The 58,464-nt window shown below is 32.7% G+C and overlaps 1 protein-coding gene across 1 annotated transcript; it reads left to right on the plus strand.

The window, feature by feature from the left end:
• The first annotated feature begins 11,695 nt into the window (after positions 1–11,695).
• Positions 11,696–51,500, plus strand: LOC129233536 (tRNA (guanine(10)-N2)-methyltransferase homolog). Its single transcript, XM_054867548.1, is given in 15 exon segments — positions 11,696–11,774; positions 13,050–13,145; positions 15,915–15,983; positions 19,481–19,551; positions 23,679–23,727; positions 23,729–23,761; positions 24,092–24,184; positions 33,467–33,601; positions 35,665–35,821; positions 42,896–42,976; positions 46,283–46,447; positions 46,810–46,879; positions 48,075–48,206; positions 48,671–48,788; positions 51,354–51,500. Coding segments are annotated over 14 exon segments (1,341 nt in total). The 5' UTR covers positions 11,696–11,774; positions 13,050–13,070; the 3' UTR covers positions 51,447–51,500.
• Positions 51,501–58,464: the final 6,964 nt, after the last annotated feature.

Consider the following 58,464-nt stretch of genomic DNA (forward strand, 5'->3'; position numbering starts at 1 on the left):
AAATTTGCAAATAACGCTTTACATAAAAACTTTCTTATGTAACAGTCAGTAGAGTTATGAACGGAAATTCACAACAGTACCAAGATAACTAATTTCAGTTCCATTAAAACTCAAAAGAATGTTACTAAATGTGTAAAGTAAAGTGTGCAAAGAAAAATCTGATTTTTTAAAATAGTTTTTGCACTTAAGTTTTATATGAAGTTTTAATGAAAATTCTTTTTTCACTCATACATTAACGAACAAGACATTGATCATTAAATATATGCACTCGAGAGGCCCTTAGCTATAGGACATTTTTCAGAAGTTAAAATTGCATTGATACCCACCCTCTTATTTTGTTCCAATGGACAAAAGAACAGCCTGTGCAAAATTTCCCTTCAATTGGACAATTTCTAGGGGTACCTCAAATGCCTTGAAGTTCAGTCACACACACACACACAAAGTCCTAGAAATATAGTAAAAAAAAAAAAATTTAAACTGCATTTTTCTTTAACATCACAACAATTTCTAGAGAATAAATACATTTTATTAGGACTAATAATTTTTATAGAATCAAAACATAGTAGAATAAACCAATGTTGAACATTATTCTTTCTTAAGTCAGGATTTAGTATCAGAAGTGCAATTTTTATGGTCTTCAGCAATGACGTGTGAAGCAATTTCCATTAATAATATAATATCTAAATTCATCCTTCCAAGTTGAAGCCTTTGTTAAAGAAATCAGAGCTGATTGTCGGGTAAAGAAATATTTCGTGACAGGTATTTCAAAATATTTATCAGCTTCTAGCATAATTTGAGTCATAATTCTCTTAACCCTAGTTGGAATAATATCATCTAATAAGGAAAGAGTCATAGTTTCGTGAACCAAATTTAAGCCATGGCTTAAAATTTTTTTGAGAGTAACTTTCTGATTTCTGGATCAATATCCTGATAATTGATCATGTGATGCATGAATAGAAAATCTGGATAGGGAGCTTTTACAGCTTTTGGGGAGAGAAAGCAGGTTCGAATGTAGACTCGAGCCCAAGAAAAATACATGATGATCTTAAAGTGTTCCTCTCCCTTTTAGATAGCTGAAATTGACCCTAAAGTAGTTAAATCTTGAATACGTAAAGAGCCTTTGAGATCCACCTAGCATGACTTTATAGTTCCTGGCTTACAAAATGATATCCCATTCCTTAAAATCCCAGTAAGATTGTTATAGCTAATTCTAAAAAATCTTGATGATCATCACGCTGTTGTTTCTGAATAGAAAGTTGTTGTTCAAGAAATTCGAGCATGGTTGAGAATATATCATCAAGTACTTCCATAGTTACCAGATATATATCTTATTTGTCAAATTTTGTCCTGGTTCTCTGTCACTGTCGTCAAAACCATCGTTGCTTGAGATGTTTGAAACTAGAAGCTAAATCATAAGCTTTTGATGAGACATTGTTATTCCATTTCTTCATAAGTTCTTTTCGTTTGAACAACTCCCTTTTGGCGTCCTTTTTTGCACTGAAGAATTCAGAATTTCCTATTATTTTCATTTTTGATGTCTTTCAAAGCATATGTACATGCACTGTCAGAGAAATATTCCGTATTTTCAAATCTCTCCCCTCAAAAAGATCTTTTCTCCTCCTTTTTTTTAACCTGAAATTATTGAAAAAAAAAAAAAAAAAAATCTGTAATTATTTCATGCAGTATAGAGTTAGGCTAACTTATCAATTCAGTGTCCATCCTTCTAGTAGGAATTGGTGAGTTTTTGCCAGGAAACAGAAATTCTTGAAGCAATAATGCTGTACTTCTTGCTTTTTTGTCATTGTAAAAAATAAAAAAATGCTTAAAATTTGCCTATTTGATGGCATTTTTACTACAATAATTTAATTTGAGAGGTAATCGAGAAGATCTACATAAAAATCTCTTCTTAACTTGCGTGAACAGCTACCGGTAGACCAGGGTTTGTACGCTCCTTCAAAACTTCTTCATTTAGGAAATTGTTTTGAAGGGCCCTTCAAACTCCTTCCTCACTCCTACATAACCATCCTCTATGAGTCTTTTAAAATACTTTGATCAAGAACTATTAGCTTCGCCACAAGGGCAAAGAGGGGGGGGGGAATTCTGCCTCAACTGAGTTGATCGCAGCTGGGAAAGAAAAATAAACACGTTGAGATTTGGCATATTTTATTGTTAAATTAAACACTTTTTTTTTTAAATAAATAAATGTAACGTAGCAGTTTTGTATATTTTGCTATTTAATTTTTATATAGATGTAATATTCCTGAAATCGAACAGTTTGAGGAAGACTGAAAGGAAACAAATGTCAACAGTTCACACTTTTTTCTTTTTCAAATTTAGTAGGTCGATCAAGTAAGATTTACAAAGTAAATCAATGTTTTAGTGTATTTTACTATTAAATTACAGCTTTTTATTTTGAAATTTTAATGTAGTATTTTCGCATATTTATTTATTTTTCATAAAGATGTGATTTACAAATTGCTTATAGAAGTCATAAAATTTGAAAATGAAAATATTACATTAGATGACTAAGATGACTTATATGAAACTATAGTTCTCATACGCTTATATTTTAAAGTTTTATGATTATTGCTTTTCCCCCTACCACACTCTCAGCAGTAAAAGTCAGTTTGTCTAATTACTGTATAAATGTTTAAAAATACATGAAGTTTTTTTAGTGATTGTGTTAAAAAAAAAATTGTTTAGTAAATAGCAGTTTTGACATGATAAATGGGATCCTTCACAAGTGATGTCATTGAAAGGGAGACAGGTTCATGAAATTATGACAAGGGGAGAGAGAGGGTGAGAAAAAGTGACACGACAGTTATTAACACAATATGTTTACAAAAAATATGACATGTGACTAGGCCAGGAGTAAGGTGTAGTGTGACACTTTGACAAAGAGGGAAGGGGGTCAAATATGTTGAAAAAAAGTGATATTTATGCACTGCACTATAGTACTCCTTCAAAATCTCATTTTACTCCTGCAAGATGCTTTCATTTTATTTTTGAAATCGAGTACGAACCCTGTAGATGTTGGTGTTATGTTACAAGCCTAGTTTGATCGTCACAATAATCAGGCCAAAGTTACCAGCAGCGTGAAAATTAGTGATAAAAGACAATGCTGTACTTGGTTAGAAAATAAGTCAACAATGCACATTTTGTAAAAATAGAGTTACCGCACGAAGTGAAAATTAAAGTTAAAAGATAATGTTATACTTAGTTAGAAACTAAATAAAGGATACACATTTCATAAAAATAGAGTTACAAATTTAGTTTATCTAACCACATGAAAAAAAATATATCGATTTATTTTGTAATATCAATTATACATTAATCATAAGTGTTTTCTTACATTCACTCAACAAAAGTAAATGCCATGTTATAGAAAACACTGCATGCTAATGAAGTTAATAAAACTGAAACTAAATTAAATTTCTACTTAATTTTAAATACACTCATAAATTTATGTGTTCTTACAAAAATAACTCGGCTAAATATTCACAGAGAAGCTTTTGGTTAGATTGTTGTAGAAATGATTGCAAAAACGTCATGAGTCACTAGCGTTGTCTTGGGGAAAAAGCTTCGAAAGAGTCAGAATCGGAAAAGAATCAGATGAAAAGCGGGAACGCTGAACAAAATCTCAAGAAAAAGCAATTTGAATAAAATAACACTTGTGACAGGAAATAAGGCCATAAAAAATCCAGATCTGCTAGAAATTTGCTTTTAAACTTGAAAACATATGAATAAAATGTTTTTTCGGTGAAATTTCGACAATTTCATGCTATTTGAGGCACCCTTTAAACTTTTCCGATTGAGCTAATAATTTGCACACATTATTTTTTTGTCCATTGAAACAAAATAGGGGGGGTGGGAGCTACATTTTCACAAAGTTGAAAAATAAGGGCCACCCTAATATGCACTTATATTTTTTAACTTGTGAAAATTTCTTTCTGAAATTCATGTTTTTAATACATTTTGCAATTTCAAAAAAATCGTCATTTATTGTATTTAAGTCAGTTATTGCACTATCATGGGTGCCACTATAAAAATTGGCCAGGACTGAAAAGCGCGTGGCTCCATTTCGCGACACCAAAATGTTAGCGCTTAGTTTGTTTGATGTTTTAGACATATATAATGCTAATTTTTGATGCTGCAACTATATAGTAAAACCAAATTGTAAGATTAAGTAAAAATTAAAACCTAAATAAAAAATAACATATCATTGTCCAAGATTTTTGGGAGGTAAAAGCAGAAAAAGAACTTAATAATAAAATACAATAAAAAAACTTACTATTTGCAACTGCAGAGAAAAAGCTTCAGATTTTATAGTTCATGTTACATAAATAATTCATATTTCATACAAAAAAATAGTAATTAAAAAAAATTCAGGTATGAGATCTTGGCTATAAGATGCATTGTGATAAAAACTTTAATAAAATTTTCCAGATTAAGATAAGAATGGTTGAAATCAACAGATTGAGTGACTTATTTCTTTTTTTGGGGAAAAAAAAAACAGCTCATCTTTTTAACTTTAGCAGATGGGCCAGTTTTTTGTCCTCAGAAGAATAAGACCTTTTTTTGAGAGTGAGAGATTCAAAAGTAAAGATTTGTTTCATCAATAAAAATCATTTTGAACATGGAAAAAAGAAATCTGATGGCCGAAATTTTTGAAAAGACGGAATTCCGTCCCTTGGACGGAAGTGTGGCAACCATGTGCACTATATTTTGAACACTTACATTTGCATGCATGCATAAATGTCGAACGATTATGAAAAAAAAAAACATGCGGACGAACAAATTAAAATTCTTAATAAAGAATTAAACTTCTATGTTCCTAGAATAGATTAAGCTGTACAAATAAGTTATATATATATTATTTATACTTGAATGTCCAGTCCACATTGAATAAATATTCAATTTAAAACATAATTTTGACACATTTTGCTCTGTTTTTGATATTTTCTCACAAAATACAGTTTCACTAAAAACGCAGTTTTGGACATAATGGTAAAAACCATGGTATTTACCATAGTGTCAAAAACCTCGCCAACTCTGTGACAATGTTATTAAAGTAAGTAGTAGATTTTAACTTTCAGCTCAAAAGTCAACACTTAGCAAAAAGGTCAACTGGACCAGAATTGAATTAGAAAAAAAAAGCTGTTTTCAATGTTAAGGCAATAAAAACTACACTTACACCTTTCTTGAGTGTGAGACCTCTTTACAAGTATTCACAGCAGTAGATTCCTCTAGTAGATATATCTGACTGTTGCAGGAAATTACAAGAAGCAGTTTTATTTTTCTACAATTAAAGTAAAGAGTGAATATTTAATTTAAATACAATTATAGATATAAATATGTTAGTAAGGAAAGAAATCCGGCATACACTTACACTGACAGAATTTATTCCTAAAGTGTCTTCTGGTAACATTGTTTACAAATTATCCCTTTCAGACCCAAGCAAAGAATGAAAACTTAATATTTTGTACAATGAACTTGAATAATTGTTTTGATTAGTACAAAGTAGAAAAGAGTAACGTTTTTTTTTCTTTTTTTTTTTCTATATTGAGGGTGGGCTTAGAGGGGATGTATCGCATGTGATATAGTAAGAACCAGACACTACAATCAGGAGATGTTTTATCCCCATGTTCTGAATAAGATTTGACTAGTTTGTAATTTTCATATTTTAGTTATAGTACTAACAACACAATATATGCACAGCATAAATACTAGATGAAAATAAGCTTTATTTTTATGTTGTGGTAACGTTACATGATTCTTTTTACTTTCATGAAATGGCTTAGAACAACTTCTTTTTGCAATGAGACAAGTCAAGGAAAAAAAAACTTGCAGTCTCTACAATGGGTATAGTACTTTGTCAATCATTTGCAACTGAATGAGCTCCAATTAGAATCACAGTGACTAATAAAATCTAAAGTTTCGACCAGTATTAAAATTTTACTGAGTAAAAAATGGAAATGAAAGAAAAGGGCATAACAACATATATAGCAAACAATTCCAGTAAAAAATTAAAATGAATTGAAGGATTCGGAGGGGGGGGGGGTTGGTTTTACTAACCTTAATTGCTTACATCAATACACCTCCCCCCCCCAAAAAAAAAAAAACTGAAACTGACATAAAAGTTATTTTCAAAAGCCATCAAGTCCCATTGCATCATAAATATACAAATAAATTGTACAAGCTACTGTGTGGTAATATTTCAGAGAATTTTTTTTTCTTTGGCTTGCACTAATTTAATAGTGCTTTTTTTAATATTTCTTTGCACTAATTTAATAGTGCAGAGTACATATAAAAAGGTGGTCCCCCCTCAAACATGTTTCTCTCAACTACAGCATTGATTACACTTCAAAAATTTATTTTTCTAGTGCTTACTAAATAATTCTATTCTTGAAATCTTCATAACCTTTATCCTTGCACTATAAATAACTCAACGAAATACATATTTGACCTTTGATACAGCATACAAATTTAGCATAGTGAGTATTAGAAATAATAACCACACATTGATATTCATCGAAATAATTTGAACGAATGTAATTGTAGAACTAATACTTCTTAATTCCTTACTTCTGAAATGCTTACTAATTTGGAACAAGGACCCATTGAGATTAAATCTCTTATCCCTTTTATATCATAAAGATCTGTTAAGAAAACAATTAAGCCATGGTTGTCAGCTTTGGTACTAAAGATGCCAGTGTTTAAACCGAAATTACTAATATACACCAGCAGGCTGAATTTGCAAAACTTGTAACTGAATAATTACTAAATTCCGCATCTAAAGTAAACTCCGTCAAAGTAGCAAGTTTCCAGACTTTACCGCTCAGTGGATTTCCAGTTTTGGTTTCAAGAATGAGGAGGGGGGGGGGAGGGGCTCTGGTCACAAGTCAGAAGCTTCACCAATCAGGCCACCACAGTCCCTATATGACAGGTTGATGGCATCACTCCCTACTGCAGAAACAACTTAAGAATTCAATTCATCTCTCTCCCCCAAGGTACAAAGGTGCACACCCTCTCAAATGTTACAGATTATTCATTTAGAAAGAGACTGATCTCGCACCGAAAAATAAGACAAAACAACCCTCTCAATAAAAAGCCCCTTTAAATTTCAGTGGTGCTGTTTGTGCTATAGACCCCCCCCCCCCCTCTTTTTAGTGGGCACCCCTATAGAAGTCAACTCAATTTTGAAAAACTTGAGTTTTAATTACTCAAAAACGCAGTTGAAACATTTCAAGATCTCAATTTGAAACATTGTGAGATATGAATTCAAAATACCCCAGCAGTCAATCACTCGAGTTCCCGATTTCAAAAAGTGTCGATTATCAGAAGTACTTGATTCCCGAGATCTTGATAATGCCCATCACTAGTCTTTATGGTTAGCTTAACAAAAGAGCTTGATGGGCCGCAAGCAGCCTATCAGCTACTAATCCGGTATTGCTGGTTTAGTCACCTGCAAGATTTTGAATGCATACAATGAGGAATAAAAAATTTTCAGCAGAAATTGTAATTGCAAGGCCGCTTAAAAAACTTGAAGGCTGGAAGAGATCTTGGCTTTATGCTAAAATTATTGCTAATTCATTCGAAAAACATTCAGCATAACATGTATAATTGCTTTAATTCCTTTTCTGCAGTGAATTGGATAACTTCTCATGCTCCTTCTTTATGAGGTTTTTTTTGTGACCCTCTTTTAAAATAAGCCTGGTTTTTCATAACCCCTCTGAATAACACCACCCCCTAGCACCAACAAATGACCACTTCTTTATACACATACATTTTCCAGATGTGCTAACTGAAATAGTTTGTCAAATGGTTAGTATCATAAAAAAATTAAGATTAAGTCAGTAAACATGATAGTAAGATCATGGGTTATCAGTCAATGGTAACTGTAGGTTATTGCCATGGATGGATCCAGATGATTACCTTTCAATAAATTCCAAAACCTCCGCCCTTTAACATCACCGATGATTGTCACAAATTAAGTTTCTTTTGCTTTATTTCTATTTGTTGGGAGTGGATTGGGACGTCCTGAACCCTTTCCTTTAACTAAACGTCATCAAAGGTGTCCTAAAATTGCTTTTTTGAATTTCAATTTATACTTTCTAGGGGGGATCTCCCGAACCCCACATAATGTCATCTACAATAGAGTTTTTGGAACTTTGAAAAACTACCTGTGTTCCGATTAATATTACTAAAGTGTTAAGCAACATGCTACGATTGCATTTTCAACACAACAATTCTGAAAAAATTCCCATAGAGAGCCCACTTTTTCACAACATTATAGATCATCTAAAATTACATTTTTGGAACTTGAGAAACAAAAATAGGTTGAGGGACAGTTCCTGCATCTCGGCTCAAGGAGGAGCCGATTGTTCCTCCCTTGCATCCGTCCTTGGTTATTATAGAACCATATCATAAAAATCGGCACTAAATAGGTAGTGTAAGGCTTACTTATGGTCAAATATCTGTTCAAACGGGAGAGTATAGCAGAGCAAGACTCGGGAAAGCTCCGACTATTGTGGCAATTATGTAGTGAATTTCTGTTCTTTAATCCATGACTGAGGAGAGAAATCTTGAAATATCTCTAGAGACTTTGTAGTGGCTTAAAAAAAAAAAAAAAAAAAAAAAAAAAAAATCAGGACACAAAATTACAAAAATATCAGAACACTTAACATTTTTTAAAAAGTAGTGCACATATATACTATTGCACTCAGTAGCAAAATGAAATGTATATCATCAGATATTGCAAACAAGTTTAGTACACATGTTTTTCATTTATTATTATTATTATTTTTTGCACTGGAAATTTGTCATAAAAAGACCAATGCAAATTATTGGGCTCACAACTAGACACTGTTACAAGTTTCTAAAAGTCCATTTTTTTTCAAATTCAGGCCCTTGTTAGCTTTAAAATATCGGTTCCATTTCAAGTTTTACTCAGTGATTCCTCTGTCCCCTTCTATTTTTTTCTCAAACAAAGTATCAACAGTGGCAGATACAAGGGGAGAGTCATGGAGGCTGGAGGGTCATACCCCCCCTAAACAATCGAGAACTTTATGTGTAAAATGTAGATGATTACAGTATCTTAACATTTCATTTATTATTTTTAAAAGTAAACATTTAAACTACTTCATCTCATTCCTCATGAAATCAATTTGCAATGTTTATCCCCAGTTAGGTGTCTTATTCCAGGCTGATTTGATGCTTTTTATTTACCTGCAAGCAGTTTTTGAAATTTTTCGTACCTAAAACCGTAGGTTCGTTCACGGGGGTCGTCATTCTTCAGCTAACCCTCCCCCCTAAAATAGTTTTCTGTATCAGCCCCTGAGTATCAATATATTGTTAATAACATTACCATACTTGAAAGTTATGAATCAAATGGTGAGAGAACAGCTAGATGCAATATACCAACTGGAGTTCAATACTATTGGTTAGGTGTAAATAATTCATTCAGCATAATTTCTAGTGTTTAGCAAAACAATATAAAACAGAATCTATCGATTAATCGGCTAAAATTCAATAAGCATTGATACATCCTCTATGCGATAATACCTTTAACCAGTCATGTTTTTTCTTTAGGGGTATATATACTCCCAGTAATCCATTACGCACAATGTGTATGCGATCATACACATAATATACCACAGTATGAAAATTTTTGAAGCTTGAGGGTAAACGCTATATGTCTAAAAAATGTTTCAGAGTATATAGCGTATATGGAGAACACCACTGCTTTTAACATGAAAATGTTTGTACTGATTAATCAGTTTCCAATGGCGGGTAGGTAAATCAGCAAAGCAGTGGATTACCAATTACTGCCGGAGTCTACTAATTACTGCTGGTTAACTAGGAAACTGCTAATTTTAACCTTTTGAAGTTCAGATTAAGGACCTTGAATAAATTAGGTACTTTTCCCAAGGAACAAACTGAAAACCTGTTGGGATCATCAGGACAAAAAGTTAATACTCATGACAAAGTATTTTTTATCAGGATAATCAGGACAATTACGAAGCCTGCTGTGAGCAATTCAAGCAAACAAACGGAAAGCCTCATTTTAGTGTCATGCCAGCACTAATAAAAGGAATTGAAAAAAAATAGGCTTCATGAGAAGTTTCAAGTTTATAGACTCGTTCGTTCACAAACAAAAGAACAAGTTTAATGGTAGCAGTAGGTAATCACAGAGTACAAACCTGTATCGGTTCAAACTATCATGAACTCGTCGATATTTTTATTAAATAAGTAACATTGAATTATATATACGAATTGATACGTAACTACAATACGACTTCCAATCTGTACTGTAAACAAACATCTGTTCGGTTTCCGCTGCCGTACAATGACGTGAAAAACCCGTCAAACAGGTCACGTGAACCAGCCGGCATCCTAGCTGTGGAGACTAGGCTGCCAGTCAGCCGGCAGCCAAGTCTCGGCCTCGCCAAGCACGAAATTGATGTCGCCAAGCACGAAATTGATCGCGCCAAACCGAATACAGAGATCTATCGTTAAAAAAATTTAATTTACACAATTTAAACTTTTGCCTTGTCTTAAAGTGTTGTTTTTCAATAACGTTGTGATTGGATTAAATGATTTAACAGGAAAACTAACAATAAAAGACCCAAATAAAGTGTCAGAAGGGAATTTTAGCACACCGGAACACATGTTCTTGATATAATTACGCGATAGTTAAAGAAATAGGAATGGACTCACTCAAGTAAAGCTACATACGTATAATTTGAACATTGTAGAACAGTAATATGAGCATTAAAATCTTGGACTCACCTTTAATTTATCAGATTCTGGGTTTTTAAACAGCACTGTCATACGCTCCATGTTAATCCTACGGGAGAAGAAGAAACCTTGCCTCAGGCGGTCTTCGACCAATAGGAAAATGATACCGCGTTGTCGCAACTCTGAAAACTACGTTTTCATATAGGGACTCTATCTAAAACAAACGATTTGTATAGCATTTCATTATCGAAAGACTTTTTAAAAATGTTTTTCTGTGGGGAATTCGTGAGCACTCAGGGAAGAAATATGATCTTCATTGCTTATTAAACAATATTTGGGGTATAATTAAACAATATTAACAATAAACGGGGTTTTTGTGTGGAGTTACTGGTTAACCTCTGACTAACCAGGCGCATGCATTTTTGTGTAGCTATCGGTCGATGAAAACTTGTAAACAAGTCCCTATTCGCAACTCCAATGCCTGTAGCCACTGTCTAATGGCGGATGAGAAAGGTAAAACAAACAAATGTTGTAACTTATTACTTGCTTTGAAGCTTAGATAATGACAGTATTTTTTTTTTATCGTATTTGTAGGAAGCTTTTTTTTTATTCCTCTGAAATTGAATTATACTGCAAACTGAATAAAGCCTGGAATTTACCTAAATGAAAACACGTGGAATGGAATGTTTTACCATTTTCAATAGTATTGTTAGTCACCGCAAGGTAGCGTATTTGAGCTCTGGAGTTGAGAATAGGAACTCTTATAATGGACACTATCAAGTCCCGTAAATCAACCAACTGGTGCAACCGGTTATCTATTCGAACATACCCACTCTCCAGTGTCCAACTTTTATTTTTAACCTGTTATTACTTCAACAAAATACTACTCCTAAACCATGACCGTGTATAAAGTTAAAGTTTTGTTTTGTTTTCATTTGTTTTTTTCCAATTCGACCCGTCGGCCCGGCATGGGATTGTTGATATTCGCAAATGTTGTGAACGATTCCATTATTTCAAGTTAAACCAATATCTCGGTACATTCCTTTGTGTTGAATGCTATGTTTGGTTAGCAAATAGCTTTTCTTCGAATTGTTCTGTTCTGTGATTGAATATTTACCTTTCTTGTTAATTTATTAGTGAATTTTGGAGTCATTAAATACTTTTGCATCTTTACTTTTTTTCTTGTTTGGAATCTGCTGGTGGTGAGAACGGAGATTTTATACTCTTTGTTCTGTTTTACATTTTTACCCAATACTTACTGAGTAAAATTCTCAAGTAATTTCAATATCGTTTAAATAATTATGTAGAATTCAATTTACTTATTAAATTATATTTTCTAACTAGCTTCCAATCATTCAAGTGCTATTAAATAATTTATTTGATGCCCTTTGGCAAAATTTTGCTTCTTTGTAAATCGAAATATATTTTAATAATTTGAAAAGTATAGAGAAATTTTAATACCATTTTGCTCATTATAACTCGTGTGTCGTCTGAATGAACAATAAGGCCCGAAAGATTGTAAGTGTGTGAAGCCCTGTATGTGCCGTAAAGAACAGTGGCGCCGATTCGGGGGAGGGGGGGGGGCGAAAGCAAAGTTTAAAAAAAAATGTTATTGTAAAATGATTACTTCCGATTCAAAAACTGCTTCTGTTTACAAAATATTATGACACAAAACTTTTGCTGACAGTTGCTATTACCTAAAGAAAGTTATAAAAACAAGTAAATTAGCAGGTCCCGCAGATTTGGATAGCTATTACAGAAAGTAAAAGTTTGATATATAAGGAAGCCAGTTAGTTGCCGATGGCAGTTACTTTCTTATTAGTAGGTCATTACTCATAAATCAAACCAATTTGTAGTTGTTTTTATTTTTTTAATGTAAGGAGAATCGGTGAAAATTAGAGTAAAAAACAAGCCGAGAGTCAGCATGTTTTCTGCTGACTCCGACTCCTTTACCCTAAAATCGACCTCCGACCCCACAGCCTTGGTTTTAAGTGCAAGTTTTCGACTGTGGTAGCTGCTGAACCAAATAAAATTTGAAATATTTCCAATTAAAATCTTAACTGTTTTTTCTCATATTTTTTGGTATAAAAATCAAATGTTTTTCGAAGTAAGATCTTCTGTTTGTACTTCTTTAAAAATCCAGTTATGCAAATTTAATTTCAGTCCTTCACTTCACAAGCTGTGGAGATTATGTAGAATTTCGTATTTCTGTGGTTCCATCAAATAAGAATTATTTTTTTTTGTTCTTCAAGAAGTAATTGCTGACAAATACACACTCTTAGTTCTTTATTTATGTCTAAACCTTGCAGATGTAAAAGTTTCATTTGAAAATGGCAAAATATATGAATCCTGGAAAAAGTTTTCTTCTGTGGTATGCACATGATCTCATCAACTTTAGACTGCAGGTAAATATTGTATTTTAAAATTCTATTTTTACATTTTTACCTACCCATCATAAATTAAACAACTAGGTAACATGTTTAATTTATGATGGGTAGAAATAGTTAAATTTTCTGTTACACTATAGCTTTCTTTTTTGAAAAAAAATCATTTGTTGCAAGCACAATCAAACCTTATTTATTTGGACACGCTTGAAACCAATGACAGTTTCAATCTCTTAATAAGATCATGTTTAATACGAAATCACAGTTAAAAGGAACATTTTGTTCATTAAGTTTGGTTTGCCATGAAACAGGTGGTATATTGTTTAGTATGAACAGCTTTTACTATATCGCCTATTTCTTCTATCAAATTTTTAATTTAAACTTTACTGGCTGCTTTAGCATTAACGTAAATATAAATATATTAAGATGAATTGAAATTTTTGAGCATTATAATCAAGAAATCAGTTACTTATTTTCTTGGCTGCTTTAGCATTAACGTAAGTATAAGTATATTAAGATGAACTGTAGTATATTAAATACGTATATTAAATTGAAATTTTCCATTAAGACAGACTAAAATTTCTGATCTCTTTACTTAAAATGTGTGGTTGAATACTGTAATTTTTGTTTTTAGAAATTATTCATCAGTTTGGTAGAAGTCCCATTGTGTATTGCAAAAAAAAAAAAAAAAAAAATTTGAACGGAAAATAAAGCCCGTACGTTTGTTTACCTGTCGACATTTCAATTGAACTCAGAGATATGACTTCACCTTCCATTGTGGATTACAACCTATTCCGAGAGTTGATTATCATCTTCCTTTTTCAATTTTTTCCTAAAACATTCATTTATATGAAATAAGTAATTTTTTTTCTGAATGGTTAGATTACAATGTGCGTATTGGTAGTAATATTTTTCAAATGTACGTAAGTAACAGTATCACCGATTAACGGTTGTTACGAATAATGACTAACACGAACAAATTTTTGGATTTTTGACGCTTCGTATTAATAGAGTTCAACTGCACTGCTAAGATGAACTACATTTGTGATTCCTGTTGTATTGTTTGTTATTTATTGTTTACCAAATAAAACAAACTACAATTAAGATGAATGGATTTTAAAGACGAATTGATTTTAAAGGTCATTTCTTCTTGTTTTAATGATGTTCGACTGTGTTTGTATTTTGTAACTATTTCTTAACTAGAAAATCTCCCGTCAAGGTATGACGGGGGAAAACTACTTCAGCAATTGAACGAAGCAAGTGCCACCTGTTTGGAGATATTTTGATAGTTGAAATTTTAACCCTAACTCCAGTAGATTAACCCTAAACTCCAGTAGATAGCGTTCATTGTTGACCACTTTTTCATTTCTTCATTCTCCTAAAATGACAGCCTTAACAGTAAAACAGGCAAGGTACCAGATCCTGTTCAGCCTTGTCACAATAAAGCCTTTCCCTGCATATTAAACATTACTGAAACATGTTATCAAATTATCATGCCGTGGAGCGAGTTTCATTGTTGATGACGCCAGGAGTGTTACTCGATCATTAGCTATTATATATATGAGGATATGAACATTTTAACCTTCAAGCTATTTTTGCCTGAGTACATTCTTGTGAATGCAAACTGTTATATATAATTATTATTACAGTAACCTATTATTTGTAATACAACGTCTGAAAAATTTAAATGATTAATGGTGTAAATTCTTTTTCTTAGCTTAGTGTTGATTTCACTCCTCCAGTGTTGAGCATCAGTACTGTTGCTACAGCATTATGCTAACAATAAATTGCTCAATTTTAAGCCCAAATATAGTCAATATATAATTCCTTGGTTAAAAGTAAAAGTTTTTAATGGACTGATGAGTGACATTCAATCAGTAATTGACTGGCAGGATATTAATTAATTTATTTAGAATGCATAAAGAGTGCTAAAATTTTATGAAGAACATTTTGTCATGGTATTTAGTGCAAAACTAGCATAAGAGTATTTTTTGGTAACATTTAACAAACAGACAATGAATGCTTTTATGTCGTCAGTGATGCAGTTGATCTGCCATACTGCTATCTGACATACTTATCCTTATTTCAGCAGGGGTGCCCACCTAGAGCACAGACTGAGCCATTGAAATTTTTAGGGGTGGGGGGTGTTTTGAAAGGTATTTTTCCCTTTTGGGGTGCCTTCACGATATTTGAGGGGTGCACCCTTGCTCTTGGGGGTGCGGGGCACCCCTGATTTCAGTGATGAAGGGTGTAAGGTAATGCCTTAAAAGATGACGTAAGATAATTTATGCCTTATTCCTTTATGATTTGATTCTTTTTATTGACACTTAACCAGTTTCAGAAATTTTTTGTGCCCTACATTGTAAATTCGTTTATTGGGGGGGGGGGGGGGTCATTTTTTAGCATGACCTCACCTAAAATCTAAAATGTTGGTCTGTATCTGCGACTGCAGTCATTGCTGTCTCTTATATCTATCCAAAATACTTGTAAACTTTTAAATAAATTGTAGTTTAGTGATGACAAAGATTAACAAGTATCTTAAATGGCAAATTATATTTGTCCAAGTGCAGTTGGCTCTCTATTTAACGACTTTCAAGGGACCACAAAAAATTGTTCTTCAATAGAATGCTTTTAAAACTACAGTGAAGCATCCGGGGCTGTGAAAAGCCGACTTTAAATAGATAACGTCGTTAAATAGAGCATCGTTAATCAGAGAACCAACTATATAATTGAGTAATTCAAAATATTAAAATCTTTTAAACTATAAGATAATTCTTTTTTCTTGTGTAGGAATTACATGCAATTTCTGCTTGCTTTAATATCAAATATGAGTGGCTGGAAGAACCATCAATCAGTCATGTAAGTCATGTTTAAAGTTTTAATTTAATTAAAATGGTGTTTGGAGTTTTTGTTTGTTTTAAATAGCATCAAGAGTTTTCACTTGCATATTGTTTCTTTCTCTTTCTTTTCTCTTTTTTTATATGCAATTTTTGTTTTGTTATTAATGTTTACATTTGTCAGGGACTGCACTAAGCATTCCCCACTGCGCCAAATGCCATAAAATTGTAAATTTGGCAAACAAAATTCTGAGGTAAATTTATTGGCGAACAGGATTAATCAAAATTTCCAGAGAAAAAAAAACCTCTCTAATCTCAAAAGATTGTCAAAAATTCTAAAGGGCAAAAAAAAAAAAAAAAACGGTAAATAAGTGTCTAATTTATCTTAAGTGTATGCTGTATTTTTAAAGTGTAAGCAAATGCTAGCATTTAACATTCAATAAAATTATACTTTGTTCTCTTATTAAATATTTCTACAGGAAAAAATACATTAAAATTAGTTAAATTTAGTCTTTGGCTATGACTTTTGAAATTTGGCCAATTTACTGTCTAACAATTCAAAATCCTTAGCACAGCCCAAACCAAAGGTTGGGCAGTAGTGCCCAATCTTTGCTTACCCGGGGGCCGCACCTCATATTAAGATGAATCTTGCAAATCAGAACACATATAAAGTGTTAATTTGTTTTACTTTTTTTTAGATAACATCGGAAAACTCAGAACGAACAATCCTTTCAAACCAAGAATTGTTGTCATTTCTTAATTTGCATAGAAGCTCATGGGAGCCGAGCTCCTGCACTTCTTTTCAATTTTTTGCAATATTTGATGTTAGGTAAAATTTAGGCTATTTATGCGTAAAAGAAATTCTTCAGACCATATAGTTCCTGCGCACTTTTCTTGTTAAAAACTATAGGGTTGCCACTGGGGACTATAAAGGAGACTTTTAGCGACTATTTCTGAATAATAAAACAACAATTTTGAGCTCATCAGTTGAATTTATTGACCTTACAAGGATTGCATCATGTATTTTTCTGCCAATTGTGTTTCCCCCGTTAAGCGCTTTGAGCGACAAAGGATGAATGTAAACATAGAAGGATAAAGGGAAATATTGAATTCTATAGAAATTCATTGAACTGTATGTAAAACATTTGAAAAAATGTTCACCAATCTAATTTTCTTAGCATGGGTACAATGGTACATCAGGTTTTTCGAGAAAAATATTTCCCTTGGTTGGGGTTTCAATCCTTTTGCATCTTGTAAATTTTTTAATATTTTTGACAATCATAAATTATTTTGACGTATGCTATCTTTGATTAATTTATTTTATGTTTTATTTTTAAAAATAACTAGCAAAAATACTCGGCATTGCCTGGGTCAGGACTCAGTTTAATTAAGCCCTGGTTTGTTAGAATTTCTCCCTGCTTATTTTATTAATAAGAAATTTAATTTAACTGGAGCAACAGAACTAAAAACAGAGATCATCTGTTTTTTAGAAACCAGCTTCTGGCTATTTAACTTCAAATTTGCAATGGTCACTCCAAATTCCGACTGAAGATTGTTGGTTGTTTTGGATGATTCCAGAACATAGTTTAGATTCAAAACATTGAACATAGCTCAGGTCACATAAATTAGCTTCTGGTGTCCTAAATGGTCCGAGGTCACACCCACTGGTTTGTCTGAGTTATTTCCTACTTGGGTTGAGTAATTTTTTGCTGGTAGTGCAGCAATTTATGAACAGTCGAACCTCGTTAAACAGCCAACCTTAGTGACAGGTTGAAAGTCAAGGAGGGCAGTTTAATGAGGTTTCCCCAATTCTTCGTAAGTGTATGTTTTTATGAAAAGATATTTGCTAGCATGTATTAAATTTTCAAATGAGCTTTGAATAATAATAGCAAATGGATTTTCTATTACTCCATCATTTTTGTTTTTCCTTCAGTATGTCTCTAACTGTTCTTTTGTGTGGTTACTTTTTTCCCCACAGATTTTCAAAAAAAAAAGAATGATTGTCATTAAATTGCTTACAGCTTGGTTTTTATTCTTAAACATATAATTCTTATAGAATTCTGACAGAAATTGTTCACTGAAGCCTGCATAGTTGTGTACAGTGTCAGTCACAGGTTAATCCTGAAACACCCTCAGCAGGAACAGAAATGTGGGTCAAGAATGAATGCTTTTGTGGTGTTAGCTGTGAAATGTAAAAATGAAGAGACGGGTAGGAGAACCAATAAATTCTATAGGAATTGACGTTTTGAAAACAATGCTTCTTGGCAATGTGAGAAAGATTAGGTGGTGAATGGTCAACAAGTAGAGGTGTAGCTGAAAGAGATCAGAAATCTGAATGCTTACCTGGTGGCTAGTTCTAACTGCATTTGCATGGGGAATGAGTGAAGGGTGTGTGTGATGTATCCTGGTTTCCCTCTGTAGCATGTGAGGTCGTTCCTTGGGGCAAATTGTTTATCTCCTTCCATAAACTGTTGTTTGACACATTATTTAAGATGTTGGTTTAAAGTGTAATAATGTCATATACAGCATGCAGCTTCCGTCAAAAATCATAGGCAGTTGGCGGACAACAAGATGGGGCTTAACGAGGGAATTTGGTTTTACATTTCCTATACAGGACGTTTTTTCTGCTGTCTTTCTTGCCGAACAATGAGGGTGATTTTTTTTCGTGGAGCGATATAAGGAGGTTCCTTTTTTCGTACATTTTCCCAGACAGAACTTTATTTAACATAACTATATGTATATTATATATATGCGATGTTTAATTCAAAAAGAATAATAATAAAATAAATACGTAATTTAGCTTTCAAACTGTTGAAATTGGGAAAAAATAATTTCTGTACTTGGTTTGGGTAACTATGCTTGACTTGGAAAGTATGTTTTCAGTTGGAAATTTATTTTATATTCAAGTAAAACAATTAGGCAATTTGTTGATTTTCTATTGCTCCTATGTTGCTTTGGATCAAAACATGGCTCCTTTATATGTTACTAATTGTGTTGCGCCGCTTTGTTTGATCTACTTTGAAAATAAAATTGCCAATAACAAAGCCAATACTTTCATACCACAAATCTGAAAATTTTCGTGTTGTGGATGAGGAATTCGCGGTAGGTCTAAAAATTATTTACTGGTGAAAAAACCGCGTTATATAGCCATTTTGCGTAAGTCGAATCGTGTTGTAGCGGGAGTCGACTGTTTTTTTAACCTTAATCTAGGATTCACAATTAAATATGTTAAAATAATCTTAAAATAGAATGTATAACAATGTTCTATTTATAAAATATAGATATTGTACCTTCTGAAAGAGTCATTGTTACTATCTTTGAGTTTTTCTCTCTATGTATTTCTCGTAATTTACTTTTTCCTGTATTTTACGGTTATGAAACCCAGTCCCTTGAGAAACATAAAATAGGGGTTTCAATGTATATAAATGTTGTGGTTTGTATGTGATAGTGTTTTTTAATTCTGAGTTAAGAGACAATTTTATTGAAAGGCTGAGAAATTCATATGTTTATTATTTTCAGCCATACCTTTTAGTGAATTTTGCATCATCTGCTGATGTGATGAAAGTCATGTCTCGCACAGTATTAATAAGGTACGTAACTTTATTACCTGTTCTATAGTTAAAATTTATGATCATGTAACCCATATAAACCTCATTCTCTTATGAAAGTAAATTTTACATTGCCGCCTTTGAAAAGTTGAATTACTTAATTAAGTGAACTAATCATAAATGTTTTTTACCTGTTCAGCACTAAAACTAGCAGTAGTTGAAAAGAAAGTATGATTGTTAAAAATTTTATCTCATATTCAAATTTCTCCTCGTACTCTTTAACATTTATGAATTAACATTTTTATTTTAAAAGATTGAGATGTTTTAACACCAAATTAAAATTGTTTAAATGCATGTAATTTCTTTTTTTAAATATGTTGAGTTCTTAGTTCTGAGCATACAATGGGTCTTGCCAAATGTCGGATATTTTGTGTGCAAATTTAATGTGAGATCTTCTGCTGTTTGGCTACAATCTGTCTGATTTATTCCTTTACCTTTAACTATCCATTTTGCTTATTTTCACATTGACCTTGTAACAAAATTTTCTTTTGTATCCCTTTCTATTCTCATACCTGTGGTTTTTCTGCTAGCTGGTTAAATTCCACTAGTCTTAATCTTCAGATTCTCAGAAATTCTTTTTTATGGTTATTTCATGTGTGTTTTGTTTTCTTTTTTAGTTTTGAGAAGATAAATACAGCAATTTAACAAAAAACCTATGTACAGAGGCGGCAAGTGGGGCTTATAAGTGAGGGGCAAAATTTTTTTAGGAAGTTGAAGACTATTTTGAGTGACTAGAAGGAGGGGAAGGGGGGTGGCTTCTCATGTTCTCTCAAGGTAAATGTTTTGGCATTGTAGTTTTAAAAACCCCATTTTAGTAGTGTTTTGTCAACGTTTGAGGAACGTAAAGGAATTTAAGGAATTTCCAGTGTGGTTCCCATAATGTTTTTTTATATTAAAGTCTAATTACTAATAATAATAACAAAATCGAAGAAGTTTATACTGTCCTTGGTAATGTAAGGGCAAGGAAGGCTCTCCCCCCCCAAAAAAAAAATCTTAAAATGTGTTACAGACTCAAATTAAAACCATTTTTAGCAAACTTAGAGCAAGGAAAGTTAGACAAACAACGTTAGAAAAAGCAAAAATTTGCCAATTACAGCAGACACGTGTGCCTTTTTCAATGCAAAAAATAATGAGCTTATGGATGAAAAGACATCCGACAAAAGCTAGTTTAGGGTTCGCTCCCAGAAATTTTACAAAGTTTAAAGTGTATTTTAAAACATTCTTTCAGACTTTTCTTTTATTGACTGAAGGAAGAAAGAGGTTTTCGGAAGTTCTCCTAGTTTTTTTTTTTTTTTTTTTTCTTTTGTACTGATGAAATCCTAAGAACTCAGTTAAGAACTTCCTTTGGGGACTTCAGAAAAGGATCTCCGGATTTTTTTTCTTTCCAAAGAAAAAAGTCTTAAAAATGCAGTTTTACGCTATCTAAGGGGGATTCTTTTTCTGATTTTTTGTCCCTCAAACTGGAGTCTTTATAATGTAAATTTAGGTCGTCTTTGAATTTAAAGGAAGGAAGGAGGGTGCTCGGAGATTTTCTCCGGGAAAATTTTCAAAATTGAAGCTTTAAAACTGAAATTTTAAACTATATTTGTGACGTTCAGGTAATTTCATGCAGAATGTTTTGAAAATAAAATCTTAACGTTGAGGCAATTGTTAATGACAAAAAAATGCGGGGGCGGTCGCCCCCCCCCCCCCCAATTGCCGCCATTGCCCATGTTTATATGGAAGCATCTTGTTTTTGCTCACCATGTTTCATATGAACCACTGTTTGGGAAATAATAAGTAATATAGGAAAACAATAGCAGTTGTTTTGAGATAGCTATCCAAATTAAACTATGTCAGCCTACTTTTCCATGTGCAAGTGAATGAATCCAAAAGTTGTTTTCAGTGCACTATCTTTCTGCATCCTGTACAAGAGTTGAACTTCTTTTTTTTTCCTTTTTGTTTCAGTGATTTTTGAAATTCCTGTATGAAGTAAATACCTTGCATTTATTTTTAGTTTCTTTAAAATTTTAGTTTGAAATTATGGATAAACTATAAGTCTCATGAAAAGCTAATAAATCACTTAAACTGCTAGTAGTAACAATAAATTATGAGGAAGCAATTCCTAATAAATAATCCATAGGATAGAAAAAGTTGCTAAATTTTGGAAAACAAGTTTGTTTCCCAAAAGTTGAAAAAATAATAACATAAAAGCATTTTCCACTCACTAATTAGTGAAATTTCCCAATTTTCAATCTTCTGATTCAGGAATTCCAGAAAAAAACCTTTCAGCTTTTTTGTTTTTGATAAATCATGTGTATGATTCCTTATCATAAGTGGTAGGAAGCAGTTCTCTTCTTCCGACAGAGTACTCAAGGGGTTAACTTTCACTTTTACACAAAATGTGCTTTTTATTGTGTCTGATCACGGGAGGCGGGAGCGTCCCGCCCCGCCAAGGAAACCAAACGTCAGCAGCCAACAAAAGCAAATCCACCGCCAAAGACAAAAGAAAATAAAGCGCCCAAGAACAAGATTACGCGACAGAAGGAATTGGGGTTTTTTGGGTTTTCCACCCCTCTGTATTTCAGCCCCATGAAGACCCCCGGAGTTGATTTTTGGTACACTCAATTTCTAGTGATCCCTGACGCCGTAAACCAAAATACAATCCCCTAGACCATCAGGGGAGGAGGTATTAAAGTTATAAAATCGCTGTTCCAAAAAGTTTTCGCTTTCTTTGACGACTACAGCCCAGACGAAAAAAGGAATCAAGCTGAAATTTCGCACACACATTCCTTGTGCCCTACTGATGTGCCTTTTGTGCCATGTGACCTCCCTCCCCTTCCCCCCTCGTTTTTACCCCCCAAATTGAACCTTCTCGGGATTCTATCAGAGCCCTCTGGGGACTACGGTAATGATTTTTTGTATACATATTCTTGGGGGGCCATTGAGTACATATACAAAAATTCAACCCCCTATTGACATCATGGGCCGGAGTAATTAAAGTTTGAAAATCACTAATTTTCCCTAAATTCTTATGTACTTACTCTCAGCTCATAGGGTTTGTTTATCTCGAACTGCAATTGCAAGGTTAGAACAGATCTAACAGTTATTCCAAAGTTGTCTTGAGAAATGAAATTCAATCAAGACTAAAACATATCCAACAGTTGCAACTAGACATTAAATCGCGGATATCACAAATTTGCCACAGCGACTGCTCATGCGCGCAGACTTAGCTCATTGGGCTTTCTGTTTTCAGATTCTATGTTGCTTGTTTATACTTAAGCAGCGAAACAAATTAATGAATGAGATTAGGATGCTGTCCCCCCCCCCCCCCCCCCCCCCCAGTTTCGCCGATACAAAATTTCTTTTCTTCCTGTTTTTCAGTTTTGATATATTTATGGAGGGAAGAAGTTTTAAATGTCGGCGCGAAACTGGGGTTAAACCGTTACAATATTTTACGTGACAAATTATATGAAACTGTACGCATACGAATACGGCACATATAACTTTTTAATTGAAAGCGAAAAATAGCACTTTTTTATTGGTTTGCTTATTTTCTAAATTAATGGATTTTTCACAAACAATACATAATGAATTGAAAATATACGAAATACGTGTGTGGATATCCGTGCTTTGCAGTAATTTGTTAGCTGAAAATTTTTTTGCAATTAATTTAAGCAAGACTTTTAATGAGCTTAGTCCGAGCGCAACATGGGCATTCGCTATGGCAAATTTGGGATATCCGCGATTTGACATCGAGTAAAGTGATGAAAAAGGAGAAGAGGGAGGATGATAGTTGGCAGATACTTGGCGGGCAAACTAGATATCATAACTTTTTATGGCTGAGGGTTTTTGGGTTTAGGATGTAGGTTTTCTTTTTTGTGCGGAAAAGTTAAAGGTTTTCTTGGCGGGGAAATTTTTACAACAGGGTTGTTTTTGATGATGTTCTATTCCTGCCTAAGGCAGTTAGTTTTATGCTATTAATGTTTACTAAAAATTTGATGTACACTGTTTTTTTCTTAACTTTATCATTTGAAAAAGTCTTGTTATCCAATTTAAAGTCTTGTCATCAATATTTCTTATTGTTTGTACTCACTGTTCAGAATCTTTTTTTTTTTATGTTACTTTAGGTCTGCCTATGAACTTTGGGCAAAGAGCAATTCCATATCATGCCTTTATGAAAAAAATGAAAGCTTTACCAAAGTCATTTACTGTAAGTTTTATTTTTTTTATAAATATTATTATTACTGTATTTTTGGAGTCCCCTCCCCCCATAGTTGTGTACACTAGTTGCGTAGCTCAGCTTTGCAGGGTCTAGAATAATTGAAATCCAATTTTGTTACCTGTTGAATGAACTTTCATTTGAGATTGAATAGGCTGCTCAGTTTTTTTTTTTTTTTAATTTTCACAATTTGCTTATTATTTTAATATAAAATATGAACTTGTGTGGAGGTTAATTAAATTGTTAAAATTAAATTTTGCATTTTATTTTCTCTTTTTTAATGTGGTGTGAATAGATGATAATAAAATTATTTTCTTACAGGAACCATATTCTCGTTCAAATGTTTCGTTTAGAATTCTTGTAGAATCATTTGGTAAAAAGCTGAATAAAGATTACAAAGTTCAAAGGATTGATGTAAGTTTGATTTTCTTAACTCTTGAAACATGAGTTAAATGTCTTACAAGGCTGGTGATTTTATTTATTTTGTTGTCTTTCAATATTATTATTTATTAATTTTCTTTTTGCCGAATTTGATGGTGATTAAATTTTGTGGGGAGTAAGAATATCTTAACATTTGATATTATATTTATCCTTTGAAAAAATCTATTTCTTTAGCTTGAATTGAGATTAACTTCACATAAAGTTCATAATAATTCACGTAACTTTTTATTTAGTAAAAAAGTATTTCTTACATGTTTCAATAGTAGTTTCAATGCTCAATTTCATTCATTAAAACTGTTTGCACTGAATTAAGAAAACTTTGTTGACAATTTTGGGTTTGGAGTATTTTGACCGCTTATCTGCCCTCCTGAATTAAGGAGTTTTTGTTGTTTTTCATGATTTAAAAAAACATATGTTAGCAACATATATATTTTAATAATCTAAAAAACTAAATTTTTTTTTTGTTTTTTTTATACAGGAGTTATTTAACTATACTGAAAATTAGTATTGTTGAGACAAGCAAATATTCAATTTAGAAAAAAAAGTTACACATAAAAATAATCATTTTAGCTGATTATTTCACGTACTTCTATGAAAACATTGAGAAAATATCAGAAAATAGGTTCTATTTGTAAAATTTTCATTTGTATGGTACTTTTCAAAGCCACCTATTCAATGTAACTGGTTTCAGCTTTGATTCTTGACCAGTGGTTGGAAGTAGCACGCTACAAGTAGCGACGCTACTGTAGTAGCTACATTTTTTAGTAGTTTGTAGTGTAGCGCACTACTTTTTAAAGTGTAGCGAGTAGTTCGATACAAAAAATAGTAGTTTGTAGCGATTTCTGGAAACTACTTTTAAACAAATTAAAAAAAAAAAGAATACTAGGTTCAAACGAATTTGAATGGCGCAGATTTTACACAAGTACACTGTCAAATAAAATGAGAAAATATGACTCATAAAAATACGAGCTGACCTCAGGCATATCATTTTGACTCCATACGTTCTATCTGTTTGACGCCATTATTTTGTTTGCCATCGTAATTTTCATATTTCGCCAATAATTGTATTAAATAAAGCTTGACTTAAAAAGAAAAGGATATGAATTAGCGATAACCTCCAATTTAGTAACTCCTTTGTTTTTTCTGGCTGCCGAGAATGTCCCGTGGATTAACGTTTTATACTCGTATTTTAAAGAGATTATTGTCACAATACTGTAAAAAGCACTTAATTTCACAAAAATAATGATATTGGTGATTTCGCGAGTTGAAAATTTCGTGAATTTTATTAGAACAGACCGAAAGTCGAAAAAAAAATATTTCGCGAATCTTAAATTTTCGTACTTACGACGGGCACGCGAAAATTAAAATCTTGCGAAAATGAGTGCTTTTACAGTATTCACTAAATAAAGAAACTACTGTAAATGTTATAGAAGAGGATGATATTGAACTGCCCTAGCCGGCTTACAATAAATACGAACATTTTATGTAAAAGTAGGATAACAGATATTTTTGGGGGGGAAAAAAGAAAAAATAAATATAATTCTTAGAAATTTTCGATGTTCAGATGAGCTAATTTATCAATCTAAACCTTTTTTTTTTTTTTTTTTTTTTGTTCAGTCCTCTTACGGTGTTGCAAAAAAAATCGAAAGTTGATTTTTCAAGTTGCACGCCCGGTTATATTTTTCCTTTTGCGTCAAAACAATGGGGTCGTTTCCGAAATTTTAAAAGTATTTTTTTTTTCTGAAAGAGCATGCTTTAAAACATAGGATTTAACCATGTTTTAAATAATTTGACTAAATTTAATATTTTAAACAATTATTTTAAATGGTGCAATTTCACTGTTTACGCTTCTGCAAATGACATCACAAATGATGAACTGCCATTCACTGCTGCCATAAGCAGATCGCAATACTTAATTTGCATCTTTACTCACGTGTACTGGCAATGATAAGGTTGATAGCAAGCATAGATCGCTATATTTAATTTGCTTCTTGATTATCATAATGTGGAAACGTGGTAGACAGATGCTCCAAAGTACGTCATTTGTGACGCCATAAAGACCACGCTTACTTTCAAAATAGGACATTTTAAAAAATTAATTAAAAAATAAACGTTGGGAAAATGGAAGTTTTTTTCTTGCTCTATTTTTTTTCTGCTTATTCTATCAATTTCAGCGATTAAAATATTTTGACTGAAGGAAACAACATCATTGTAAAAAAAGTTTTGTTATAATTTGAAAACAGCAACCAGTTCCGATTTCCGTCTGAAAGTATAAACCAGACTAATATATCTATTTTTTAGAAACTCGAAATTCCCGTTGATAAAACGTTTCCCTTATACCATACATGCACCACAAAAACATTTATTTAGATTAGAAAACATTTAGGTATCCCACACTTGGCCTAAAATTTATAATTTTCTTCAAAAAATTTATTTTTTCGATACATATTTTTTTAAATGTAAGGTAAATTTTATGAAATTATCAAACTGAAAAATATAAACTATAAAGTAGGTAATGAACTTTAGACAGAAATGTTTGCTCTCCTGCAATATTTAAGTCTCCCACATAGTACTCAAAGATATGGATTTTTTCAAGGTTAGGTTAAATTTTTAATTTTAAATACATTATTTTTTTTTTAAATTATTCATTTGCAAATGCATAGGCGGATTTAGGCCGAAATATTTGGAGGTACAACAATAACAGGGATCTGTTGAGCGGGGGGGGGGGGGATTCCCGGAATAACAAGGCAGTGGCGAAATCAGAAAATAATTTTAGGGCGGGACACACTTTTAATCCAAAAAAATGCGATGTAAACCATATTTAGTAAGATTAGGGGATGGGCAATTCTTAACATTTCAAACTGCAGAAAAAGTCTTAAACGAAAGTCGATATTAGAAGCAATGGGTGAATCTAGCTACTGCTTTGGAATGGGATTCATGCCCCAGAAAAAATTTGAAATAGTATGAAAACGCAGTTTTACAGTTCTGGGTGATATTTTAGAGAATCAAGAAAGGTACGTGTGGCTCCAAGGCTATTTTTAGAAATTTTAGTCTTATAAATATGATTATAGTCCATATTTATAGTTTGGGTTATGAATGAGACTCATAGACTGCCTCCAATCGATTTTTTGAAACCAGATAGAAATACGTAACCCCCTCCCCTCCCCCCACGCTACCTCTTTAACTTTTCATAATTGAAGTTCCAAAAATACTACGGAGGACAGTTTTTGATGCTGTTACCGGATGGGGTGTTCTAGAGCTCTCCCCTGGAAAATTTTCGAAATTCAAGTCCTAAAAATAAAGTTCTTCTGCAATAATCCATGGTATTAAAAAAAAAAAAAGGATTCTCCCACTTAAATATTTCGAAATAGTAGTTTTCAAAACCAAAATATTAACACTCTTTGATGATAATAGAGAAAGGGGGGTCAGAGGCCCTTCCTCGAATATTTTCCAAAATTAAAGTCTTAAACACATGAATGTAAGACCATATTTGGTAACGTTAGGGACACTGCAGTTTTTCAAAACGGAAGCTCCAAAAACGCAATTTTAAACGATTTTCGATGTATTTAGGTGATTAGAAGATCTTCTTTGGAAATTTTGCGAAGGTGAAGCCCAAGAAACAAAATTTGAGGTACTCTGTAATAACTTTAACTGGAGAAAGAGCTTTGGAGAAGAAACATTTTGAGGACTAATAGAAACAATAAAAAAAAAGGGAGGGGAGATATGAAAGAAAGAGGATTGTGCGAGAAGGCACACAATTCACCGCCAAAAATATGAAGCTGTTGAAAAATTTATGTGTCAATATTTCTTTTTGAAAGAGAAATTAAGATTCTTTTTTTTTTTTTTTTTGTAAAATAACTGCGTTTTCCCAAAATGAGATCTTTTCTTCTCTTTAATAATAAAGAATATTTTTTTAAAAACATCTACTCAGCATTTTGTGGGGAGGGTAGGCAGTCTTGTGCCCCTTCCCCCTAAATATACAACTGCAGCAAAATGTCCGGAAGTCCTCCTTCAAAAATTTTTGATTATTTACCTTAAAATTGTTGGTTTTCGGTTGATTTCGGTGTAGATTTTATTGAACAAGTTTCTTGCAGTAGCCATGTTTTTTTTTTTTTGGACTTTATTAGCCATTGTTGTTTTAAAATAGAAGAATTTGTATTGATATACGAATAATACTCAATTACAGAACATGCAATTATTCTATACAATAACACAGCACTGAACAATAAATAGTTTGAGAAGTTTCTTTACTTGCATGAAATTATTTATTAGGGTTTTTTTTCCCAAATGGATAAAATTACTTTAATTCTTAATATGAGCACAGTTATGTTTTTCTTGCAACACTGGATTCAAGTAAATTTACTAGTATAGCAGCTATGAATTTTTTCCCCCCAACTGCGTGCGTTTCTGAGTGAAATATACTAATTTTTTTTAAAAACCCAACCAAAAACTTTGGGGTGCAGCGCACCCCCCCCCCCCCCCCCCCCGTAAATCTGCCTATGTGCAAATGCTGATATAAAAATGTGCTCGCTAATAATTTTTGAATTTTTTAAAAGATAAATAGAAAAAATCATTTTTTTGAAGAAAATTATAAAATTTAGGCCAAGTGTGGGATCCCTAAATGTTTTTTAAATTTGAATAAGTGTTTTTGCGGTACATGTGGGTGTGGGGTATAGGGGCAACGTTTTATCAACAGAAGTTTTGAGTTTCCAAAAAAGGTTGTTTTTTTTCGATTTGGCCAGGCATACAAGTGCTGGTTGCAAACCGAAGTCGGCACGGGTTGCCATTTTTCAAATTGTATGATTTTTTTTTCCACAATTGTTTTGATATAAGAAGAAAAATATAAGAAGGTATGCGAATTGAAAAATTAACTTTCATTTTTTGTGGGACACCCTAGTGTGTTTGCTTTTTGTTTACTTATTTTTTGAAAAGTAGCGAAGTAGCGACTACATTTCAAAAGTAGTTTGTAGTTGCTACATTTAAAAAAAAGTAGTTGTAGTTAACTGCATTTGTAACAAAGTAGATGTAGTTGTAGTTGGCTACAAAAAAAATTTAGTTTTTCCTACCACTATTCTTGACCTTCCATTAACATAACAACTCTATGGTGCTAGCATTTGTATGCAGTATAGGTTTTTTAACAGTAAAAGGTTCATTGATAATATCCAAAAATAGGGCGAATGTGAAAAAAAAAATTTAGTACTTTCCTAGCTCTGAGAGATATCCATGTATGCTGACCCTGAAAGATTCTTGTGCTTAGTCCACTTTAGTGAAAATAAAGTTTAAACATATAATTGAAGATAACGAGTGGCTAGATTTAATTATTTAAAAATTTTTTTTTGCTATTATTATTTTTTAATTTAACCGGGGGAAAAAAGAAAAATCAATATTCTTCAAAAAAAAAAAAAATGTATGAAATGGAATTCCAACGAGAGAGAAGTGTTGAGAATAATTTGTTAGATACATTTATCTTTTAGAAGGACCTTTAATTTTTGAAATTATTCAAAAATAGTGGACTAATTAAAAAAAAGGGCTGTTATGGAGCTCATGTCTGTAGAGACAGTAGAGTAAGTTTTTTATTTTTTTTTGGGGGGGGGGGGTGAAGATTCTCTTCTTTTTTTTCCACATTTTAATTTTTGTCTGACAGTGGTGGATTTACATGTTTGCTGGTCCCTCACATTGTATTTTTTGGGCCCCTTTGCCTACCACCTTTAAATTAAAAGTTTAAGAGTAGTTGACTTTTGAGGGACTCTTGCAGTTATGGCATGATAAATCCGCTGCTGTCTTTTGAACTGATAAATTTTTCTGCCTACTTTAATGTGTAGGTTAGAATTCAATTTAGAATCTTTTTCTAAAAATTTGCGATTTTTCAAAAGTCATGAAATATCTAAAATATATTTGAAACATGGAGTATTTTCAACTTTAGGTTTTAAATATATATTCGAGCAAGTTTTTTTTAATCGTATACTAAAAGAACATTTTATTATCTTAGAATAAAGTTGCTAAAAAGAAAAAATATGATGAATGGTAAATCGAGTGGGGACTGTACATTCAAATATTTTCAATGCATTTTGCTGAATTGGAAAAGGAATATCAGCTATTAAATCTTAAAAAACAATTTTTCTGTAAAATTACCATCATTTTCTCTTATTCACTATTGGGAGATGCTGTCAATGTTCATTTTAACCACAGCTGTGGAATCAGAGGGAAAATGACCGGCTCCGACTTTGAGAATTTTAGAACCTTTGATTCTGACTCCTTTAGCCCATAATTGGTCCACCTGTGACTCTGACTCCTTAAGCACAAGCAGAGTAGCAAACTTTGAGGGAAAATTACCAACTCCTTCACCACAATATAAGTCCGACTACAACTCTGCAGTCCTGTTTATAAAGACATCTGTCATCCAGACAAAATCGGTCATTATAACTGGAGGTCACTATAACTCAAATGTACAAGATATTGCATGTTTTGTAGTCATATTTGAAAATATCGGAATAACTTTTACAATTTATGCTTTCTTTGATTAGAGAGAGTCAAGAAACAAAATGATAAATAATTGTGTATATTAAACAATATGTATTTACTTTAAAAACACATTTTGTGACAAAATTCACTGAATTCCAGTCATTTCTAATTTAGAGATCATGGTTTGCCTTTGCTTTTTTTCAGATTTTATAAATTTCAATATGCCAGTTTATACTCTTATTTAGATATTTCAGAAGCTTTCCACTTTTCCCAAATCAATGTCTTTCATAATGCTCATTGTTTGCGTGCAGCTTTCTTCAACTATATAACTCTTTCATCATTAAATGATTCCTTCCAATTGAAATATTTTACTTTTAGAAGCATGAAATTGTTAAATACAGTTGGATCCTTATTTACCGAATTCACCAGGACAGAAACTTTTCTACGTTAAATCGGGGTTATTCGTAATATCGGGGTGGGAAAAATATTGGGAAAAAAAATCATGAAAAAATCATTCACCTTACCTAAAACCCCTAATAAGCAACTGCGCAAAATATCTTTAATTAGAAAGTGTACACTTTTTGTTCAGGGGTGTAGTATAGCAGGCCTCCTCGTGGTGCACCCTGGGTAACGCAAAATCTGCTACATCCTTCGCCATCTCTCTTGCTGATCCTATTGGTTTAGGGTTTATACTGACGGATCAGCCACTCCTTCAGCTGGTAGAGCAGGTGCCGGTGCCTACTCCAAACATTTTAGTCTTCAGGAGCCTCTCGACACTTGGGCGGATAACTTCGATGGAGAAATGAATGCAAGTTTTATGGCCATCAGATCTATTGGAGAACCAGCTGAACAAAATATTGTTCTCTTTGTTGATTCTCAGGCTGCGATTCAGACCATTACTGGTTACAATCTATATCCTTCAGAACTTGAGCTTGAGTCTAAAAAATCCATTGACTCTCTTTTGCGTTCCGGAAGAGAGGTCTTCCAGTGGATCCCAGGCCATTGTGGCATCTATGGAAATGAACTAGCGGACATCTTGGCTAAAGAGACTGCGTCCCTGCATTCACCTTCTCACCTGGTTCCACTTAGAAACGCTAAGCGACTTCTCGCAAGCAAAATCCAACATGCTACAGTCTCTGCCCTGAGGAACAAAGCTGACGGAAAGCCCTAGGCTTGCCTTCTGGATGATGAACAGCGTACGCGCCTTTCTCTCCTTCCCAGAGCCCTGGGAGTTGCCTCTTTCCGAACCATTACTGGACATAACTATCTACTGGCCCATTTACATAAAGTCAACCTGGCAGATTCACCTCTCTGTGTGCTCTGTGAGGAGACTTCTCCAATGACAGGGGAGCATCTTTATAGATGCTCCTCTCTTCATGATATTCATAATTGTGATGATTTCCAGGAACTTAGCACCCTTTGAAGCCTCTTCATTGTTATACTGGACAGCAAGACGCCTTATGTTTGAAAGAACAATGGTGGGCGTAATGTAAAAAAAAAACTTTTTATTCAGCATTCCACGACTTATTACACGCTAGTTAGTTTGAAATTTTAAACTACTAAGTAATAGATGTTTGACAACTTCCTTGATACTTGACTCTAAATAGTTATCTTTCGACTTTATGACTAGAAGAAAATTCTATCTTTTGCATCCTGCTGCATGAGATATGGTTTTAGTTTCCAGGCCATGTAAAACATTTGAAAAAGTAACAGTTTTCATGGGAGCTTCACTATCGCTTTCTGCATCAGAATCACTATTCGTTGGTTGCCCGCTTGTCCTCGCCCATTAAAAATTGCTGACTCCAAAAAATAGTCTTTTCTGCTTCGGACAATATGGATGTAACATTTGGAAAACAATCCTATATTCCTAACACAAATTAACAAAAAAAAAATTTTTTTCCCTGCTTTTAAATAATTCGTTATTTTGGGGTTTGGTATTCGGTAAATAGGGATTTTTGCCTTCATTTTAGTCGCTGGAAAAGAAAAATTCGTTTAATAGATTTTCGTTAAATCGGGGTCCAACTGTATTAGTTTTCAAACAGATAGTCAAGAATTAAATTAAGTTGAAACGTAAGTTTCGACATTACATTTGAATAAACGCTTCATTTTGGACACTCTAAACGATGTTAAAAATACCTTACAATTAAGGAACAGCAAGTGGGATTTTATGAATTGTTCATTATAATGGAGGGGTCAGAGTAATAGGAGGTCATTTATAAAAGTGTTGACTGTTTTAATATTCATCAATTGCTATTCCTGTTAGATAAGCATGAGCATGACTCTTTTTTCTTTGCCAAATCCCTGTAATAAGCCTCATAAAGGGTATCTTCCTTCATTTCTTTCTTTAATCACATGTGCATTTACGTAAAATTAAGTGAGTTATATCCACTAATTTTTAGCCAGACAGATCCATCATTAAATTGTTTTTAATTTTGCTTATGTATTGTATCATGAGTCGTGCATAATACCTATCTAAAATTTCTTGTATCATTCAAATCATTTGCATCAGTAATTTTATTTTTGAAAAAAAAAAAAAATAAGAAAGAAAAGATGATGAGGAAGTTTTGTCTTAATGTAGCATGAACTAATGTTGATACCACAAAGGCCACTTATCTAATCATTGTTTCAAGGTATCTATTCTTCCAGTAATTGCTTCAAAATGTTATTTGTTAATGGTGAATATTGTCATTTTTGAAAATGAATGTAATTCATTTACATTTGTCATGATTAATGTGAAGTATCTTACTTAGTAATCCTTGTAACAAACCTGTTGTTTTTAATTTTCTTTTGTAGGAACTTGCCTTCCTTGCTTTTGAAGGCCCAATTAAATTAAAAGATCCAGATCACAGTTTTTTGTTGATGGAATATTATGGAACAAACAGAAATTTCGCTCCCGAGGATCCTTATCATTTATTTTTTGGTCGATGGGTAAGTTATTGTTATTCTGTTTATTTGCCAATATTATTTATGGTGAAATTGGAGCTAAATATAAGTAATATTTTAAAACAATGAAAAAATACTGCTTCTGCATAGTTCTTATTTAAGGGGTATTCTAGTCTAGAAGCTTGATTTTAAGATGATTTTATGGGTGTAATAGAAAAGAACAGTTGCTATTTTTACTATCCATTTTTATCAGCTTTTTATCGATTTTTTAAAAGTATAAAAATACATAATAGTTGAAAAAGAAATTCAAAATTGTAGTTGGTGAAGGCTGGCAAAGTAGGGACTCTAAAAAAGGGGATCTCCTGGTTGACGAGATTCCAATCCTCCACGTTATCAAAAACAATGATTAATTCTCATTAAACAAGGATGTAGAATTGTCTGGACATAGCCGATTTAAAAAGAAATTTTTTTTCACAAAATGGTGTCCTTTTGAAAAAAAAATTTTTTTTTTGGCTCTTTTTTTGAATTTTGGTATTTTTTTAAAAATAATAAAATAAAAAATTATAAAAACCCCTACGTGGGGACAATTTTTATAGTACTAAGAAAGTCTGTACCAAATTTCAAGTAAATTGTTGCATTAGAACTTGAGACATCTTGTCAATGGTATCGAAAAAACTAGTTTCGAGAAAAACACTTGAAAAGTTTGCAGTCTCATTTCAGCAAAAGAGTTTATTTTAACAAAATTAACAGTAACTTCAAAAATAATTTAAATTTCAATAACTCCTCATACAAACTTATTATTAAAGATCTAAACTTTAAGAATATGAAGGGAAAAAAATCAATTTTTTTTGAATTTCTAGACTAGAATATTCCCTTAAATAAATTGGGGGTCAAAATTGTCCTAATTCTCCTAAATTCCTAATTTTTTGAAAACTTCCTAATATTTCAAACTTTGCCTTGAAAAGCCTAAAATTCATTTTCATTTACTTGCGCTGGAGTTCTATAGAAAAAGAGAGAACTCTTCTTAAATCGCTTGGAACGTTCTCTACTAGTCTTATTCAATTTGTTCTTTGCATCTCGCAATTCGAATTGAAGCACTTCTGCCCTTGCATGGTAGAAAGCACTTGTTTGTAAAGAAGTTTGCATGGCATGATGCTGTTCCAGTGGGTTTATCACAGGGATCTGAGAGTATGAAATGACGAACAATAGTTCTGAAAATCAAATTTTAGTTGTAACCTATAGCCATTGCCCAATTTATACCTTTAAGCCTTCTTTTTGTTATTAATAACTTTTTAATCCAGAATTTGTTCTTATTGATAAAAACAATAAAGTGATCAAAAGGCAACGCACTAAGCGGTCTGAGAAAAGTATTGGCATATGAGACTTATTATACAGGGTGTTCCGGTTTAGCAAGACCTCGTTTTTCGCAATCTTTAGTCCCAACAGCATACTTCCAATTGCAAAAGTGTACAAAATCAGAAGCAGAGTTAAGATATTGAATATTTGAAGCCAAAATAAAAATGAGTCAAAAAGTACAAAATTTAACTTTTTATATTGCCCCTAAGTCCCCTAGCTTATGTGTAGGGACATTTTCTCCACTGAAAATTAATTCAAACACAAAAAGTTTGACATTTGTATGATCACAGCTTACCGAGGTATACAGCGTTTTATGGGTTACACCATTTTATTTTCGAACACCTTTTGGAGGGAAATATAGCAGTTACCAGTTAACCAGGGTTTAAAATTGTATGTGTGCACGGAGTGTGGTTTTTGAAATTTTACAAGGTTTTGTAGTGCATTTTTGCATATCATGGCATAACATTTGCATTTATTTTTGAATAGCTATGAAAAATATAAATACTTAGGATATAAAATAAAAAAAAGTGTGTTGAGTTTTTTTCCAAGATGATAATGCTGTTTTTATTTTATTTATTTCTTGAAATTAATACTTCAGTAGAAAATGCAATCTTTTTATCTAAAGCTGTGAAAATAAATCAAAAGCAGTTGCCAGGAAATTGAAATGCCTAAAAAGTTGTTCTCTAGAATAGAATGTACTATTTCTTGATTTTGAATATGTGAAGTAATTGCTACTTTTTGAAAATAAATAGATTGCTGATGGTCAACGAACTGTTAGTCAAAAAATAAACTTAAAGACACGGAAATTTATAGGAAATACCTCTATGGATCCCTTACTCTCTTTAGTAATGGCAAACATGGCATGTGTTAAACCAGGAAGCATTGTTCTTGACCCATTTGTTGGATCAGGTATGTTTTATTAGTTTTGCTATCTTGCCTTGATCTCTCTTTTTTTTTTTCTATTGAAAGGTCACTATAGAGTAGCTATATAAATAGGGCGTCACATTAGATTAAGTTTTTGCCATTTTGGATCGGATTTTTCATTATTGCTCTGCTAGGGTTACCGCAGCAAAGTTTCTGGTTTGGTCAAAATTTGGCAAAATTAATATTTTATTTAATATACAAGTCATATGCTGCTAATAATCGCTCGCAGCTAATCAGCAAATGCGATAACTTGCCAGAAACTACAACCACTCAAACACGCTCTCCGATCCAAAATGGCTGATCTTAAGCTGATGTGTTGGCTCATATATATATATAGGGGCCTTTGGTCATTAACATTTTAATTTTTAAATTTAATTTAGGTTGTTTTGTTTATAGTATTCATTAATAAATAGTTAGGGCAAACCTAACTTGGCCACATTGTAATGCTTTGATTAGGATCTGCGTAGCCTTCGCAGTGCTGCCAGGTTAAGTTTGCCCCAACTGTTGTTTCTACTGTTTTTTCTGTAGAATGCAACACCTTTTGCTGTAATTTGTGATCGAAACTTATTAGGCATTAATTTAACTTAGTTGATTGTCTAGTTTACAACTTTCAAGGGACCACCAAAAAATCGCCCTTTAGTAGAATGTGTCCTAAAACAGCATTTTTCTAAAGCTACAGAGGTTCGGGGATGTATGTGTAAATCTTTAAATAGAGAAAGTAGTTTAATAGAGCATTGTTAAATGGAAAACAAACTAAAATTGACACTAAGTCTACATGGTATACGGTTTCAAAAAAAAAGAAAAGAACCCATAAGATTAAAAGTAATTAATGGCTTTTCTTTTAGACTATCACTAAGTCAATTCTGGGGAAATTTCGATTATTTTAAAAGTTTAGTTTTAAGTCAAAACTAAATGTTGAATGAAAACTCTTGATGAATTGTTGATTTTAAAAGTTATTTTTATTGTCGCAAACCTGTAAAAAGGTACAAGAGTTTTAAGATTCTTTTCTTTTTTGCTGAAAGGGAACTGTTGCTCTGGTCTGTGAATCATACTATTTTTTAATCATACATACAGTATATGAAAATTTAAAAAAAATACAGACTTCTCTTGCAATTTTAGGAAGGCACTAGGAAGCAATTGCATTGATAACAAGAGGGAAAATTGAAAATTCTTTTAAAAGCCTTATACAATTAAAAATCAATTACAAGTATTTTATTTGTAAACAAATAGAAACTGGCAACAGATTAAAATTTTAAATCATTGCTTTTAATTTCCTTGTCAGCCACCAATGAATTTGGTTACTAATAGGTGAATAAAGGCTTAGCTGTATTTAAAATCTTCTTTAAAAACGTTATAACTTGAAAGGTATAACATGAAAGTTCCAAACAAATTCTATCAGACAAAAAAAAAACTTTTTATTTGGTTCTAAATTTAAAAAAAAATTTAATTTAGTAAATTTTTAAGTTTTTAAATATACTTTGACTACAAAATTGACGAAAAGCCTTTTAGAGGATTTTTATTAATATCTTCATTAATTAATGCCATCCAAAGACACAACCTAGCTAAGAACATTCTCGGTCAACTCTCCTTTCGCACAAATTTTTTTTTTTTCAAAATCAGACCTTCGATTTAGGCGTTACAGTGCCACAGACAGACACACAGATATGTCAAACTTATAACCCCCTTCCTTTGTGTGTCAGGGGTTAAAAATAAGTCACAAAAAATTGAGCTGTGCTGAAATTAATAATAAATTTGCCTATTTAAAAAAGTAATAAATAAACAACGATCATATACAGTAAAACCTTGCTACAACGCTATCCGATACAACGATAAATCCCTCTACAACGATAATATTTCGTGGTCCCGGTGAACTCGCATAGGAATTAATGTTATCCTCCTCTCAATATTGCGATATTCTCTACAGCAATAAACCCCTGTAAAGCAATGTTTTTTTAAGTTTTCAACCCCTCTTTATGACGAAAATTTGGTTTTCAAGTACAGTAAAATCCTGAAAATAACCCCTCCTATTTTCAAAAAAAAAAAAAAAAACTTAAAACTTTATTTTTTCTTTAAAAATGGTTAGCTCTAAGTTTCGCGCTACATTTTAAATAATGCGTTTCCAAAATGGCGTCACGCTGGAGATAGTTTATTTTCACAAGTCAAAACAAAAATGCACCTTCCAAAATAAATAAAAAAGCAGTACAATCCTATAAATTTCTTTTGCAACACATATGAACAAAAAGAAAAGGCGCCCTTGTATCAAAAGACATCTAGACCAAAGGAATAAAGAGCTGAAACGGTCCTTCCTCCCCCTCCCCCCCTGAGATTGTTCTTTTATTTTCTTTAAACCACAGTGTTTTTTCTTTTTTGGGAAAAGAAAACATGCACATGGAGAGGGAAACTAAACATCTAAAAATGCTTGCCAAGTAAAAAAACAGAAACTGTTCTTTTTTTTTTTTTTTTTTGATTGAGTAGTAAATGAAGATGATCCGAAAAGGTGTAACATTCCCATCTGATTACGTCATCACTGTCACATGATCGACAAAAACAAAAGATTTGATTTTATTCACTAGTGTATTTTTCCCTAAGATGGCAGAGAGAAAGCAAATTTCATTTCAAGATGAACTCAACGTCATCAGCGATATTGATGATGGAATGAAGCAGGTTGATGCAGCTAAGAAATATGGATTATCTCAATCTACAGTTGCAACGTTCCTCAAGAAGAGGAAACATATTGAAGATGCTGTGAGATCAAATTCAGTTAATCCCAAGCGAAAACGACTAAAAGTCGCGACTAATGAGAACATTGATGCTGCAGTCCTGAAGTGGTTTCAAGAGATGAGGGCAACAAATATCCCAATAAATGGACCCTTGTTATGTGCACAATGACGGAAATATGCAGCAATGCTAGGGAACGAAACTTTTAAAGCTAGCAATGGTTGGCTAATGCGTTTTCTGGATCGCCACGGAATCATTTCCAGGAAATTCACAGAGAGAAAAAATCTGCTCTGATGAATGAGGCAAATGCCTGGAGACAAGAGAAGATGAAAGATGTTCTTCAAAAGTATGCACCAGAAGACATTTATAACGCTGATGAAGCTGGGCTGTTTTTTCAACTCCTCCCTGATAGAACATTGGCATTTAAGGGTGAAAAGGGTCACGGCGGGAAGAAATCAAAACAAAGATTGACTAAGCACCTGATCCCTAGATTCTTTTGTGTGCCAATAGTACAGGAACACATAAAATTCAACCTCTTGTTATCGGCAAATCTTTGAAGCCAAGGTGCTTCAAGAATGTGAGAAGTCTTCCTGTGGAATATAAAGCCAATAAAAAGGCTTGGATGATGTCTAATTTTTTTCTGAATGGTTGCTGAAGTTAGATAAGGAAATGAAGAAGAGGAAGAAAAAAATTGCATTGTTGATTCATAATTGCTCCGCTCACACCTCAATCCAAAATTACAATGCGTTGAAATTGTTTTTTTTTTCCGGCCAACTGCACTTCCATATTGCAGTCACTCGACATGGGCGTAATTAAATGTTTTAAAGGATACTATAAGAAACGTTTGGTAGAATCGATACTTCTGGGGATTAAAATAAAGTGGAAGACCCTTTTAAAGCTGTAAATGTTAAGGACGCATGTGACTTTATTGCTGGAAGTTGGTGGGCAGTAACAGAGAAAACCATTCTGCATTGTTGGAAAAAGGCCGGTTTAGGTGTCTTAGAAGATAAAATGTTATCTGATTGTGATGAAAATTCCTCAGACTGTGATATTTTATATGATCAGGAAATAGTTTTGAATCTCCAAACATCTGTGTCCCAACTCGAGGAAAAAAGGGGCAAAAAAATATGCAGTGAACGTGGAGGATTATTTGACAGCGGATGACGATCTTACTGTTTTCGCAGGAGTTACTGATGAAGAAATTCTCTCTGAAATTACTGGTGAGATGGAACATAGTGGAGAAGAAGACGATGAGGAGGAAGAAGATGATGATGATGATAATACGAGTCCATCACAATCCTTATTGTCGACCCAGGAAGTACTTCAATCAGTCAAATCTCTGCGGACATTTTTTTCAAGTCTTCCATCCACAAACGAGGATCATTTTTGTACTTTGGACTCAATGTATACCTTGTTGATTGACTTAACAGTCAAAAAAGTGGCCAAACAAACAAAAATATTGGATTTTTTTCAATAAAAACGGATTTGAGGTATGTTTACGAGCTTATTTTCGGAATTAATTTCAATTGATAGTAATATTTAATCATAATTAACACCTTGCCAATAAATGTATTACAAATATACTATATATAAAAACATTTACACCTAGGTAATGCATATACTATAACATTTGAATTAAAAAAAACCTATTGTATTATCAAAATATATAGGCCCTCGATATAACAATATATCCCTCTACAACAATATATTTCTTTGGTCCCCAAAATATCATTATAGCGAGGTTTTACTGTATTCTGCCATGCTAAGCACAAAAGTCGTATCGCACTTTTTATCGAAATTGAATTATGGTCACCAGGTGATTCTTTGCCACATATTTTACCTTAATACAATGTTTCATGGTCATTTGTGAATAATATTTTTTTTTTAATTCTGAAAAAGTTGCATCTGAATCAAATACATGGAGGAGCAAAACTTTAAATGGCAATTTCTCACTTTGAACTCAGATGCAGATAAGACTTTTGCCCTTAGCACGGCAGTATTGTGGTCTTAAGATAGCAAGTAGACTACTAAATTTTACTTTAATAATACAGTAGACCCTCGTTTTACGCGGGGGTTACGTTCCACGGAAATGTCGCGTGAATTGAGACCTAATACTAGTGTTAAAATAGGGGTTTGGTTCCATAGATAACAAAATACTTCATTCTAGTGATAACTAATTGTATAATAAGTTTAATGTGTACTTATATTGACGTTTATGCCCAACATGCATTAAGAAAACATAAATTAATTTCGTGTTCTGTTTATAAAGATGAGCTTGCTATGATAGTCTTTTGCCAGTCATTAAGAATTTTTCTCTGTAATTCTTTGCAGAGCATTAACGCATCCATGATTACTTACGTCATTTCCGTGATAGAATCTTCCTTCACTAACTAATCAGAAAAATCATTTCTATTGTCTAGAAATGGCTCAAAATTTTCAATGTGAACGCTTTTGGTTGTGCGTCACCAATGTCGGTATCCTAGTTGGTTTTGTCCCCCTTTGTCACTCCTAAAAGCTCTTCTTTCAGTGAGTATTAAATAACTTTTTTACTTCTGGAAAGAGCCATGGAACCAAACGCGTAAAATATCTTCAGTGGCCCAAGCTTGATTATTAGCACGCCAAATACAGTTGATTACGCGTAATTCTAATCTTTAGGAGTTTGGATTTTGAAAAGGGGTAAAATTTTATGTGTTTGCATAGCCGCATCCACGTAAAACCGAAACTCATCCATGTAAAATAAAATAAAAGTGTCAAATCTTAAACCCTGTATAATCGAAACCACGTATAATAAACCCGTGTAAAACAAGGATCTACTGTATATGAAAGGTATTTTTATTATTTTATCTATTAAAGTCTTTTTGTTTTAGTGCATATTAATTTTATTAAAATAATTTAGTTAAAATTTGTCTTTTTTGTGCAGACTTTGCTGTGTAGGTGTGTTTGGTAGTTCATAGCAAAATGTGAAGACTTATTTATTTCTTTACAAAACTAGTTTAAAGGTATCTCACTAGGCGTTTCTCAATTTTGTTCCTGCTGGCACTCTCACTGGTCATGTTTTTTTGTACTTCATGAGTGTTATGACCTGTATCACTTCTTCATTAAGGCTAGATAAGAATTTAATATTAGGAACTGGGATTTATATAGTAATTAATATCAGAAAAAATTACAATATTTTTGGTCAAGTTCTTAGTGTTTTATGTAATTTAAATATGTGGCATTTAGAGTCAAAACCAGTTTAATAAATCTGTGTTACTTTTACAGGATAGGGAAGACAAAAAACATTTGAGGCAGTGAGAAGCAAAAGGATGTAAGTGCTAAAATTAAAAATTTGGAGATAACCAGGTAAGTTGCAAGTGGTAGGTGAACCTATACTCTGTTTCAGTGCAAGAGATGGTACTCGTAGCTGTGGTAGGTGCTGCTATACAGCATAATTTAGAAAAAAATAAATTCAATGAAAGTCCACCCAGGATCAGAACTTTTAACGCATTTTACTCAAAACTTGAAAATGTCTACTTACATCCATTTGCTTCTCAATGACTTTGTGGATTAAGCCGGGTTTGAAATAAAAATGATTTTTGCAGAAATTTTGATCTGATTGAGCTTTAAATCACTTTAGCATAATATTATCAACTAAGGTCAAATTATGAAAAAAAAAAAAAACACTTTTGAAAAGTCATAGGTGAGATTTTGAAACTAAATGCCTCACATTATATGCCTTATAAAACTATATTTTTGTAGTAGTTACATTTATTATTTAATGTGACCAAGCACAAGTTATTTGTGGTTTTGTGTACTTATTTTCAAAATTTGGAATGAAGCTATGCGTTTAGGACTTCTTTTTCTTCTGCCACTTTTTTTTAAGCATCTCACATACTAAATGAGGCAGTGAGAAGCAAAGCGATGTAAGTGGACATTTTCAAGTTTTGAGTAAAACGCGTTTAAAGATAACATCCTAGGTAGGCTTTCATTGATTTTTTTTAATCATGCTATACAGCAGCACCTACCAGGGCTACTAGTACCATCTCTTGCCCCAAGACAGAGGAGGGGTTCACCTACCATTTGTACTGGTTTATTTCCAAAATTTTAATTTTGCCACACACATCCCTTTGCTTCTCACTGCCTCAAATGACATATATTTGAACAAACAAATAATTGACCGCAGGGAAATGAAGTGTGGCATTTAAAGTGTTAAGTCTATAATCTAAACAGGAAACTTAAATCTTCTATTATTGGAGCTTATTGATTGCAATGGCAGGAGGGATAAGCTTCTTCTGGATGCTTGTGATTTTAGCACATGTGTTATGTATTAGTGCATAGTTAAGTTTAATGTAATAATTTCAGGTGGTTTACTTGTTGCTGCAGCACATTTTGGGGGCTGTTGCTTTGGGACTGACATTGATTACCTGATGTTACATGGAAGAGGTATGTGTTACTTTACTCATAAAAAAAGTTTCATTGACTCTGTCATAAATCAACCTTTTCCTGCTGTTGATCTTTACTGATAATAAAGCTGAAAGTCTAGAAGTCTGGATTTCTAGATCTCTATGATCATAGCTCCTAGACTGTTTGGCGGATTAAAATTCAGTTTTGTTCCTTTTTTATTCCGATTTTAAGCCCATTTTTCACATAAATTTGATAATATAGGGAAGAAATATTTCATTCACATTTTTACGTTTTAGGTCATTTGAAAGCTTAGAATTTTCTGCATAAGACGAAGCTTGTTCGAAGTTTCTATGAGCATTAAGAGAGCTGTAGGAATCCTTTAAAAAAAACAAAATCCATGGCTTACCTTAAGCAAGCCAAACGATTCTAAATGATTAAGCTTGAAAATGTAATCAAAAATGAAAGGTAAATGGAAATTAATTTCGATGCTGAAATTAACTTCTGCATGCTACCATTGTTACGTCTTTTACTACCTTTGATATTTTCACTACTTTCTTTTTTTTTAATTGTGTTTTAAACATTTTTAAAAACATGCTAATTTTTGCGATCGTAATTCTTTTTTTTTTGTTAAAAAGGATTTAAATCATGATAGTTTATCTGTTAAGAAAAAGTCGTTCACTTATTTTCTTAGTTTTTATGGAATTATGTTCAGTAAATTACTACATTCTTTCTGTAGTGCTTAGTTTTGGAAAAATGTCTTATTTTGTGCTTGAAGCAAGGAATATCCTTCCTCTTTTAAAATATTTGTAAAGCTTCTGCTGTTTTCTGTTAATCTACATGCTGAGTTTTCAAATCTGTCAAAGGTATGAAGAGATCTTGAGAATTTTTTTTTTTTAACTTAACATATTGTAAGTGTTACTTGTAAATATACAGGCAAACCAAATAACCTTTTAATTTTCTACTACGGGCAAAGCCAAGCTGGTACCGCTTGTTACAATATATGCAGAAGATTTATTACATATGTAAAAAAATGTTATAAACGCTTTCTTCTGACTCAGTTATCAAACCTCATTTTTGTTTCCTATTTATTTCTCTGTATAATTTATTATTTTAAACATTTAGTTTAACTTGAATATTTTTCTGCCATTAAATTATGGAGTATCAAGTAAATAAAAATATTTATAGTCGCATGCATTTTCTACGAGGTTTGATCCTAAAGTAAGGTTTCCATCAATTTTACAAATATACAGCACCGTCTATTCTCATTGAAATTTATGTCATTGGAAAGAAAAATCATTTCTCTATTTTCATACACGATTGCCATCTTTTTCTGTGCATTATTGTCGACGGTGCTCTAACTTCTCTATCGAGTGTAACAGAATTCCACTTCCAACCTTCTGAAAAATTATTTCACCCCTTTTTTGACTCCCTCGTCGCTCAGGAAATGTTGACCATCAAAGTGTTCCTTAAACCAGCGAGTAGAAAACAAGTGGCAGTCACTAGACTCCGGCTCCAGATTGCAAGGAGAGTGGGACATGACAGTCAACAAACCACTCCGTTCTTGATTGCAGTGACGCTTCCTCAACAGGTTGTCGGTGGAATTCTGTGACACTCAATATAGAAGTTAGGGCCCCGTCGACAATAATGCACAGAAAAAGATGGCGATTATGTATAAAAATAGAGAAATGTTTTTTCTTTACAACAATGTAAATTTCAATGAGAATAGACAGTACTTTCTGTATATTTGTAAAATTGATGGGAACCTTACTTTTGGATCAACCCTCATACATAAATTCTTCGTGGAGCTTTATCATCAGTAAAGCTTCAATTGCAATTAAATGAAAGAAATTTGTCAGTGTACTTTTTATAAATAAAAATTATTTACATGACGAATTGATTACTGATTTTAAATAAAAAATATCAAACATTGATCCAAGGAAAAATAGAGAGAGAGAGATGTTTTCTTTTTGAAAAATATGTTACACCTAGTATTAGAATATTTGCTACACTTTAGTTTTCAAATCCATGTTGGTCCATGATTTTGGTTTGCAACTTTCAATTGGGCTTCATTTGTTTCGGAAAAACATACAATTGACCAAAGAATGTCCAAATAAAATAAAACATTAAAAGGTAAGCAATTATTTTAACTAAAAAACTTTTACAGCAACAATGATTACAGTTGGGGCAAAGCTAACCTGGTTGCATTGTGAAAGTTACAAGATTACAATGCTACCAGGTTAGTCGTGTTTTAGATTAACTATTTACTTTGAAACACATGCATTAAATTTATTAAAATGAAAGTTGCTACGGGGCTGAAGTTTAGCATTGAAAACAGGACAAGGGGTCATTGTTTTAAGCTATTTAAATCTCAGGCTAACATAGATATTAGGAAAAAATATTATTTTAGCAGGGTAGTGGAACCTTGGAACAGCTTACCGGAAGAGGGGGTAATGAGCAAGGGAGTAGATAGTTTTAAGAGGGCCATTGATCTTCACTGAGGATTGTAAATTGACTAGGACCAGTCTAGCTGGGCCCAGAACCTGTTGCTGGTCGTCACTTTTGTATTTGTATTTGCATTTACAATCCTGAAAAATTTGCTAATTTTTAATGTTTACGATAGATCTGCCGTGGGCAGGTAAAGGATAGTAACTGCAAATTTTTCATCTTTTATTTATTTATTTATTTATTTATTTATTTCATTTTTGTCATCTATTGTACATTAGCGTTACTGGACAAGCTTGCTCATTTGGTTTCTGCTAAAAAAGAAAGCGCGAAAAAAACGTCTAGTTCCAACATTTTCCTATTGTTAGTATTGAATCCAACACACATTTCTTCAAATATCTCAAAAAATCATTTCTGCAGATTTTGCCGTTAACCTGCCCACAGCAGAGAGCTTTAAACAATATTTTTAAAAAGCAGTTATAGTCAAGAATTGTACATAGAAGCAACTTATTTTTTCCTTTTAAAACCTCTGATATGAAAAACAAAATTATTTCAATCAGAACTTTCCTAAATAAAAACACTTCAAATCAATAACAATAATGATATAAACCTGATGGTGAACAGCACAAGCTGTTAAACTTGTTTTTAAAAGGAATATTGTTTTTCTGTTACTTCTAGAAAGCATTTTTTTCTATAAATATTTTGTGAGCAAACAAAAAATCAATTAAGTGCCAATTCTTTTATTCAAAATGTCCTCTTAACATTCTGTTAAGTTATCTGCATTAGTATAGCCTGAAAAAAATAGTTTTTTCCCCTGTTTAGTTCTTGGGTAAGCTATTTTAGATGAAAAATTACTTGATGAATGTGTATTAAATGTTTTGAGATGTATTTCTTTTTTTGCAGCAAAGCCTTCAAGGTTAAATCAAAAACGCCGTGCACCAGATGAAAGCATTTTGTCCAACATGAAACAATATGGCTTAGAATCTCAATATCTAGATGTTATTGTTTCTGATTTTGCTCTTCCTTTATGGCGAGTTACCTCTCTTTTTGATGCTATTATTACTGACCGTAAGTTATTTTCTCATAACATTTGCTGCTTAATTCACATGGACATTTTCTTGTTAATTCAGTGTTATCTTAACCTGTAACGGGAGGTGAAAAAGTAGGACGTAACAGGAGACATCAGGTCTCAGAGACCGCTCTCTTTAAAAAATTCTTTAAAACCATGTAATTAAGATACATTCCTGTAATTTCCGTCAGAGTTCTTTGAACTTTTATTAGCAGGGGGAAAAATATTTTTGAACTTTGAGTGGAAATATACCTTTTCCGAGGAAATTTTGCATTATTTTTAAAATTCTAATCCTGTTTTTAAAGCATTTTTAAGGTTATTTTAAAAAAAATTGAAAATGTTGTTTTATCTCTTTTACTAGCTCCCTATGGAATTCGAGAGCCTACTGAGAGGATAGGAACAGAAAAAGATTATAAAATTCCAGATCATTTGTAAGTTATATTATAAGGAAAGAAATTTCATTCAAAATATATTACTAGTTATTTTCTCTATTTATATTATTGGCATTCATCATCATTAATGTCATTCAGAGATACTGTTGAGAGCTCTTTATTTGTTGATCAGAATCAATAAGAAAAGAGAATTGGTAAGACCCCAGGAAAGTGATTTGTTTATAGCGTGCAAAACTTTGTTCAAAATGAAATAACTTTCATGTGTATGGGGAAATCTATACTTTTCAACAACTTTCACTGGCATTTTATTTAGCTTTCTGGAAAAATACTGGGATCACTTTCTTATGTGCATTTTGAGTTACCCAATTTGTAGTGAGAAAGGCTATTTATTACCTTTGAACTAGTTGCTGAAATCATAAAATAAATGTATAATTCACAATATGGTTTTTTACTGTAAACATTTTTCTGAAGTAATTATTTTTGATCTGTAAGTAAGGTGTTAAATCTTAGTAGTAAATTTGAAAAAAAATAAATAAAATCAAATAAAATAATTTTGCTGCTGTTAATATGACGAGACTCAATTTCAAGTAACCTACAAAATGATGGGTATTTCTTTTTATTATAACTTAAATATTCTTTTGTGTGGATGTTTGAATCAACATCTCAGTAATACTAAATGACTTTCACATTTGCCTCAAAAAGTGAACTTCCGGCAATGCCTGCGTTGATTTCCAGTACGGAAGACAAGGCTACCTAGCAGCAATCCAATGATGGCATTGCTATGGCGATGGATCCAAAAAGTTCAAATCAAATTGTCAATTAGTTAATTTCCAAGTTCAAATTTAGAAACTAACCAATTGTTAATTTCTTCAATATTAGTCAGCTATCTCCAATAGATGGCAGTGGTCTCTGTATCAACATTGACTGGTCCTTTTGTTTCGACCAAAATCGAGTTCATTTTTGCTCTATGTTGAAAGCAAAGAAGTGATAGGCATTTAGTATTATGGGGGCGTTGGTTTTAACTAAGGAAAAATTAAAGGAGAAAAATATTTAATTACTTTAAGCTAACTAAAATGAATAGAAGTGCATCTGTTGTGTAAATGCCTTTTTCTTCCCTTAGAAGTAAATCATTCGTTTAGAATATTACAAGTTCCTTTACCTAGAATCATAAAAGCGCTACTCCTATGCCTAAACTCTTGAAATAACTTTTATTTCATTGCATTTTGTATTTCAGAGCCAACAGCCACATTCCATCAAAAGTGTCATATTCTCTTCAAGACATCATTGAAGATCTGCTGGATTTTAGTTCAGTCTACTTAAGGCTTAATGGTCGATTAGTATATTGGATGCCGTCTTTTAATGAAGAGTAAATATTTGATTTTTTTTATTTCAGTTGCTGAAAGTTAAAATAATATTTATTAATGCAATATGAAGCTGCTTATAATTTGATAATATTAATTACAATTTCCTGTCTAATTAATATTCTATTCCAATGAAAACTGATCTCTAATTACTTTTCTAGCCCATGAAACGGGACTTTTTAGTTCCTAAATGATCTAAAATCAGCCTGTCTTGTTCATCTAAAGTTGAATCCAAATTTGCACGAAAATGCTTATCAAGTGTTGAGCATTTCACACCAGGCGTACATGATTTTTGCCAAGTGACTCATAAAACAGGAATTGAAAATTTCCACTTGGGCCTAATTGCTCAAAAGTTCTGCTATATTCTGCTTCAAAAACAATTCAAGAACCTGAAATTGTTATTTGTAACTGTTTGTACTTCATATACAGTTTTCACTACAAAATTCTAAAGCTTATCTTTTTATTGCAGTTTTGACAAAACCAAATTGCCTTATCACCCATGCTTAGAACTGAAAGGTTTCTGCAAGCAAGCTTTAACTGGTCATTCATCACGTTACCTTATCACCATGCAGAAAATCAAGGAAAATGTATGTATAAGACTAATTAATAAGTTTTTCTGATTTTTATGCGGCAACTTTTTAAACAGTAACATGAAGTTAAAGAAAATCCTAATCGTATGAAGTTTTGAAAATGTAGACCATCTCTACTCTCTCTCTCTCTCTCTCTCGACTCTTGATTTCTCTTGAATTATGAACTCGGATGTAATGGCTTATGTTTGTGCCAAATTACTGTTTTTTTCTTTATCCATCTCTGTGGAACCATATTTTGGTATACTAAGGAAGAGAAAAGTTTTAAGTAATTGGCAGAGGCATATGATCTGCGAGTGTTGCGATATGCCACTCCATACAAAAGAAATTTAATTTTTATACCAATAGCTTTGTATTTTTACTTAATACAGTGAAACCTTTTTAAGTTGACCACATTTGGTGCACTAATTTAGTGGAAAATGAAAAAAGTATCATAAGCTACAATCGGTGCTAAAAAATAGCTGTGCAATAACAGCAAAATGCTAATATTATACATGGATCTGTGTCATAATCCCGACAGACAAAATCCTGTGTGTCCAAAACCCTGACAAGGTCAAAATTTGGACAGAATCTAAATTTGAACTAATCTTGAAGTCTTTAATTGTTATAAAAAGACTACCGACGATCATAATTTTTTAAAAAAAATAAGTATCTACTTTTTATAAATTTACATGTCATTATAAAATTTAATTTAGTGATCACCAGAGAAAAATAAAACATGAGAGAAGGGAGCAGGAACGGACTCGGTCCCTTATTACGGCAACAACCTTCACTTTCTGGAGGGTGCACTTGAAGGGTATAGGATAATGGTCCCCCCCCCCCCCCATCAAAACGTAAAAAGGGGGCATGGATCACACAAAAATATGTTCAACATTTAAAAACAATTTTTTAATTCAAAAAGTTATGTTTTAACTTTTTGGAAATTCCCAAAATTTATGTTTTTATTATGTTAAAAAACTATTGTACATTATGTTTATGTTTTTCATGGTTAAATTATGTTTTAAAAGCTGGTGAGGTGACACTAAGGGAATGAGGAAAGTTCTAAGGTTTTCGCTTCAAATTTGTCATCATTGAAATTAAACCCTGAAAAACTTAATAGTGTGTTATCTTTGATGACCTTTGAACGCTTTAGAGGGGTGCACCGGTCTAAGAACTGATAGTCCAGTTCGCCCCTGGAATGGAGGAAAAGAAAGTAATGTTTCCCCTAATCTCAATTGAAAGAAGAAATTAAAATCTCTTATGTTCCTACCTAGTTTGGCATTAAAAGTGGTCAGCATAAATTTAACACTAAATGTACCCCACCAACAATTATAGAGAAATGACTTCTACATCAGCAGACCCTTAGTCATTACGATGGCACTCCGTAAGCAGCTCTGGGAGTGTGTTAAGGGACCACTAGGCCTTATTGGGATTTTGCCCGTGTCCGTATCTTGACTTGCTGGGATTCTCGCTGGTTGGAATTATGTTTGGATACCATTATGCGTAACAGGTGGCATGAGAAAGTGTAAGGAATTGGATAAGTACTATGTTTTCTGCAAGTGGTTGCAAATTGTTAACAATATTTGTCATTTAAAAGTAAAAAAAAAAATAGAGAAAGTTTGGGGTTCCAATATTGGACTTAGTGATATTAAAACTTGTAATGCTATGGAACAAAAGTGGTAAGTTTTTAAATGTGTTTAAGTCATAGATTTTTTATTTAAAGTTGCAAAAGTATTTTATTTTTATATAAATACTAGTGTACCTCACAGCTTTGCCCGTAGTAGAAGATTAAAAAATCATTTGGTTCCCCTGTATATTTGCAAGTAATGGATGATGAATTTCTTGACAATTTGCTATGTTAATTTGCTTGTTCATGTTATGGTAATTTGCTCGTCCATGTTATGGTAATTTACTCATCCATGTTATGATAATTTGCTTGGTAAAATGTTCTTTAAATTGGAATAGAAAAAAAAACAAAATCGAATTTTTAAAAAATTTCTTCGAGGTGCACAGCGACATGCTACAAATTTTGTGCGGAATTTCATGGAAATCGTCCAAACGGTCTAGGCTCTATGCACGATCCAGACATCTAGATATCCAGAAATCCAGACTTTCAGCTTTATTATTAGTGAAGATTTTATTTTTTAACACATTTCTCTTGTGGCTGGCTCAAAGTTATTCTGAGTATTCATCTAATTTTGAGCCAGGTTAATAATCCATTTTAAACGGTTTAAAAAAGTTATTTCTTAATTTTGGATAACTATACAATGCATTTTCGTTCGTTTTATGCCAATAAATACTAAACCATAATAAAATAGAAGTGGAGTAGCTAAAAGTAGGGTAATAGTGACTCAAAGATATGCTAAATGCTTTTTTTTTTTTTTTTTTTTTTTGTGAAACATTATGAATTGGAAGTAGTCCGAAAGATAAATGTTCTATTTCAATGACTGCTGAATAAAATTAGTAGCTATTCCCATCCATTTTGTGTTGAAGTTGCCATAAAGGTGAAAATTAATTTTAAGTGCTTTCGTTTTTGATAAGAATAATTCATGCATTGCATTTATTCGTTCTAATATTTCTTTTTAGATGAATGAGTCAGAAAAAGCCCATGTACCTGATGCTGCTTTATCCTTTCGTAAAAAATATTTTGAAGCACATAAGAAACGTTTGCAACAATGAGTTTTTAATTTTATTGTGTAAAGCTTTTATTATAAATAACATTTTTATAAGCCTTGAGAGTTTCTTCATTATTAGTTTTTTAGACTTTGGTCTCTTTTCTTCAGAACTGTAAGCAGAAGTAATAAAGTAACGAGGTTTTTATTAAAACCCTGATTCCCCCAAATTTGTATCAAGGTCCCCCCCCTCCCCACTCACCAGAAAATATCATAATATAGCTTAAAAATGTAAAAGAAAATTTTGTTTAGCAGTTCAAATTGTTTATTGATTTCACTTCGTGGTGCCTTAATGTTTCTAATTCTATTGTCTTTGTGATTAGCAGATACTGATCATCAGGTCCATTGTGACCAGCCAACACAGTATAATGAGTTAATTTTTACCGCACTTGCTAACACCTACCCTGCTTGTACAAGCATGCATTAGATTTCGCTGAAGCATGATCCTTTTATGTAAGTGGCTTGAGGAAAACCATACAAACCTGCTCATGCAAGGAAAATGTAACAAGTGTACCCAGGGTGTGCATGTCTGTCAGGTATGTTAGCTCGTCCCTAGTGGTATTTAATTCAAACAATGCCATCTAGTCACATTTGCATGATGTAATTCTTTAGTGTATTCTTGGTTATAGATGGGCAATGTCATTGTTTTCAATGATCCGTTCATCAGAAGATCGTTCATACTTTTGACCCGTATACTGAACAGGCGCAAGATACAAGGGGAGGGTCATGACTCCCCCCCCTCCACACTTACTGTCAACAATAGTGTCCATCCACAGTGTGTTGAAACACTTTTTTTAATTTAATGCAAACGATTTCAGTAGTTTTTTTCAATTGCTTTGTTATTTCTAAAAGAAAATATTTTAAGTACTACTTCTTTTCTTTGCTTATAAAATTAATTGTAACTTTTATGCCCATTAGGTCCATGGGTGCAAGACCTCCCGTCTCAGGACGGATTTCCGTCTTGGACAAAATTTCCGAGACGGAGGTCGGGACGGAAAGAAATTCTATTACTTTCCTTCAGTTTTTACTAAAAAAAGAAAAATTGAGTGTTCGAAAAATATGCTTTAATTGCAGGATCTTTCCATAACCACGAATTTACATGGACATTCTCTTGATTTTCCGCCATGAGCTTATTTTGTTTACAACGTGCTTTTGGAGGTGTGTGTCCTTTCGTTTTTTTTTCTCATTTGCCAGTTCATTAATCGCCCATACCCTTCCCCCACCTTTCATTCTTTTCTGGTTTGTTCGCGCTATCTTGGGGAGACTTTCCGATCAAAACTGGTTTATGTTGCAAAAGTGAAAATCTTATGTCAAATGCAATTTTATTGCTGCAATAAAAAGATTTAAGATTGGCAGAAAAACTAATGGCTTGGAGCCCCGATTGCTTTTACGCCTAAAATTGTGTTTTTGGAACTTCAATTTCGAAATATTGCCGAAGGAGAGTTCTTGAACTCCGTCCCTTCGATAATGCATTCAAAAAGCGTGTAAATGTTATGAAAGAGGGAGTACAATTTCGTTTTTAAAGCTTCAATTTCGGGGAGAGCCAGCTATAATATTTTTGAAGATCACCCAATATTGTGATTTTGGTACCCTGAACCTCCCCTTTCCCTGAACTTTACCAAAATGGCCTATCATTGCACTTTTTGGACTTCAATTTAAAAAAATTGAAGTTTTTGAATTCGGGGAGAGCCCCCAGACCCCCAATTATTGGTGTTTTTTGGAACTACGATATCACAAGTCTTAAAAGTCAAAAGTGAAAAATTCAAAGTAAACACAGATTCCAAAACTGCCATACTCAAAATCTACAACATTTATGATCGTAAATTTTTCCTTAAGCACGCATGTGTGTATGGGGGGGGGGGGACTCAAAATATTTTCCGTCTTGAACACATCCCCAAACTTGCACCCATGATTAGGTCATTAAGTGCCTTATTCCTGACTGATTTGGTGCTTTTTATGGAAACCCAAGTAATTTCAGAAATTTTTCGTACCCAAAACTGTAGGTTCATTTAGAAGGGGGGATTATTCCTCAACATGACCTCCACCCCCCCCCACCCTAAGTTGTAGTCTGTATCCACCCCTGACACTGAACTTGTTCATGTGAGCGACTTCGTTCATTTTAAAACCTTGCAAATGATATCTCTACGAGCTTACTCATACATTTAAAATTTTTCATTGGTTTTATTCTATTTCTGTTCCCAAACCGGGATTGGTACCCGAGACTTCCCCATCACAGACAGACTTCTGTGACCCCTAGACAAGGCTTGTGGCAGCAGATTGAAACAGTTAACACAAATAACTACTTTTCCATACAAAAATGCACTGGTTTTCTGCAGGAAAATTTTTTGGGATATTGTATGAACTGCCTGACGATTGACGAACTAAAGCTTTTTTAACTGCAACAAAAAACATCATAATCAAAAACAGTTTTCCATGTTTTGCGTGCCTAAAAAGATCTGCTTATCTTACTGAAAATTTTTGGTAAACTGAACAAAGACGCCATTTCCATGCAAGGAAAAAGTTACCACAATTGTTACCAGAGATAAAACCACAACATAAAAAATAAAACTGAGCTCTGTATTCACTGCCTAAAAGAAAATAACAGAATGTTGAAAAGGAAGAAAAATACTGTTTTTCTCTCTTAAATAAATTTTCTGCTAGAAAACCATCTCTATGAAGCACAATTCAACTAGTGCGCCGGAGTATGAAGCATTAAATGAATTTTCGAGTTTATCTGTTTTTAAATAGATGTTTGTTTTGGGGTTTTGGGGTTGCCAATCCTATCTGTTAAGGATAAGAAAACTAACCTTACATCGGTTTCTGTTCGAAATACCTTATCTATCTGAAACGAAGTTTCCAGTCTCCGCCTGCATACACAAAAAACAAATTTTCTGGTAGGGTGGTTCACACACCAATAGTGAAAAAAAATTTTTGTTCTGAAATCAAGACACCCTCTAATTTTTTTACATTAACCCATCCTGATATAGAACCAAAATTTCAAGCTTCTCCTCACATTAAAAGATGGTGCTTATTGATGAAATAATATTCAAGTTTTGCAAAATTTTGAGTGTTTTTATCCAATTATGCTAGATTTTTTTTAGGAATGTTCAACTGAAACCAAATTATTTGAACACATTAAATTTTTATTTACATATTTTCAATATTTGGAAAAATTAATTAACATTTAAAGTTTTGTTGCATTTTTAGTTTGAGAGGCTTTTAACAATAGATTGTTTCATTGTCTGGGCAGGTACAGCCTTTCTATTTGCTTCAACAACTTGCAAAAAAAAACTGCTCATCGTCTTCATTATTTGTTAATATTTGTTGAATTCCTGAACATCTCTCTCAGCTGTAACACATTTACCACTATTATTTTTACTTTTTTTCTACCTGTTCTGTAGTTCGTATTATCTCGCCCTACCCCCCCCCCTCCCTTTATTACGCCACCAGTCGTCAATCTATGAACTTGGCGCGAAACTTTGAAAGCAGTGCCGTTTACCAGCAAATAGTAGTGCTGCTTGCTCTGGTTGAAGTAGATGAAATAGGAAATATGTAACTTCTGATGCACATTTTTGAATACAATACTGTTGGATTTATCTCATCCTTTTCACGTCCCGGAATGTAGAGGCAATTAAAAAATATGTATATGTCTTGTAAGTGTCTGCTGAGTGAAAGTAAGTCAGCAATTTCCGCTTCCGAACAACCTGCATGCGAAGAAAAAAATTGAGTGCCTCATGAAATAAATTTTAAAGTTAGAAGAGGTAAGTACTTTTCTCAGATAAACAAATTTACATTTTATGCATTTGAGTTCATGCAGTTAAGGTCACTTAACTTTTCCTCCATTACACAAACAATTGTCAGTTTCCTTTCTAATATATTTGTCTGTAATTTGTTATTTCAGCATACTGCTTTAATATTTGAAACAGTTAACTTGCAACTTTTTATAACTTTATTTTTTCAACGTTGTACACGCATTTATTCGAAATGGATTTTCCAAGCTGACAATATACATATGTCAAAAATTTCTGCAAATATACTTGTTGCTATCAGAAGCAACGTAACTTGGTGTTGATATTCAGTTAATATGTAAACAAGTTTATTGAAACAGGCTTTTAACTCAACTAATCTTACATTTTCGTATGCATTGTTTTGATCAAAAAACATTTTTTGATGGACTTCCATAGTTCAGAGGTAGAAGATTAGCTTTGAACGCCGGAGGTCGTGTCCAAATCCCCTCCCCCTTTGTTACATGTAACGCTGTTCAACATGAGCATATTGTTATAAACAACGCATGATGTCACACTTCTTGTTATCCCCTCCCTTCCGCCTGTCATACTGAATTCCTAGAAGAGCATTCTCAGCAAAATGTCGATCGAAATTTAACATACATGAGGTTTTAAGTATCGAGTATTTTAGTACTTGTTTCATACGCTAGCATTTGTTATTTTGATCAAAAAACATGCCTGATGGGCTTCCATAGTGCTGAGGCAGAAGATTAGCTTTGAACGGCGGAGGTCGTGGGTTCGATACTCAAACATTTTCCCCCAACTACGCCACTGCAATGTTATTCAAACAAGCTGGTTCTGTGCGTAAATTAAAAATATATATATGTTTTTTTCCCTCTGTTGTCTTTAAGTTTTATGATTTTATGCACAAATTGTGGTTGAGTTAACTGTATTCATAATTTCTGGGCTTGCAAAAGATTACTTTTCAGCAGTGGATAGGCAACGTGTTTTTGCCAAATGCTCTATGCTTGTTTGTTATGCTTAAAAAGGACAAAATGTCTTGAATTATCTATTTTTTGAGCTCCTTATGTTTTCTGTTAATAAGCTTTCAGGAACTCTGAAACTGTAACATAAATTGAATTAAGGGGCTGTCCATAAAGGATGTTACAAAATTTTGAACAAATCCCCCCCCCCTGTTACATGTAACGCTGTTCGACATGAGCATATTGTTATAAACAACGCATGATGTCACATTTATTGTTATCCCCTCCCTTCCCCCTGTCACAAAACTGTCACACTGAATTCCTAAAAGCGCATACTCAACAAAATGTTGATCTAAATTAAACATATATGAGGTTTTAAGTATTGAAGAAAGTTGTTAAAATGGTCATTCTGTGGAAAGTTTTTCGAAAAAGGTTACTTTGTCAACAATTTAATGCTTTTAAAATAATTTTTCAAAAGTGTAAAATGATGAACTATTAAAGCCCCCCCCCACACACACACACAAGAATGATTAGCAGCAGAAAAAGCTGAAAATGGAAAAGTAGCCAAATTCCAAGAAAAACAAAAAGGCTGCTGAGATATTGAATACATTTTTTTCATGTACAATATACAGTATTCATGATGTTGTATAATTCATTCTTTAATTAACGTTTTTCAAGTTGAATTCCTGTGTAATTTTTCGTGCCCACCGAAGGGGGGGGGGGCGGAATCATAGTTTCATAATAATGATAGCTTTTCAATGGCTATAGTTATAAATAACTGCCCATGAAATTTTAAGGGAGATAGGGGAGATTTTTTTGTTGTATTTTTCTTGAAGTTTTCATAATTGAAGGGGGTAGGGCACCGTTTACTTTGGGGGATGGCACCCAAGCATTCATGTCTTTTTAAAAGCATAAATTTGCTCAGCTAAGTTAACATTAATAATCTGGTATTATGTTCTTTAATTTGATGTTATGTCTTTGAAACAAATTGCAGTCATGTTTCCCGTTTACTTAAGTAAAATTGTTTATTTATTTTTTTGTATTTCATTTAATTCTTATTCAAATACAATGGTAAAATTATTTTTTGTTTTGATGTAATTGTAAAATGAAAGTTCATTTATTTATTTGAATACTTCTTAAGACTTATTCAATACAATATACGAGTAGTTAAAATGCGATTAGTTTTTAAAAAAATTTCAAATGAAAAATAAAACTTTATTTATCACTTCGTTTTAACATGATTGTAAAATAAAATCGTGTTTAGTTATTTGAATATACTTTGTAAGACCTGTAAATGTTTTTATATAAAATACTATGAATTAAGCTTAGTGTATTTTTTAATGTATAATTATCGGTTCCTTTTTATGTTTTCAAATGAAAAAGTAGAACTTTTAATGCTACTAAAATAATAGAAGACAATAATAAATAAACCAAATAGTTTAATTAAACCAAAATACTAATTGAAGCGCTCACTTCCCAATATCATTGTGGATTGATGAACGATGACTTCATTTGCTAGTTGGATGGCCTTCAAATCTCGAAGGCCTCCCTCCAACCCCACTCATCAGGATAGAGTTTTAAAAAAGAATTGCAAACGTTTATCTGAGAAAAATGCTTAATTGTTCTTTCTGTTGCAAATTCTCCAAAACTAACTTTGTGTTTCAGTAACTGTGATTGCAATATTGCCCTCTTACATTTTGCAAATTCATTCATTTTCCTCATCTCCGCAATAATTTTGGCTTTTTCTTCAGCTAGAACTCTGTTCGAAAACAAGGCTTAAGAAACCGATTCACCTGAAAGGTACCACTGGTGATTTTCTAAAACTTTCTTTGATGCTACTCCAATTTCCGAATTGACTATTTCATACGATTATCCTTTAAGATTTTGTCACAAATTTAGGTTCTTTTACTAGGAGCTTCTGTCCAGGTCTTGCTGTGCAAAAGAGCACGAAACTAAACGAACCGTTTGTACTCTTTTCGTTGAATGAAAAACCTCTTGTTGATCCCAAAGTAAAACTGTTTTGGAGGAGTATAAGAGCTTAGGCATCCATCTAGAGTTTTGATTAGAACCTGGTGCTCTGCAGTGAATTTTTTCAGGTGGGTTACCTAAAAGAACCAATATCAACTCAACTCCATCCCTAATAATTAGAAATTCATCTACAGGTGAAAGATAGGCTATAGTTGAAACTTTAAACCTGTTAGTATCTTCTTGAAACTCCATGCCTCGAAATTTATTTTGTTGAATTTCTTGCCAAACATTTTTGAACATGTTAAAGAGTGGAATTTCTGGGGAATGTGGTGGTCTAAAGCACAAAGTA

This window comes from Uloborus diversus, unplaced genomic scaffold (assembly GCF_026930045.1).
Source record: "Uloborus diversus isolate 005 unplaced genomic scaffold, Udiv.v.3.1 scaffold_505, whole genome shotgun sequence".
NCBI lineage: Eukaryota > Metazoa > Arthropoda > Arachnida > Araneae > Uloboridae > Uloborus > Uloborus diversus.